This window comes from Atractosteus spatula, chromosome 15 (genome assembly GCF_055471065.1).
Source record: "Atractosteus spatula isolate fAtrSpa1 chromosome 15, fAtrSpa1.hap1, whole genome shotgun sequence".
NCBI classification, from domain to species: Eukaryota; Metazoa; Chordata; class Actinopteri; order Semionotiformes; family Lepisosteidae; genus Atractosteus; species Atractosteus spatula.
In genome coordinates this window covers 4078730-4149346 of record NC_142720.1, presented here as the reverse complement: position 1 = coordinate 4149346, position 70617 = coordinate 4078730, and the positions used below count along the sequence as shown (strand labels likewise).

At 44.4% G+C, this 70617-nt stretch overlaps 3 protein-coding genes across 7 annotated transcripts; all 3 read left to right on the top strand.

The window, feature by feature from the left end:
- Positions 1-17376: 17376 nt before the first annotated feature.
- Positions 17377-36351, top strand: tnfaip3 (tumor necrosis factor, alpha-induced protein 3). 2 transcript variants are annotated; one of them, XM_088934451.1, is made up of 9 exons: positions 17377-17602; positions 19760-20101; positions 27349-27539; positions 28620-28761; positions 29916-30086; positions 30778-30958; positions 31430-32280; positions 32863-33077; positions 33639-36351. In XM_088934451.1, the coding sequence occupies exons 2-9, from the start codon at positions 19795-19797 to the stop codon at positions 33891-33893; spliced, it is 2313 nt and encodes a 770-aa protein (XP_088790577.1). In that variant the 5' UTR covers positions 17377-17602; positions 19760-19794; the 3' UTR covers positions 33894-36351. The 2 variants fall into 2 exon arrangements, with proteins under 2 accessions (XP_088790577.1, XP_088790578.1); XM_088934452.1 differs by lacking the exon at positions 17377-17602 and having other exon boundaries at positions 18921-20101.
- A 1447-nt stretch (positions 36352-37798) lies between these two features.
- LOC148819862 (uncharacterized) lies at positions 37799-41514 on the top strand. 3 transcript variants are annotated; one of them, XM_088934146.1, is made up of 5 exons: positions 37799-37821; positions 37943-38008; positions 38791-39016; positions 39557-39624; positions 40667-41514. In XM_088934146.1, exons 1-4 carry the CDS (start codon positions 37806-37808, stop codon positions 39564-39566), a joined length of 318 nt encoding a protein of 105 aa, XP_088790272.1. In that variant the 5' UTR covers positions 37799-37805; the 3' UTR covers positions 39567-39624; positions 40667-41514. The 3 variants fall into 3 exon arrangements, 2 of the variants coding, with proteins under 2 accessions (XP_088790272.1, XP_088790273.1); XM_088934147.1 differs by having other exon boundaries at positions 39557-39785; positions 40626-41514; XR_016094213.1 differs by lacking the exons at positions 37799-37821; positions 37943-38008 and having other exon boundaries at positions 38802-39311; positions 39557-39785.
- Positions 41515-52913: 11399 nt separating this feature from the next.
- perp (p53 apoptosis effector related to pmp22) lies at positions 52914-69784 on the top strand. 2 transcript variants are annotated; one of them, XM_088933920.1, is made up of 3 exons: positions 52914-53285; positions 63959-64099; positions 67337-69784. In XM_088933920.1, the coding sequence occupies exons 1-3, from the start codon at positions 53084-53086 to the stop codon at positions 67549-67551; spliced, it is 558 nt and encodes a 185-aa protein (XP_088790046.1). In that variant the 5' UTR covers positions 52914-53083; the 3' UTR covers positions 67552-69784. The 2 variants fall into 2 exon arrangements, with proteins under 2 accessions (XP_088790046.1, XP_088790045.1); XM_088933919.1 differs by lacking the exon at positions 52914-53285 and adding an exon at positions 56656-57045.
- Positions 69785-70617: the final 833 nt, after the last annotated feature.

The following is a 70617-nucleotide window of genomic DNA, read 5'->3' as shown; positions in this document are numbered from 1 at the left end:
AGGGGTCCTTCCGCACTGTGAGGAAAATAGGGGGACTGTGTATTCTGATTGTGTGAGGTTCTTGGATGGACAGGGCCGCTATAAGAGTCTGATCTCCGGTAGGCCTACACCACCTGTGGCATACTGTCGGAGTTATATATACAGTAGCAGTTCTCCAGAACTTTCCACAGGTCCTGACTGCTGGTACAGCAGCTGAAGCAATGAAACGTTGGGGGTGGCTGTGCCCGTGTGGCCTAAGGCAGAGGCTGGAAAGTCTCTCTCTTGTGGTGCAGCTGTGGAGTGGCAGCCTGTCATGGACACAACTGGCTCAGTGGCCAAAGCCTGGTCAGTGACAGGTACTCCGCAGCTCAGTGGAGCCTGGGAGTGGCACGCACCTGTGGGCTCACAGGGGGAAAAAGGGGTACCACTTTCCACCCGCAGAGCTGCAATGAGAGACCTGTGGCTCCCTGATGTGTATCTCGGTGGCTGCTGTGCAGTTCTTACAGCAGGAGAAATGATTTAACTCAGCTGCAATATCCACCCATACGTATTCTCAGCCGGCACGAGCTGCCATGAAGTTGTGCATCGCCGGCCAGCACAACCAGCGTTATGCCACACAGGGCTGGTGCTCGGCTCTTTCTTTGTGTGCCTTCATTTACATCACTGGCTGTTCTGAGCACAGCCTGGCACAGTAAAGCAGCGAGGCGATTTAACCACAGAGTGTTGTGTTAAAAGTGGGAGAGCAATTGCAGGCCACCGTTTTCAAAGCTACATAAGGAGCCCTGGAAATTTAGGGGAATTTGCAGAAACGCCGTGCTGTAAATCCTTATGAGAGTCTAGATCGCAAAGACAAAGCCTGTCCTGTCAAAGATCCTATCATGGACAGCGGAGAGGAGGAAACAGGAGAGATGCAAATGAGAGAAAGCCATGTGAAGAGCTCGCCTTCACTCCCCTCTCGGACTGACTCCCGAGAACGGAGCTACAGTGCCACCCTATGGCCAAACCTCGCCATTGCGACTTCACTTCTCCGAAAATATGAGTTAGTACCTGAGTCTCTTGAGTACAGAAAAAGCAAAATAATAATAATAATAATAATTAATAACTGCTTACATTTATATAGCGCTTTTCTGGAAACTCCACTCAAAGCACTTTACAGGTAATGGGGACTCCCCTCCACCACCAGTGTGCAGCCCCACCTGGATGATGCGACGGCAGCCATAGTGCACCAGTCCGCTCCCCACACACCAGCTCTCAGTGGGGAGGAGAGCAGAGTGATGAAGCCAGTTCATAGATGAGGATTATTAGGAGGCCATGATTGGTAAGGGCCAATGGGAAATTTGGCCAGGACACCGGGGTTACACCCCTACTCTTTTCGAGAAACACCCTGGGATTTTTAATGACCACAGAGAGTCAGGACCTCGTTTTTACCACTCATCCGAAGGACGGCACCTGTTTAGAGTATAGTGTCCCCGTCACTATACTGGGGCATTAGGACCCACATGGACCGCAGGGTGAGCGCCCCCTGCTGGCCCCACTTACACCTCTTCCAGCAGCAACCTTGGTTTTTCCCAGGAGGTCTCCCATCCAGGTACTGACCAGGCTCACACCTGCTGAGCTTCAGTGGGCTGCCAATTGTGAGTTGCAGAGTGATATGGCTGCTGGAAAGATACTGAAAACCTTCAAATCGGATCATTCATAAAATCTAAAAAGAACAGTTAACTCAGATTTGTCCATAGCAAAGTGCAGTATATGTTACTCCTAAATAAGGATATGGTTCCAGTAATTTCTAATTATTTACTTTAAAAGTAATCAAATAATACAATAATTTTTGGTACTACTCTGATCCTGAGACCATTTGCTTCACTCCCAGTTGGTGCTGGATCAGATCTATTAACCCTGTGTGTTTAGCTGTGGCCCACAGATTGGGAATAAGCAGCCACTGGTTTCTGCTGGAAAAGTCTGTGGCAATAATAATAATTTCCTCCACCTTTACAGTGCCAATGGATCCCAACCCTCTGGTCCTGTAAGAGGGAACCCACTGTGTCCTCCACTGACACTGAAATTTAATTATTCTGGACCACCAGAATAAAATATCAATTAGAGTGATTACTTAGATTGTGGCGTCCTGGCCAAATGTCCCCCTGGACTCTACCAATCATGGCCTCCTAATAATCCTCATCTCTGAACTGGCTTCATCACTCTGCTCTCCTCCCCACTGATAGCTGGTGTGTGGGGAGAGTACTGGTGCACTATGGCTGCTGTCGCATCATCCAGGTGGGGCTGCACACTGGTGGTGGTGAAAGGGATCCCCATTGCCTGTAAATGGAATTTATTATTATTATTATGACACCATTATTATGACTAGGACATTTTCCCAGCCTCTCTCACCATCGATCTGAACCCTCACAGTGCCTTCTCTCTTTATCAAAACTCAAACACACACTGCAATCTACCTCTACCTCACATGTCAAGAAGCTCACTCCCCATAATTGTCTATCCTTTATTTCATTCTGTTGATGCATGATTTTGCACAACTGATGTTGTTTTGCACATTACCTGTTTCCTGTTGTTGTCTTGCACATTGCCTGTTGTCTCTGTCTTTCTTTTCTTATACAACTGTATTGTTGGGGTTTTTTTGTCCTACTTACCATCTGAGAGCTAGCTAAATAGCATTTCGTTATTCCATATACCTGTGTATGAGTATAATGATAATAAACTTGAAACCTGAACTTGATTTGAAAGCTTGTAAGACCAGCCTCAGCGGGGCAAAGACAAACTGTACTCTTTAACTTTAGCCACTGGGTGGTGCTGCAGACCTGGAATTTCTTGAGGGAGGAAGCCCTTGAAAACGTTAGTGTCTCGTTTCACTGACACACCAGCAATACAATTATATGCCTGGCGGTGAAAGGAAATAACAAAATCAAAAGGTTTTTCTTTGAAATTCGTCTGCAAATTATACTTAGGAGGATTATTGGACCTCTCCTGCCAGAGATTTCTGGCCTGATGATATTCCAACCCATCCCTTCTCTGTGTAGAAGTTTGTAAAAAGAATAAGGGTTTTGAGAAATAATTTTACTTGGAATTTATCATGGTTGGCAGCAGCTCACAAAATGCTGATTTCATTGTCAGGAGACTGGTTCAGTCAGAGTCAGGCCAGCCAAGCTGGGAAAGAGCCAGAGACTGTCTTGGGTACCTTGATCTACAGTAACTGATGCCCATAAACAGGAATCCTAACACTCCGATAAATAACGACTCCCTCTCTTCTGGACATTATCTTTGAAAAGAATCATTCGGATTTTTGCAGCTCAAAAGTGGTTAGAGGAGGAAAACCACAGAGAGATGGACTTTTGTGCTCCTGAATTGAAGTTGGTCTGGTTACAGAGTTATATTTGCCCTGCCTCATTGGAGATGTCCATGGGTGTATTGGGAAATACTCCCAGACAAAACCTGCTGTCATACTTTTATTTACAGATCTGTCATGGGAATACTGTATTAAAAGTGTATTCCCTCCCCTTGTACGTATTCATGTTAAAATTTGAATATACTTTGTAGCGCATCTGCTGCCTTTTGTGTTCTTAAAAAGCTTTGAAATCTTCTGAAATAGGAATACAGAGAGACTGAAGGAGTTCAAGTAGGTAGCTGCATCAGCATGCGTAGGCTGCAAAGGAACAAGTAAGGGTTTATTCCACACTGAAAAGAGAAGAAAAGAAACTCAACATTTCAGCTGTAGAGCCTTTTTTGGGTGACATTTTTCATTTTTTGACAGTATTTTCGATGTTTGTTTACTCACTGGACACTTTATTCCTGCTTCATGGACAATGTTCCAAAGTGGTCCATATACCCATCTGTCAGGCTCTGTTTTTTTCCTGTGTAAAAGACTGCTTGAGATCTCTTGGTGTCAAAAATGTAATGCTCACCCAGCTATTGTAACTAAGCAGTGGAAAAGTGTGCTTTGTTACTTTGATTTCACATCACTCCTATCACATATCGCACAACTGAAGCAGTTTTTACTTCTAATATTCAGCTGCACTCAAAGCCTGCAGTAAGGTATAGAAACACATGTTCTTCACTGTTATGTTAGGTATTTTCCTGTTTTCAGTGCTTCTTTCTCAAAGAACCTCCCATTGGTATTGGTACGTCACAGACATAGAACTCACATTTATTTTCTGCTGTTAATTTGGTGCTCACTGGGCAACAGTTTGTTTCTGCAGTGCAGAGAGATCTGGGACTGCTTTAACCGGAGTGGCAAAGGCATATCTTTAGCATGCAAAATGAGCACTAGGGTGGAGAATTAACTTAAAAAAAACTGGTGAAGCACTGAAGGTTCTCATATCTCAGCTCTGAGTTTCTGGTTGAAGCTGGTTTTCATTTTTGATAATTTATGTATACAACTGTAAACATACAGATCAGTTATTCATCCATTGCATCACAAGTCTTGTTTTTTTTTCAGATTTAGCCACATGAACAGGAAACCATTCGGAGTGTTCTCACTATGAAAAAGCTCAGACCTCATGCACTAGTTGTATAGCAAGTGATGTAATTGTGGTGACTACAATAACAATGATTTCTTAAATCAGTGTAAGAAAATAATCAGAGAGGTCTGACCGACTTAAATGACAAGATTCTGGCACATTCACACTAACCAATTAGTGTTGTGAGTCCAGTGCAATCCACGCATTTTTAAATAGCTCTAATTACAGTTACTCAGCTATGTTGCCCAGAACATTCATAGTCTCCACACACAAACTGTTTGGAAACAGCTTGGATTGAATGTAAAACGTTAGAACACAATGGGATCTCCAATTTAATACTTTAATAATTGAGACTACAATATGTAGATCACAACGATCTCCTTAATACATTTGCACAGCAGTTATCAGTGCTACTGTTCACAAAGTCAGAGGGTTAAATGTAATGTGAAAATGGCTAAACAGTTTTGATTTATCTATTTTACCTCTCCAAAACATTACTAGAACTATAGACAAATACAGTTATACTTCCACAGAATGATTTAACAATTTTAAATTTTAAATCAGTGGGCATTAATCTCTGATATACACTATGCGTTCTTTGGACCCACATTGTATACAAACTTTTAGAATGTATTTAAATGCATAAAATGGACATATTTATGGGTACCTTTACTGAATTCTGTATTTTCATGTTCTACATTGGATTTCCAGAATTTACCCATGTAATTTTTAAACTGTCTTCCCTGATAGTACCACTATTATGGTATGAGACATCACTTTCAATATCCGTAATTCTTCTTTTAAGTATCCTTTTCGACTCCTACTGTCAGAAATTTCTTTTAGTCAGATGAAGAAATGGTGAGCTCAATGCATGATTCAGCATGGAACCTTTGTTAAACAAATAGGCCGGCCTGACGAAGGTCTCTCTAGATCACCAAGATCTCACCTGATAGGCTCAATAAACCTGATCCCTGAACAGCTCTATCAAAAGGATCTCAAACGTGAGCTTAGTCTTTTTAATATCTTCTTTGCTATTTGCTGGAAGAAAAGTATTTGTGGTAGCAAAAATTTCAATAGGAGGGGCTTTGCAAGTATCAAGAGACACTTATGGAAGAGCACCTGTCTTGAAATGATGAGACTAATTGGGGACACAGACTGTCTGCTATCTGATTGGTTAGAATTATGTCATAAATGACTTACTGTAAAACTTTGGGTGTTTTGCTTGCATTTTATGCTTTTGGACATAAGTGCAACGTTTGATACTTTTTTTTGTCACACTAACTCTTGATGCTGTACAGGGGTCTGTCCTTTACTGTTTATTATGTACATGTTGCCTCTTGGTCAGATTGTTTGCCATCAGGAACCCGTCATGAATGAGGATTTCACTGCTGTGCCGATGACAGTTATCTGCAGACCAAGCTAAATACTACTTCTGCACTTAACAGGTTTCTGTCTAATAGTTAGGCATGGATGCAACCCAACATTATTAAGCCAAGTCTGAGCTTCTACTCTAAAGCTCCCAACATTGGTTTTGCAAAGTTGATGCCCTCAGCATTATTTATTTCAGCACTGTCAAACCCCTGAAGGAAGTTAGAAACCTTTGTGCTACTTTAGAGACTGTGATATCATTTGAAGTGCATGTTCAGAAAAGCACATGCTGTGCATCTGTCTTCCATCTGCAAACTTTGTTCGGTTAAGAGCCCTGCTCTCTGTCTGATGCTAGAATAATGACACCTCACAAGCCTTTATTTCATCAGGAATAGGCTACTGTACATGTAATGCCTTACATACTACAGTATCTTCTATGGTACTAAACAAGCCTCATTGACCCTCGAATTCTGCAATCTGTGTACTTACTACACATCTTCTGCTTCAGCATGCAATTCCAGTCCTCATTAAATTGCACTGGCTACCTATGAAGATGAAGTGTAAAATGAACTGTAAGCTTCTTCTGCTCACAGAGAATGTGCAAATGGTCTTCCAGTACAGCTTTAGTATAGCCCAGATCTGACTTTAAACATCCTGCCAAAGATCAGGCTCCATAGAGTAGGTGATAGACCCTGTGCAGCACTGCAGTTGTGGTACACTATCCCATTAGTGACTGAGAGTTTCAGCATTTTAAAACTCATTTAAAGCTCTGCCTTTTCACAAAATGTTTTAATGTGTGCATAATTTTTTCCTTCTGGTTCTCATAAAGTGCTCTTAATTTGTTTCAGTTCCTGACATAATTCACTCAATTACATCGAATTCATCAAGAAGAATGATGTACATAATCTTCAGTCCAAGGGAAATGTTAACAAAACTAGAGCAGGCCGTTAATTGATCAAAATGACCATTTCAGAAAAACTCCTTGCGATATTCCCAGTGTGTCAGTGCCTATTAATGCTGATTAAGTGACAAGGCAGCTTGTTCCAATCAAATGGAAACATTACTACAGAAACGGTGAGCAAACTCAAATGTGGTCAAGGTCTTCGTCAAGCCCAGTGCTGGGTACTACTGGTGCTTCCCTGCATCACTCAGGAGTAAGACGCTACCCTCATCAGAGGCTGTCTGGTATTAGACTGCCCTGTAATAACATGATGTCTCGGCCATTGACTCTCTGCTGCCCCCACAGACACAGAACGAGTGACAGTGTAACACAAAAGCACGAGCCCTTTGAGCCCTGTGATTTCTGTTTCAAAAATGATTGTTTGAAAAGTCCGCCTGTACTTCCCCTTCAAAAAAAAAAAGCACAAAGCGAGTGTGAGTCACACAGACCTCGATCGGCCCTTTTCCTTTTTAAAAAAAAATGGTACTACAGGTTGTATCGGTTTTTTCCAGGATTCCTCTGTGGTTGCGCCATTCATGAAATAAAAGCAGCGCCTGAGGCCCGCGGTCTCTCAGCGGGCTGGGCGGCAGGGCTGGTTTCTGAGGGCTTCTCACGGGCTTCAGCAGCTTGCACAGGAGTCCTCACAGCATGGGCTCTACACTTCAGATGTCAAAAACAGAATTTTTGTGGTCTAACCTTTTCAAGCCTAATTCATAGACATACATTCTGGTTTTGTATTTCACAGTTCCTCGCTAATGTCTGTCAGGAATCAGAACTTTGTTTTCCTTAGTGATAGGCATGTACAAATGACTTTATTGTGACATTTGTGTATTAGAAATCTTTTCAAGGATGTTTGGAGTGGACTTTTTTTTTACCTGGACTATTTTCCTTCTTTGCCAAGTGTTTGCAGACACTAGTCTGAAGCTGTCAGCAGAGTCATAAAAATCAGCTCACAAGGCAGAAACCCCCTTTGTGTAACTCATTTGCTCTGAATGGAGGTAGTTCTCACCTTTGTTTTATTGTGGCCAGAAACACCTCAGTGCCACAAGCGATGGAACCAGGGTTAAGAGAAGTTAGGCCTCACCCAGCTGCGGTGTAGCCCGTCCATGAACTCGACCTCTTTGCACGTGATTCTACGACTGTGGTTCTGGTTCCGGAGCACCTGTCAGGTCCACTGGGTTTTGTTCCAACTGCGCCCTTGATCACCACTGCTAACTGTTGCCTGAAATGGACCCACTTATTATGCATGGCTCCATCATACCACACAAGACTGCTGCTGTTACCCACTGGGGGAGGGTGTGGCAGGTGTCAGGGTGCCTTTTCCAGACAGGGCGTCTGCAACCCTGAGGAAACCACAGCAATGAAAAATAGCCAAAGATCTTTCCCCGGCTCTTTTGTAAATGAACCACAAATGCAGGTGTAGCAGTCAAGTCTAGAAATTAAAACAAATACCAGGGTCTCCCTTTACGGATTTTGCTCTTTGTGTTATGTGACGGTGAAGAGCCAATCTCTTGCTTTAACAAACCCAGAATAGCCCGATACTGGGATGGCGAGCCTCTGAGGTGGGACTCGTAGCTCGAGAGAGAACCCACCCCCACCTGCTGGGCAAGAGGCAGCTGAGAACAGCCCGGAGCTGCGTGTGACTGCGTGGAGGGAGCAGGGAACCCACGCAGACCGACGTGGCGCTGTGGGCAGCGAGGGAGCCGGTGTCACGCCCTCTGCAGCCAGAGGGTGCTCCTACTCTGTCCTGTCCCTAGTTTCCTGTCCTTTGCTCCCCTTCTGGTGTCTCTCTCTCCCTGGAGCTATATATTTCCAGGTCACTTATTCTGCTTGGCTCAGCATTGACATTCGGATGTCCTGAGACCCGCCTAGCACCAGGTCGCCCCACGTCCGCTACCTGAGGGCATAGGTTTCTATACGGCATTTCCTGAACAGCTGAGCCCGGGCTAACCCCCGGCTCGCCGCTACGCATAGGGTCTTTTCGCTCTCCTGCCATTCCACGGTTCGTCCTTTCCGACATCCGTGACAGCCGGGGAGCTCAGTCTGCTGCAAGGACGAATCCAAGAGTCACAGTCAAGTATCAGTCTGAGTCCAAAGACGCTGGTGGTAACAAGCCGTAGGGAATCTGAGAGATGAGCAAGGGTCGGAGCCGAGCAACACACTGGAAACAAACCATGTCGAGGGGCGATCTGGGAGGTAATGAGAGAGCAGAGGTCAGTGTACCAGTGAACCATAACTCTGGAACAAGCAAGGGAAACACAGAGATGATGCTCGGGGTCGAAACTTAGTGACAGAGCCCCGTGCTCTGTCAGGTCTGAGTATTCATGTTCAAGAGCACCAGGGATGGGCACGCTCGTGAACCGACAACAGGTGCTCTCAGTCTCCAGGTGACTTGTTGCCGTGGCAACCAGCGCAGGAGACAGGATGACGATGACGTAATAGGTTGCCAGCTAGCTTGCCCAGCAGCCTGGGGCCTCAGAGGACATCACCAGCATTCGGGAAAAATCCCGTTCAGGTTCTCCTCCCAAGACTAAAAGAATTCTACAAAATGAAACTCCATCCAAGTCAAAGCCAAAGTCAGTGGTGGCCTTCTATGACGATGTGCTGATCACCACAGCATTGAAGTGTCCATTCAGCTGGGGCTCATTTCCTCTTCTGGGCACTATGCATTCTGGGACTTGTAGTTCCCAAAAGCTGTTCTCATCTCTATCTCCCTCAGCTGCCAGCTGGAGTTGCACTTGCCTCCTGTGATCTTTCTCCTCAGCGTGCCACAATGCAGATAATGAATTTAGTTGTGGTCTTAAGTAGCACACATGTTTAAAGAAGCTGAATTTCAGGCACAATACACCTCTAATTCAGACAACACTACCGCTTGAGCTCACAGAGGTTGTGCCATCTTGACTGAGCTCAAGCCCACTTTTCAAGGGAAACAAGTTGAAACACACTGGGACTCCTGGGCCATGTGACTTGATGGTTCACAGCTCTCTGTTTAAAATGTTTACGGAATTTGCTGGTTGGGAGGTAAGTCAAAATCGTGATTGAATCCAGGCTCTGGGTTTGATTTTGTTAGTTAGCTGGGAACAAACGTACCTAGTCTACAAACACATCATGTTTTAATGGTTATCCTGTTTCAAAATCTGGATAGTAGATACTAGTGCAGTTGCAGAAGTCCTAGTATCTTGGTTGTTATTTTCTCTGGCGCTTGTCTTAAAAAGCAAAAGCCATATGGCATTATGTATTGATTAGATTTTGTTTAAAGAATACTTGCTTATTTATTTCTTGTACACCAAATTGTTCACCCAATATTAAAGACATCACAAGACTTTGCTCAGTATTCCTGGCCTGTGAGGGGCTATAATTTGTACCTAAACTGGTGTCAGAGCTAATATTAAACCACTAATCACACCCCTAAAGCAACAATGCTAACTATAAACCAGACGGTGCTATATTTGTAACACGTTGACAAGGTACAGTCACCTTGTTTTACAGTTCTAGAGGACATTGAATACATCTAAGCCCTGGATTGTACAGAGCAACAGATCACCAACAGATGCACCAGTGTGCAGATATTTCTTAGAAAACACTAGAAAGCGTCTCTGGAGTGTTTAGGTGCAGAAAGTAAAACTCACTCTGGATCCCACTTGTTCCTACATGGGAAGTGCATTTCTCTATGTGACCAGAAAATGCTATGATTTCTGAAACAGACATCAAAAGCTGCAGTTTTCTGGGAGAAGCTAAGCCACGTTCATAATAATAATAATAATTGCTTACACTTACATAGCGCTTTTCTGGACACTCCACTCAAAGTGCTTTACAGGTAATGGGGATCCCCTCCACCACCACCAGTGTGCAGCCCCACCTGGATGATGCGACGGCAGCCATAGTGCGCCAGAACGCTCCCCCACACACCAGCTCTCAGTGGGGTGGAGAACAGAGTGATGAAGCCAATTCATAGATGGGGATTATTAGGAGGCCATGATGGGTCAAGGCCAAGGGGAAATTTGGCCAGAACGCCGGGGTTACACCCCTACTCTTTTCGAGAAACACCCTGGGATTTTTAATGACCACAGAGAGTCAGGACCTCGGTTTTATGTCTCCTCCGAAGGATGGCACCTGTTTACAGTATAGTGTCCCCGTCACTATATTGGGGCATGAGGTCCCACATAGACCATAGGGTGAGTGCCTCCTGCTGGCCCCACTAACACCTCTTCCAGCACCAACCTTAGTTTTTCCCTGGAGTCTCCCATTCAGGTACTGACCAGGCTCACACCTGCTGAGCTTCAGTGGGATGCCAGCTGTGAGTTGCAGAGTGATATGGCTGCTGGTTTGTCCTGGATCTCTCAAGGATAGTGTTCAGCTTGAATTATTTAGAGAATTAATTAGCGGGAAGGGAAATCCCTGACATTCAAATACTGTGAAAGAAAGGGAGCAATCAGCACTGCAGAGAGCCCCTAAGGAAATGGTTTCTCTCTTCAGAAGCAGTAAAAGCAGGACGGTGATGCAATGAGAAGGGGAACAGAAGAAACCACAGAGAAAGAGGAAATAGAGTTGATAGTACCTTCTAATAGCTGCATCTAAGTGTGATTGCATGCTACACCCCACAATGGCTTAAGATAGCATCACCACATCCCTTTAGATATGCCTTAGATGACAGCATAGGTGCATAAACGAGTTCACTGTCTCACCTTGAGAAACCCAAGAATAACGTACGTTTTTAGGCACATAATTTACTTTCCCCCCTGTCATTAATGTTTTCTGTCTTCTTTCACTTCCTTTAAAACTCAAACTCCACTCTACCTGTGAATCAGAATGCTGGGGACAGTCGTTGTGTCAAAGTCCCTGCCATTCAGTGTACGAGGCTGAATCGCAGGCAGGCAGGCAGCTGGAGGAAATCCCCAGAACAGCGCTTTGCAATGCCTGAGGTGCTGAGGCTTCTCTGGAGTAGGTGCTGCGCTTTTTGTGCCATTGGGTCCTGGTTTGTTTGAAGAAATGAAGAAAGTCAGTTTGTGGGCCCTACTTCTGCTGCTCTTTCAACACTAAAATGCTCTTACAGCACCCATTCTGTTCAAAGGCACACTAACGCCACTGACAAGTACACCGACCTCTACTGACTGAAGAAATGTTCAGCACATGGGTATCGTGCACCCATACTGCATATATACTGCATATAGTGGCTATTGTATTGGTGTGTAAGTGACTACTATAGGCAAATACTACAGAAGCAACAATTGACATGCAAAAAGACTAAGATGACATTCAAGACTGGTCAGACACCTGGCACAAGACATTTAACACAGAGAAGTATAGGGTATTAAAAGCAGGAAGCAGAAACATAAACTACAAACATAAAATGAGAAACACGGAGCTGAAGGGGCTACTTATGACAAAGACTGAGGTATTTATGTTGACACATGTCTCTTGACAATGTGGGGAAGCTGTAGAAACGGCAAGCAAAACATTAGGACACGTTCAAGTATTAAAAGTGGAGAATTTAAATCAAAGACTCTTTGGTTGAGTCTGGAACTGCAATCCAGTCTGTAATCAGTCCATTGGAGAGCAACACCAGATACATTCAAGGGCACTCAAGGAAGCTGAACATTTTTGGCATTGAACAGAAGACCGCAGATTCCAGACCTCATCTGCAAGGTTGAGCGATGTGTGCAGACAAGGCCAAATGTGGAGTTACAAGAACAGATTTTATGACAAGCATTGTGAATTTTATATCTTAGACATATTTGTTTTTTGTAGACACAAAACTCTTTGCAACCCTTTTAAATGTCAATTTGATTAATTAATCATTGATGAACCATGGTAATGTTGTAGCCCCCAAGGTGAAATATTCTGTCAATGTTTATCTATTAAATATGCAAGATAAAGATATCGAACAAGACATAAATGTTTTTCAATTTGATGGGATTTTTCCTATCTGATGAAAATGCCTATGCATATTATAAGCAAAAACAAAAACACTGGAAATCTTTGGAACGGAGATACAGGTACAGCACACAATTGTAATTTAACATTACTTCCTTTTTGTTGACTTTCATGACGAAGACTGAACTATTCGCTTAGTGTTGCTCAGAGGAATAAATGGTTTAAAGCCCAGAATCTTCATTTCCTGTCGCAGCCTTGCTTTGTCTCATTTTAAAAAGAAAATGGAACAATACTGATGCGATAGCGACGTGACAAGGGAAGTTTCAGTCAGCCTGTACCTTTGAAGTCCCTGCCCTAACTTCTCACCACAATTCCTTCCACCTTTCACAGTGTTTTGTAAGCAGGTATGCAACACTTTCCACTCACAAAGCCAGTCAAATAGATGCACTACTGATGTGCTGTTTGCAGCCAGATATTAATTTATTTCTGGAATCCAGGGAAACTAACACCTCCTGTGTGGTAGCTGAGGTCTGGAGTCACTGTAATTGGCTGATGTAAGTGTGGATCCGGCTTCAATTATAAGATACGTTACAAAGGAGAAGAGGCCACTGAGCCCATTTAGATTGTTTGGACACTTTGCAGAAGTGGGAGTATACAAAACTTTCTTGATATCACAGAGCCATTGGTCTGGGGGAGAAGAACATCATTTAGTACATTAGTCATCATTCCGAAATCCAGCGGGAGTCGGCTCAGGGCAACGGCTGCGCACACTGCATGGGGGGATGTATCCAAGATGTACCCAGGCCCCCCCAGGGTGTTGGGAGAGACCGCGCCCCCCACACCCAGTGAATCTTTGCTGAACTCCCGTTGGACAGCTGTGAGCAACCATTGATTGCGAAGTTGTTGTGGGAAATTGTTCATCAAAGGAATAGGACGCAGTCCAGTGCAGATTCAGTTTTTTAGAGCTCGATAATGTCGAAGAAAACTCAGTCTTCACTCAGGTTAGGAGATTGTCAAACAGAGATCTTTAATACAATCAGCTGAAGGGGAGCATATCACAGAGAAAGGGTTTCCCCTAGCACTCAAGACATGTTCACTTTACTGAAGTTACACTTTCCTTTTTATACATTAAAAGTAGGCAAGAATTTAACATATCAAAGGAACATACAGGGAAAGGGGTAGCGTCAGACGTCAAACAAACAAGACAGGAAGATGTCATTCGGCATCCTGCAATCTGTTTAATTTCTCTCTGGTTGAATGGGTGAGGAATCACAGGCTTTAGTTTGCACCTACTGTAAGACAGTGGTCTTAGGTGCAAACAGAAAACCTTTCCCACGCATAGTCACTGTCTTGACCTTCTGACTCGGTCTTCCACAATAAGGACAGCAACACGATCGCTGGGTCTGCACTGCAGAACAGACCTGTCCTTTAATAAATAGTATATGTTGAACTACTTTGTCCTGTCCTTTGATATGCAGCAGGCGTTGATCTGCTTTGTATCTGGTATGTTAATGGCTGTTGGTCCTGCATTTTGTTATGTAGCGCAAGTTGCTAAAGCAAGCCAGCCTTATTGTATCTTAGCATAACCTATGGTGAAGGCTAAATTAACAGATCCCAGCAATACTTTCCATGGTGTGGTTAAGTGGTAATATTGCAATGGCGGATACGTGCAATATTAACATGTCCCACTTTACATTGATTTGTGATGTTGAGCCAGAGGCAGCACAGCTCCTGCTCCTCTGCAGGGACACCAATAAAGACCCGAAAGGGTCTTTCGGGCACCTGAAGAAGGCTCCACGGCCGAAACGTTGTGTTCTCTTTCTTCTTTTTTTCAGCATGGAATAAACCTTTTACTTGTTCCTTTGCAAGACCCGAAAGGACTGAGTTCAGGCTTCACTGTTGCCTGGCTATGGTCTTGTCAGGCTTTCCCAGAGGTCCGCCACAAAGAGGATGAAACACGTAGTAAGAGCACCGCCCCGGCAGGGACCACATTCCGCAGACCCCTCTGGGGAACGGGCTGCTCTCACAGTCACCGGACCAGCCGCAGGAAGCCAGGTGACTGCAAAACAGGAAGAGGAAGCTCTCGGAGTCTGTCTGTGGGCGTGGCTGGCTGCTGCTCCAGGACAGCCCCTGCGCGTACTGTACGTCTCGCCAGAGGAAGGACCGAGCAGGGACCAGAGCGACTTTGTGAGTTCAGGGAAACGAAACCGAGTTTTGTGGATTTTTGGAAATTTTGTGTAGAGTGTTGGAGGGACCGTGTCTGAGAATTTTCTGTGTTTGTGGCCGGTCAGCAGTGTAGCTGCTCGGCTTGTATAAGACCGGGGCTTCATGAAGAATTTTAAGCAGAAGCTCGATGAAGAGCTGAGACTGTTTTGCTTTTGTTTTTAGGTGATGGTGTTAGGCGTTTCCCCGCCTCGTAAAATAAATTGCACTCGGGCTTTTAAACGTTACCGCTGGGTGTTTTTGTGTGTTTTGTTGGCCTGGACCTGCCTGTGTTGAAAGATCGCATTGTAGACAGTCACGCCCCTGGTATGTCACAGTGCAACAGAACGAAACTGCCACACAGCTCCTACAGAGACAGGACAACTTCACCTGGGCGGACAGGTTGCTGGTTTTTTTCTTTCCCGTAATAGAACTAGCTTTAAAATTAAAATGATCATTTCGTGAAAAAAAAGTTGTTTTGTTGTTTTGCTGTGTAAGCTTCTGCCTGACTGAAATCTGCTTGTTATAGAAACTTTCCACAAATCAAGAACAAAGCAGAATTCTAGCCCCCAACCTCCCCCCGCCAATCCCTTAAATCATGCCATTATTTCTGCCAGAAAAACACAACCCAAAGCCCACAGGAGAAAGGGAAAGTACTTTTAAAACTGAGGAAAGAATGCAGTTCTTTACACTAAGGATGGTGAGGGGCCTGGAACAAGATGTCTATTAGCTCTTTTGTTGAATCTTGATGTCCTGTCTTCTATCGAAAAAATGGTGGATTGAGATTGTCAGATCATTCAATCAATTAGATCAATTCAGATCAGTTAGATACTAAAGAACTAGACATGCCTTATGGCCTCTTTTCATTATTTTCTTATGTTCAAGTCTAGCTAATGGAATGCAAACCCAAAAGGGAGATGGGGGTTCTCCCTGTGTCACACAATATCCTGCGTGAGGTGTGAAAGTGGCCGGAGATGAGTTCATCAACACTCACAGCAGCCACAAGGGCCTCTGTCCACAAGGGCCTCTGTCCACAAGGGGCTTTTCCTGTGATCGTCACTCCTTGGAGATCAAGTGACCATCTGCTAAGAGGAGCTCAGTGAGCCCTCCGGGCATTGAAGAAGACTGAAGCCGAACTAGACGCAGGGAGAACAGGGGGCCTGGCTGCATTCAAAAACTGGAGGAAGTTCACTGGCACTTGGAACAAGTAATAGGTTTATTCCATGCTGAAAAAAAGAAGAAAGAGAACACAACGTTTCGGCCGTGGAGCCTTCTTCAGGTGAAGAAGGCTGAAGACCTGAAGAAGGCTCCACGGCCGAAACGTTGTGTTCTCTTTCTTCTTTTCTGCATGGAATAAACCTATTACTTGTTCCTTTGCAGCCTACGCATGCTGACGCAGCTCCCCACCTGAACTACACTGGCACTTGATTGACTTCAAGCTTCTCCTTCAGATGAGTAGCACCCATCCCCTGTAGAGTCTGAAAGACCCTGACACATAGCATCTTCAATGTGGGACGTCCCCTTTCTGAACAGATCATAGAATAATTTCCCTGAGCTTAACTCCTGAAAGCACCGCACTGCAGAAGTGCATACTCGCCACTCTGGTGAAGCGAGGCAGAAATAAACCTCCAGATCTCCCTAAAAACGCAGCGTGTTTTTTTCTTTTCTGGTATTTAAGCCAGAGTGTGACGGTCTACTGGATTTTTTTTTAAAGCCCGGGTATTTACAAGGATGTCTGAATCCGCCTGGCAGAATCCTGGTGACTAGCCAGCCAGTAGCAGTCCTGTCTGGGAGGAGACGGGGTGAGTGATGGCCTGAGGGCTTGTGGGTTCTGCTTCTAATGCCCTCCCCCGCTTCTAAAGGAGCAGAACAAGTTGCTGATACTGATCTAATAGTACAGTATGTGTGTGCGATCAGCTGGCTTTTTCGCTACATTTCACCGCTACCAAATTCGTACAGGCTCACCCGAACCAAAAACCGACAATAAAAGTGAAATATACCGTTTGTACATTTTACCCTTCTGACTATACAAATGTTGCTTGACTTCTGTTTTAAGTAAGACCGTTGGACGGAGAGGAACAGTTTCTGCCGGAAAATGTCATTTTGTTGTTGTTTTTGTGCTTTACATAGCAAGCGGTCTTTTAATGTCTAGAATATCAGGGTGCTAAAATATTTTTTTTATAAAACGTCAAACTTTCAAAGGGAAAAGACGCCGTTAGTGCGGTTTTTTTCCTTTGCAGATACATTACGCATGCAGTTTATACTATTAAGATGCTTTCTTTACTGCTGGACGATACTTTAGGTCATAACATTCCCTTAAAAATGAGCAGGGACTTCGAGATCTGAGATCATGCGTTGGTCTATGAATGGTTTGGCCGTGTCCTTACGTAAGGTTTCTTTATGACAACAGGCCAGCTTTCCCCCCCCTTAAAGCTCCCCCTAGCGTTCGATGAGCGCAAGTACCTCGAATTGTGCAAGCTTAAGTGGAAAGTCCCTCATACTGGAAATCCCCACCCGGGCTTTTCCATGTGAAAAAAAATGTCTCTAACTTATCTAGAGGTCGTTTTTTTTTTCTTGTTTAGTTGACAAGTCTCTAGCCTGAGTGAGTGGAGCCTGAACCAAGAAGCAATCATACTACCCAAAGGATATGAAGGTTTAATGGCGTTTGGGACTGTGGGTTATACAGTCTAGAGCCTGGGGTTTCAGGGTAACCTTTTTCTACAGTACAGCCTTGAGGAGTTTTGTCCGTCCTAGATACATTGTAAAGGTAAGTTTTGGTCACTTTCAAAATATTCTGTTCCAGTTCATTCGTTTGTTGCCGTTGAAACTGCGTTCTTTGTCGCGGTTACTTGTGTAAATGGATACATGTCGCTTATTTACAGATGTGAGTGTTGTCAATACGGCACAGTTCTTATCCATATATGTGATTGTTTGCCTGATTTGTTTTAAACGCACCGGAGCGAGAACGCCAGTTCTGTTAACAAACGCCAGTCTGCAGTTAAACCCCAGACACGAGTGCGTTTTATGAAAGACGTGGTCTGTGAACCGGGCTGTAAAGGAAGATTGCTACAATTGCATTTTTATATATAACCCTTATAGGATCATATAGATTAGTGCGTTCTTCTTTCTGGGGGTGCGTTTCCACTCGCGAACATCGTGCGGCACACATTCTGGTGCCTGCTGTCACTAGTTCAGAACCGATTGCTATAACCATAAAGGCTTCTTCGGATTATGGCTAGTTGTGTTTAAAAAAAATGTTGCGGTCCTTTAACTACCGAAAGGCTCCTAGGATTCTGAAGTGAGTGCATTTGACGGACAGTGGCCGCTATAAACCGCGCATCCTTGCTGTCCACAGCACACTGACCTTGCTCCGCAGCAGACCAGGAGATGAATGGACTGGATCGCTAGACTGCAGTGGAGCGTTGGCGCTCTGGCGATTAGCAGCTCTGCCGGCCGGACTACTAAAACGATTCTGGAATCGTGAATGCTGTTGCGTCTTTCTAATGGTTTTTGTTTGGAATATTTTGGTGTTTTAAAATCTGACGATCGGCCTTGGGGAAAGTCATGAAAATGCTTAGAAATCTCAAATGTATGACAACAAAACGTGCATCTAATTATGGACCAATCATTTTAATCTGGCCTCTATTTTACGAGTGCCGTCTCTCCCCCGTGTGTAGACCCATACCGTACACGGTACTGTGTCTGGGATGCTGTCTGCCTTTTCTTTGGGCTTCTTTGCTCGTGCCCTGTGTTAAAGTCGCCTGATCATGGGCAGCAGAGCACCCTATGAGTGAAGACACGCTAGTTAGCACTGTGCAGTAGCTCAGGGGCCACAGAATCTTTTCCTCCACACGGCTTCTCAATCTATGATTTGTTCAAAACGTCGGCTGGGATTCTAGTAATTATATGGAATCAATTTCTTTACCGGAGGCTAATAAAAACGTAATGTCTCAGTCACTGGGCTTTTGTATTCCAGTTTACAGTGATAATGTACAATAAAATAACATAAATCTTACATGGATATGTTGTGTGAAATATTCTTTAAAACATGCGCGCGTTTTAGTCTCACCTTCTTTGACATCTTTTCAATTCAATAAAAACACCTTTGCTTCAGTAATAAGGATCAGAAAAGTTTGATGACTATTTTCCAGAGGCTCTCTGCAATGTCGATCGATAACCTCTGGAAAGCTCTGTGCTTCGAATTTTGGGAGAGGCAGCTTGAAGGGTCAAACGTTTTGTCCGATTGGTCAGTTTTGGCTGGCTTCGACTGTTAGGATTGGTCCCGTTTTGACAACCTGTGTTCTGTCGCAGGCACGGTAAGGTGCCCATCTAGAGGTCAGCTTGACGTTGGTCCCAACGCTCGGGATGGGCTAGGACTGGAGAATTCCGGGCCTGAGCCCAGTAAAGCTCACAGGGTCGTTGCCAACACAACAACCAGAACTGCTGGTCGAGGTACATAAATATGTGAAGGGAAGGTCTGGCTGAGGTGCAGGTGGATAGGGAAAGGATCTGGGGTGTGATTTTGGTCTGGAATACTGCATGTAGTTACCAGTGACTCCGCTGACGCCAGTAATCCTGGTCTTGTGGTCTCTGCGCCAGAACGTTGTGACAGGTCGGACCTGCGTCAGTGCTCCGCTTGGCACGCAGGTGCAGCTGTGGGATTCAAGAGAGAGGCCGATTGTGTGTGGTCTTCCTGTCTCCTGGTCAGGCCAGTGCAGGGTGGCATTGCACCGTGGGTCACATAACAGGAGGTCCTTCCCAAGGGGCCGACAGATATCCAGAGTGTCATTTCTAACTGGAACTCTAAATTAAGGGAGGAAAAGATACATTGCCAGCCCCCAGGAGCCCTCTATGCATCTAAATGTTATTGTTGTAGGTTGCTGCCGTAAGACCAATGATTAATAAGTGCGTTTCTTCTTTGCAGATTTTAATTATTATTATTTATTGGGGGGAAAAAAGATGTCCCAGGACCAGAACTTTCTGCCCAAGTTCCTGTTTGTGAGCAACCTCCTGAAGACCGTGAAGATCCGCGAGCGGGTGCCCGACGATGTGGTCAAGCCCACTCCCCCTCTCCGGATCATCCACCACCTGCGGAGCATGCACAGGTACACCCTGGAGATGTTCCGCACCAGCCAGTTCCCCCAGAGGTTCCGGGAGGTCATCCAGGCCGCGCTCCTGGACCAGGCCATGCAGACGTCCCTGGAGCGGGAGAAGAAGCTGAACTGGTGCCGGGAGGTCAAGAGGCTCGTCCCTCTCCGGACGAACGGTAAGAGGGCATCCCGTCTGCCGTCTGGCGCTGGCGGTGGGAGGGGAGTCAGTGGTGCGGGTCCGAAGCGTGCGTGCATTCATGGGGTTCTGAGTTCAGTCGAGAGATTTCATACTCGAGAGTGGGCTTTAACTCTCCCCAGCCTGGTCCCACCAGCACTGAAGGCCCTGAATGTCCACCCTTCTCTGGCATCAAAGTTCTGCCTCTCTATATCTCCCAGGTGACACAGCACCTCCAGAGGAATTCTCACCTGTATGGCCCTCTGTCTCCTAGATCAAGTTCCTGGATAGAGGTCCTATCTTTGAGTCTTGTTCACAGATACTCATTTGATTGAAGGGTCCTGTCTAAAGCAGGTATTCATGTTGTCAGCATCCCTGCAGTGGAATATTACTCAAAAAAATAATGCGCCTTATACGTGTTAAGGGATTTCTTCACGGTGATGGCTTTGGCATTCTGAATCAGTGGCCAGTAAAGTAAAGCGTCTCTTGTAGGCCATATTGTCTCCAGAAATGTGGGCCCCAGCAGGACTTGGTCCACACAGCACCAAACCGACATGGTCCGGCAGAAGGACAGACCTGAATCTGGGAGTTTGAGTGAGGGGTGGACTTGGAGCTGCTGTCTGCGTTGTTCCTTGCAAGCTGACGTGAGCTCAGCTCTTCCCAAAATGGAAAGTGAAAGCAGGCTGACAGGGCACTGTGGAAGAGCTGATTCCATTCATGTGGACTGGAAAGGGCCGGCAGTGCCGCAGGGAAGTGCTGCGTCGCCTCGCGCCAGGGGAGCGAGTCTCGCTCGTGGCTTGAGTCAGAAGGGGTCCGGAGAAAGGCAGGCTGAGTCACTTGGGTACCACCTTGACGTCACGGCTGCAGGGGCCACATGAAGCAGCTTTCTGTGTCATCTCTGCAGTTCGTCCCCATTCGCTGGAAAATCCAGTGACGTCATTTTACACCCCCCCCCCCCCCCCCCGGCGAAAAGGACTTCTGCCCTGGATGGAAGGGGTGTGAGGACTAGAGTGCGTCTGCAGAGACATTTAAAGCTTTGACTACTCACATTCTTCTGTGAGCTACTGGTAGGGACGTCAGTGCAGTCCCCTGGTTCGGGCATTTCCTTTCCAGTAAGCCCTGGGGCATTTAATAAGTGTTGACAAGCTGGTAATGTACGCAATACGGCTTCCAGTCGTCAGGACAAATTTAGGCCACAGAATTTGAATCGCCATCCATAAAGGCTACATTAATCAACAACCCAGTCATGTTTGCTTAAGGTATGAAAATCCAGCAATACACAACTAGGCAATGTTTTAAGAGAGATCTCGTTTAGACACATCTTGAGAACAGTCAGTCTGATGTTTGGATTTCTTTGGGGAACTTGTGAAAAGAGGTGGATTTTGGGGTCAGTCTTTAGTGGTGATCTGGCACTTTCAGTTCAGTGCTAGATTTTTAACCTTTTTGACCTTGAGTGTTCCCAGTGGCCCTGGTTGCTTTTTTTTTACAAGGAAGATGGACTTTTTGACTTCCTGTCAAGCAAAATCCCTGACTCTGCATAGTTAATAGTTCCGTTTTTCCAGGGAATTTCTTGTCTGAGCTCAGAATGACAGGGCAGGGATTGTTTTAAGACAGAGCTCTGTTTGGAAGTGACGCAGACTGGTGACAGACAATGGAGCTCATTCCCGCCACTGGACAATAGCACCATGACTAATGGGAAAGCTTCTTATCACATGACTCTGCAGTAAGCACAGGAAGGCAAAGATCATGCCAATTAATACATCTATCTGTGGGACAGATCTGAGCTCTTTATTGCCCACTCTACAGTATATAATTATAGAGTGGGTGAACTCTATTCGCCCACAGTTGTTTCCAGAAGTAAAATTAGCCCCATAACATAACTGATTTTAAATCTGTTCTGCCCTGTTCTAGTCTTTTGACTTTTTTGTGGGTCAGAGTTAGCACCACCCCCAAACCCCCCGGCCCAGTGTTAAGGAATGACTCAAGGACTCTGCATCACAGAACCTCATGCTGTGGAATTAGTGTTACAGTCAGGAGACGCAGGAGAGGCACAGTTCTTCAGACACAAGAACAGAGCAGGAGCCCAGAGCTCATTGCATGGAGCCCTAGTCCTGTGTTTTCTATACAGATGGCATTAGTAAGGGTAGCAATGAAGCCCTTGAATTCGGTGTTCTGTGCTTTTGTAGACTGGACTGGAGGGGAAGTGCAGTAATGTGGGATTTCTTGCTTCACTGCGCTTGGCACTGCAGCTATCAGGCACACCTGGGCATTAGACATGAGTCTTCCCTTGTGACTGCCTGAAATGCTATGTGTGGCTGAAGTGAGTGTGTAAATGATGCAGTGTGCTGATTAGTGATGGACACTTGATGAGGCTTGACTTGATGGTTTTTAATGTTGACACATTCTCTCTTCTCTAATTACACCAGACGGCAAAAAGAAACGACTACCAGTCAGTTTCCAAGTGCTTTTCATATCTGTAGTTTATTTAAAAATCGTTTGCTCGTTTAGTTCAAGACAGTCGAAGCACACCTGTGGTGATCGAGTTCCTTTGCTGGCAAAAAAACAATTTTTTTAATGGTGCTCTTGTTGGAAGAGTTTGAGCCAAGTCAGAATTGGTTCCACAGGAGTTGCTTTAACAGGGTAGCAACATACTCTTCATATCTCCCAGTGGACTTAGCAATAATGCTTTTAATAGAGTGAAACTTAAGATCACTGTCGGAAGGCCTACACAGATGCTACACTACACAATAACACAACACACTCCATCCTTTACAGCCATTTGTACAAACTTTATTGCAGGCTTGTGATAATTCATGTTGGTTCATAACAAGACTCAGTGTCAGCTGAAAGCTAAGAGCAGGACAGAGCCGGGTGTAGAGAAGTAATGTGAAAATGATGCAAGACCCAGTCTTGGGTCTTAAGTGGAAGACTTAGGAGCTGACGGGGACTTTCTGCAGATGCAGCTCAGTAACTGTAGCCCAGGCGTGTTGAGGTGAAATTTTATTCTGCTACATGTTTTTAAGGCCTGATGTTTTGTCATGTCATGTAGTGCATATGAAGGAGTTGTGACACTGCTGTTTAGCCTCATTCAAGTCACGTGTTCATGCCTTATTCTTTTGGAGAAAGAAAACAGACACAGTGATCTGTGGTTATTTCAAAATCTAAATATGATACAACTTAAAAGCAAGAATTCTCACATTATTTAGATTCTAGGCCCACATTAAAACTAACTTTTGGTACATGCAAAAACTTTTCCAGTAATGTGTGCTACTTAATCCAGGCTGCTTAACTAAAGAATTGCACAACTAAGATGAACAATATCAACAAAATAAAGAACACCACCATCCTGACATAATTGTGATCAAAATTGTTCTCAATTTGAAATGGGCCAATAGCTTGCACGTGTGATGCAGAAATATTACCTCATATTATAATATACCAGTGAATAATGAAACAGCGCATCACCTGATAGTTGGGAGTTGATCCAAGACATGATGATAGGAATGTCTGATGGTGAAATACACCAGCTAAACCTGAAAGTACGTCACACGGACAGCAACAGCTGGGCTGCACTGATGCGCTGTGGGATAAGCCTCACCTTGGATTTCAAGGTTTTTCACAGGTGTGGAGATGTCATGATGGCTGCACCCACATTTCAGTGCTATGTGCTCCACGTAAGAATTTGATTATTTCTATTTCCCGTATGTTACATCATCAATTCTGTGTTATTGTTATGAGTATTTGTATGTGTAATCTGTAGCTGTGAATTTTTTTTTTTTGGTTCTTGAGAGTTTTTACCCCCAAGAATTTGAATGTCCCAGTAGTTCTCTGCCCTTGAACACTCGCAGCATTTCAGTCACTGTTTCTCTGCTGGGGAATGTCCAGATTTCTTAAATGAAAACTCATACGGGATTTTACTTCATTTATCACACAGCATAGGCAACTTGCAAAAAGTGAGTAAATGCTGGTTAGAACCATTTGCTCTGGCAGAGAATACACATGATTTCTATTCAGTGTAATATATTTTGCTTTTAACTCCTCTTAGGGAGAGGTCTATCTTCTGTCATGAGCAGACCATGAAATCCATCAAGCCCAAAGTCAGTCAGTTGGAAGACAACATGCAGTGTCTTCTTAAATGCTCAGTGGGCCATAAAGAGGATCTGTTCCGATATGTGCAGATAAATGTGCAGACTCTAATTTCTTGTGCAGAAAAGAAAAACGGAACCTTCCAAGCAACAGTTCTTAACTTTAGTAATATTGATCCAATATGATACTCGCATCTTGTGATGGATCTTTTTTATAAAATACAGAAAAGAAGCAAATTTATGAGCATATTTTTCTGTCTTTTCCCACCAAAACACAAGAGAACATTTTTATACATAGAAAAAGAGTCACAGAGGTTGTTTTGTGCCTCAGTTTTCAATTTGTTTTGGTTCTCAGATTATTAAAGATGTGTGGACTGGGTTTGCCTTCCTTTTCAGTGGTAGCAGATAAAAAATACAGTATGCACAGCCCATCACTGTGTCCCAGGAGACTGTTGGTCAAAACTAAAACGTCAAAACACTAAAAGAGTCGTAGAATTATTTAATTAATTATTTAATTAATTATTTAATGATGTCTTAACTCTTGAAAAAAATACAAATGAATTATTTTCCATTTTATTGGTGAGAAAGTTTGATAGTGGTGTGATATTTGAGGAACTACGAGTCAGGGGTAAATTTGTGACCCGCTTCAAAATTTTCTGTGTCAAACGGTGATTTTTTTTTTGTTTTGTCTCTCCTCCTGTCAGTCAGGGTTTCTGCAAATCCCTTTGAACTCGCACTGGGTGGGCCACCACAGCCAAGCCTCGGTACTATGTCAGATTGTAGGGTATTTTCCTCTCGTTCTGCCGCCTGCCTGTGCTGGCGACAGGTGTCTGTGCCCCTGCTCTCTGAGCAGTTAAAAATTCCGCTTGCTCTGACTCGCCTCAGCCGGCCTGCTCTTGGTCCAGACAGGGGAACGGAACAGAATGAGGAAGGCAGTAGGTGTTCGGTAAGAACTGAAACTTCCCCTTTTTAGAGAAAAAAAACCTCTTTATTGGCTCATGAGAATTTGCTTTAAAAAAACAGCCATTCCAACAGCGCCAAAGCCACGCCTCCTTGGAAAGTCCAGTGCTAATTCATGGTTCTTATGTCTCAAATAAGATGAGGGAAACAAAAAAAAGTACAATGACTACCACCCAGCACTTAGTCAGAACAGCACACTGGGAAATTCCTTTTTTGCTGTTCAGGGTATTTCATATGAGCACTTCTCCATCGCTGCTGCTGTGTGTTGCACTCAGCCCATTTGTCTTTCATTGCACAATGAGGAAGTGAGTCCTTGCCTGCGATGAAGCTCAGCACAAAGGTTGTGCCATCTGCCTCGGAGTTAATGGTTACCAGTTATATGATGAGAGGGAAAGCGATCCACCCTACAGGCATGACTAGTCATTGAAAAGCGAGCTTCTGGGTCTTTGATCTCAGTCTTGGGTGATTTAAAAGAATGTGAAAACTGATTCGTCTGTAAGTCAAGTGTATTTCCGCCAGGGCTCGTTTGTCTGGAGAAATCAGATGGAGCCTCGCCTTTGCTTTAATAGTGCATGTGTGCGTGTTTAAGCTAGCAAGATTAGGCCAATTCTCAAATTTTCTGGAAAAAGAAAAGTTTACCTGAAACAAAAGCAGATTTTCATAGTGTAACTCCATCCCACCCAACGCTACAAATTCAGAGAAAATTAGTTGCACATGTAAAACATTTTAAACTGTGGGCCTGGCAGTTGGAAACAGCACTGAATTGACCTCAGCTTTCTTGCGATTCCAGGCTCCCTTACACTTTCTGATACTCCTGATAGCAGTGGGAGCAGAGATGTTGCCTGTGAATAAATAACTTAAATGCTTTTGTCTTGTGTGCTCAGACATTCAGGGAAAAGCCTGGGCCTTGGACTGTTGCAGTGGTCAAGTGGGAAATGTAGTTAAGACTTGCCGTGTTCAGAACTTTATTAACATCACCAAGTTCCGCCTCAGTTCCTGTTTCAAGGGGCTAATAGACGCACACAGACACATTAAAACAGCTGTAGAAGGGCTGTGGAAATTCCCTCAATATTTCTTCTTCTTTTTTTAAACACTGTGTTGGCAGTTTTTATTTTTTTCAATTTTGTTTTATTCTGGGGAGGCTGGTGTTGTTTTTTTTTCTTATTCTTTTGGGGTCACAACGTCTTGTAAGTCCAGAAAGAGCACAGCCAGGACTTTTCAAAAGACAAAAATGAAAGCGTGTCGATCTGGCTGCTCGTACGTGGTGAAATGCATTTTTCATTTTGTTTCACGTGAAATGGAAAGGAAAACAAATGTCCTGGGAATGTCCTGGTTTTCATAGACTGGAAGGGGTTTTTTGTTTGATTCTTCCAAATCTGTAAGGTTCAAAGACTATAAACAATAGCTTCCACCACGATGATAACTTACAGATCACTGTATAATATCAAACACTGCAGCCTCGGGTCAGATTGTACTCCATGAAAACAAATTCAGCTACATCACATCAAGTATTTTCTGGAAGTGGACTGAAAATGTCTAACATGCCAGCAGTTATGTTACCCTGCAACTTACTATTGGCAACCCACTGAAGCTCAGCAGGTGTGAGCCTGGTCAGTACCTGGATGGGAGACCTCCTGGGAAAAACTAAGGTTGCTGCTGGAAGAGGTATTAGAGGGGCCAGTAGGGGGTGCTCACCCTGCAGTCTGTGTGGGTCCTCATGCCCTAGTAAAACCGAGATCTTGGCTCTCTGTGGTCATTAAAAATTCCAGGGCTTTTCTCGAAAAGAGTAGAGGTGTTACCCTGATGTCCTGGCCCAATTTCCCTTTGGTCTTTACCAATCATGGCCTCTTCTCTGTATAATCCCCATTAATCCCCATCTCTGAACTGGCTTCATCACTCTGCTCTCCTCCCCACTGAGAGCTGGTGTGTGATGAGCGTACTGGTGCATTGTGGCTGCTGTTACATCATCCTGGTGGGGCTGCACACTGGTGGTGGTGTCCCCATTATGGAGTCCCCATTACCTGTAAAGCGCTTTAAGGCAAATGACCAGAGCCCTATTCAAGTATATAAGGAATTATTATTAGTATATAACATGTTTGCAAGTGTATGATGTGATCCTCAAAGACAGGGCTCTCCCTGCACATGTCTGATCCCTGCAGAGCTCGCTGCCGGATCTCACTGAAGACTGGTTTGCCGTTTTCAGGTGATGGGAACTGTCTGCTCCACGCCGCTTCCCAGTACATGCTGGGGGTCCAGGACACAGACCTCGTGCTGCGGAAGGCCCTGTATGGCGCTCTCAAGGAGACAGACACCCGCAACTTCAAAGTGCGCTTTCAGATGGAGCTGCTGCAGTCGCAGGAGTTCACGCAGACAGGCCTGCGCTACAACACACTAGTGAGTCCGTTAGCTGTTTTCTCCTTACGACAGGCCTGCCCCTGTGCACTCCCTGCACAGAATGGGCCAGGCCCTGGAGTGCGAAGACAAACAGCTGTGTTCATAAAGCTTGGTCCTAGAAAATGCATGCTCCTGTTCTTACGCTATAATAGTAAACAAGAGGGATGATTATCTTTTAGCTAATCCTAAATTAGAAAGGTTTGTATTTTCTTGTATGAGGAAAAAAAAACAGGTGTTATCAGGGTGTCAGCACTCGACAGGCTGCTTGTTTAACTGTTAGTTTTGCTTTTAGAAACATTGTAAGTTGAGAATTGGTCAGTGTAAGATTGAAACTGAAAAGTGTTCTTCATACCTGGACGTACGAGTGTCAGATAATTAACATCTTTGCAGTGGCTGGTGCATAGTGTTATGGTTTTGGGAAGCGTGACACTCAGTCCCATCTTCACAAAGTATTGAATCTGCGCTGTTCTTCACAGAAGGAAATAGAGCTGTGAGGTTCTCATAATCAGGAAGGTTCAGTGAAGAGCACAAAGCTGCATCTAAATGTAGCTCTGTTTGGTAGATGATGGCAGAGCTACACTTAAAGCCTGAGACCTGTGTTCAGACAATTTAGCACATGCATCAGCAGATTTGTTCTCTTGTTCATAATAGATCCTCAAATCGTCTGTGTCGTCACAGGCTATGTAACCTTGGCAATACCGGAAGTGTATTTTATTGTTGTTGCTCAATATCAAGAAATAATTATGTACAGATTCCAGCACTGCTCACGGAAAGGTGATCAATTCAATGATCAGGAGCTGCAGATCAGGAGAAGTGGCTTCTAGATTTCCTTTTGAGTTCCCTTAACTACCTGACTGACACCCTAGGGAAAATGTCAACTGTCACTAAAGTTCTTGCAGGGATGAGTTTAACAGATATGCAGTGCAATCAAGGTCACCAGTTGTGTATTGTTATTGCTGCTTGTCACATTGAAAGTGTTCCATCTAGTCTGTTTAATGATGCAGTGAATTGGCAATGAGCAGTTCACATGCCATAGTCTCTCGGGCACACCCAGGCCTGAATTCTCCTTCTCCTTCACAGAACTGGGAAGAGGAGTGGGAGAAAGTGGTGGAGATGGCCTCTCCAGTGTCCAGTCGCACCGGCCTTCAGTACGATTCGCTGGAGGACATCCACATATTTGTTCTGGCCAACATCCTTCGCAGGCCGTTCATAATCATCGCAGGTACGAACAGAATTAAACAGGAACTTGTGCGGTGGTTTGTCTCCTGATGTTTTCACTTTTTTTTCCAAAATTGTACTGAGAAAACACATGGGACTTATTTACCCAGGTAAAAAGGTTTGTGCAAAGCTTTGTCTTGCCTGACCCCGCCAAAGAGGCTAATTTGATTCCTTCCAGATTAAGGCTCAAAGGCAGTGTTTTCCAGTTACTGTCATGTCCATAAGAGAGAAAAGTTGGGCCCAGGTTTGTCTGGGAATTTCTAAGAAGAGTGTTGGGACACCAAAAGGGCAACAGTTTAGGGTGTAGGAAGCCCAGAGTGGCAGAGGAGTCACTCAGCATCTGAAGGGGAGAAAGAGCTGTTGTTTTATGAGTGCTGGAGATCCATCTGTTTTTGAATCTTGCCGAATGGTTAGGGAAAAGCAGTTACAGTCAGGAAATTCTGGTCAGCTTTCATTTTTGTCTTCGAGCGTGTGTGGGCTGCCTTTGACAGACGGCTCCTGGAAATGCCGTGCTCGGGCTGTAGCATTTCACCAGAGAGTTGACAATATTTACTTCTTTTCTTTTGTTTTTAGCACAGCTCAGTGTTGGGGTTGAACAATCCTTTAGAGATCCAATTCTCCACTGTGTCTTGAATCTGATGTAATTATTGCATTTAGAAATTCAAGATTGTTTCTTCTTGGGAAAGTCATCAGCACAGGTTAAAGTGGTGAAGAACTGGAAAGACTCCAGCTCTGGACTCTGACACTTGTGAAAGTGTTGTGAAAGGCCCTGGACTCTGTTTCTACTCCAAATATCAACATGCAGTATTCATGTTGACCTTGGGTGTTATTTCAGATGCCTTGTCCCATTCCTGAGCAGAATGAAACAATTAAGAAAGACTGATAATGCGGAGTAGAACAGAAACAATTCAGACTCAGAGCTGAGCCTTGATAGACTTTTAGAGTTGGCATCAGGATTTCTCTGTTAGCACACTGTGTTTGACTGGGGGGGAGGGTGTGTCTGAAGGAAGAGAGTGGATGAATTCTATGTTTTTTGTATTACTGAATGACTGCTGTCAGCAGTAAAGATTGTTTTAGCTCTGGCTCCTCTGGCAAGCCCTGAAGTCTCAGGCTCATATGTGGGGTAAATATGTCAGGTGCTTCTTTTTCAATCAACAGATCAGGTCTTGAGGAGCATGAAGTCTGGCACCGCCTTCTCCCCTCTCCATGTTGGAGGCATTTACCTGCCTCTTCACTGGCCTCCGGAGGAGTGCTACAAGTATCCCATCGTCCTCGGCTACGACTCCCAGCACTTTGCTCCCCTCATCACCATAAAAGACAGTGGTCCAGGTGTGAACATCTAACTGCATCTAACTCTCTTGTATATTCCTAAGCAGTTTATATAGTTAGATTTAACGTTCCTAAGTGCTATATGAGGTCCGGCTCATGGAGAAACTTGCACAATACCACAGCTTAATCAACATTTTCAGATGCATTATGTTTAGATACAAACTGCATCATGAATTGATGAATTGATGTCTTTTTACTGCATGCATTGTGACAGAGCTCTAGATGAACATTGCTGAGATCTGAGCAAAGCGTGAAAGATTGTGCACACAAAGAGCACATCCTCAAGTTCAAGTCTGTTATCCAAAGTGCATTTTGGTTGTTTATTTCATTGTCCCACATCCTCTATACCACCTACACTACATGTTTGCATTGCTTAGTGCTACACACCTGATCGGTTTTACATTACATTAAATCACATTAAGTAATTTAGCCAATCAGCTGTTTAATTGATCATAGATTGAGTGCTCCAGCTCTGAAGAAATTGAGGATTTTGTGGAAATGGGGGTCTCCAAAATCATGGTTGGAGACCCTGGTTTATGTCCATTCTTTAGTGTGTGGTTTGGTCTGATTAGAGTTTGTTAGAGCAGTGCCTGGCGGTGTGCTAAGACGAAGAGCAGTCCAGCGAAGTCAAGGGTGCACACCTCCCCTTGAGCACTGCTCATTAACTCATTGAACATGCGTGTCTTTGCAGAAATTCGAGCCGTTCCATTGGCGTATCCGGGACGGGGTGTCTTTGAGGACCTCAGAGTGCATTTCCTCGTCAATTCTGAGAAGGAGGAAAAGGATAAATTGATCAAGGATTACTTGACACTCATCGAAATACCCGTGCAAGGCTTTGGCTATGATACCACGCACATTATCAATGCAGCACGGTGAGTGAAGCTTCTCCATGCAGAGATGTTACCAGTGAGGCTACAGCTTCACCATTGTTTAGCTCAAGTTATGTATTTCCTTTAGGAAACAAATGGCATTATGCGCAAAACCTAACAGACTGACGTCTTAATAAAAGACCAGAAAAAAAATATAGAAGTTTAACTTAGTGATCAACACCAGCTGTTCCTTGATATTGTTTCATAACTTCTAGTGAAATTGAAACTTTGTCCCCGAGAGGAAATCAAAGGCAAAGTACTTGTCAGTCGTCAGTCGTGTGCTGTGTTTGACTTTCTGATCGTTGTAACTTTACCGTAAGCTGAAGAAACATAAAAAATTACCCTCTTGTGTTGCATTCCTGGGGCTGTCGAAAGCATCTGATGTGCAGTATTGCGGCACGAGGTGCAGAGTGTCGCCGTATCTGCTCTCCCAGGGTGCTCAGCTCACAGCCCGTTTCTGGTTGGTGTCTGCAGGCTGGACGAAGGTAACCTGCCGGAGGACATGGACCTGATGGAGGACTACCTGCAGCTCGTGAACCACGAGTACAAGCGCTGGCGGGAGAACTCGGAGCCCGCCCGGCAGCCCCGGCCCAGGGCCGCCCCAGACTTCTCCGTATCCCAGCTGTCCCTCATCGAGGCCAAGTGCGCCACCAACAGGTGCGCCTTCTACGCCTCCGTCAACACCCAGCCCTTCTGCCACGAGTGCTTCGAGAAGCAGCGGGCCGGCGGGAGGCCGCAGGTCAGGCCCAGGAGCCAGAGCCCGCTGGCGGGGTCGGAGCCCGAGAGCAGGGGCCGGGCCAGGTCGCCGGGCAGCGCTGCCCTCCCCAGCCCCCGCGCCGCCCCGCCCACAGCCCCCAGCCTCAGCCTCTACAGCGAAACCCACGCCATGAAGTGCAAGACGCCGGGGTGCCTGTTCACCCTGAGCGTGGAGCTGAACGGACTCTGCGAGCGCTGCTTCGGCGCCAGGCAGGCCGGCCGCGGTGCCCCCGCGGCCCCTCGCGACCTCCCGCCGCAGGGCGCGCGGTGCAGCCTCTGCCAGCAGGAGGCCTTTCGGGGGTTTAACGGGCTGTGCCCCTCCTGCGCACAAAGGACTGGGAGCCAGGGGGTGGCTCTGCCGCGCCACCAGGTGTCCAGGCTAGACCCGGCGCGAACCGGGTGGGCGTGGCCCCAGCTTTCTGGCCCGGGGTCCAGCGCCGAGGAAGCTGGCCCTCCGGCCCCCGGCCCAGCGGGACAGCCGTGCAAGAAGCGGGGCTGCCAGTACTTTGGAACAGAAGAGAAGCTGGGATTCTGCACCCTGTGTTTCCTGGAGTACGAGACCAACTGCAGTAAGTGAAGACTCTGAGCACTCCTTAGATTAAAGCAGTTAGGAGAGGCTTAAAAATGTCTTTCAAGCCCTTTCGCAGTTGCATAAGTGGTAGATCTCAGAGGCTCCTGTTAAAGTCTTGACTGATCAAAGTAGACGCTGTGGGCCGGAATGATAGTAAACTGCTTCTGAAGCGTTATAAAAGTCTTTGGCCTCTGGACTATAGCGTAAGGCCTCTTTCACACCTGTGGTAACGCTCACTGTAATGGCTGACATGGCTTGGCCATTTTAGCGACAGAAAGTGAATCATCATGACGATCTCGCCCGCTACAGAGCCTTTGTTCCGCCAGCATATGCAGGTCTTGTCAAGGGAAAGCTGTGTTCAGCTTCCGTAAGAAGGAACCCCCCCAAAACTGCTTGCCTTGATATGGAAAGTTTCTGATGCATCAGTCCAGAACTCCACGAGTTTGGAGCACAGCAGACAGAGTTAGTTAGCGCCACAAATCCACTCATTGAAAAGAGCGTCATCTGGGCTAGCCAGAGTCTGGGAGGACACCGGTGTTGTGATGAGGGTGCGAGTCTAAAGAGCTGTCTGCCGTTGCAGGAGAGGAGCCCATCGTGGCCCACCAGAGAAGGTCTCCGTCTCCAGGCCAGGCCTGTTCGGAAGCCCCGGTCTTCCAGAACTCCTCCCGGTGCCTGGGCCACAGCTGCAGCCACGTGGGCAGCTCCATGTTCGAGGGCTACTGCCAGAAGTGCTTTGTGAAGGAGCAGAACGAGAGGCTGAGAGAAGCCAGACAGCCCACCCCGGCTCTGATCATGGTGAGAGCCCCTGCCGCCCGCTTGGCCGTCTTCCGCGCTGGGTCACGCCACCCTGCTGCCGCCACCGGCCACATCCGCCGAGCCTCCGTGTGTGTGTGCCAAGGCTCCCAGCGCACTAGGGCTCACTGTTTCTCTCCTCCACGTTCTCTTGAATGTTTGAAGTGTTATCGTTAAAGAAAATGGCGAAACCTTAACAGGGGAAGGGAAATGATTTATCTGGAGCTTGACCAGATGTGAGCATTTGATGTTTCTTGAGGGTTTTTTTTATTTAAAAAAAAAAGCTAACTGTGTGTTAAGGAACTGTCCCGGCACTTCAACAGGACGTGTTGGAAACTGGTTTCCCTGTAACGTGTTGAAGTATAATCCACCTTGCGTTGATTTTTTTTCAAATGCCTTCACTTTGTGAGCCTTTGGTCCCAACTCCAAATAGTAACTCATTCCTTTACAAAGAACTAAACCATCTAATGTAGGGATATCTGAAAATGTGCAAAAGAAAGGAAAGAAATTGAGCCGTTTATTGACAGTTGTTTTATTCCTCTCCTTATGTGCGGAAATATCCAGAGAGCAACACAGCAGAGGGAGCAGCACAGCCCTGTGAAATGCAGCCGCAGCAGCTGCAACAACGTCACGTCAGTCAGGGGGCAGATGTGTCCGGAGTGCCACTCCAGGGATGTGAGGGGCCACCGCAGGGGACAGGCAGCTGAGGAGATGCCTAAACAGCGATGCAGGACCCAAGGTTGTGACCACTACGCCAATCAGGAGAAGCAAGGCTACTGCAACGAGTGTGACCACTTTAAGCAGATCTACAGGGGTTAAAGTGAAGGCACCTTGGACTCCCGAGCCTTATTATCTTGTTATCTTTAACATTCATGTGATCAGGAGGCAAACACCTCTGTCTCTCAAGAGCAGCCTGACGGCTTGAAGCAGCTCGTGGTGTAAAAATGACTGAGCTTGCCGAAGCACAGTAGACACTTGAAGTTTCGTCTTTTGTGATAATGTTCACCTGTGTTGACGGTGTTTCATTAGGCAATACTATTGGGATCAATCCCTGTGTTACATTCACACTCTAAAGCTGTTTAACATTCGTCACTGCAAGTGAAAACGCAGACTCTGCTTTCTGGGCATATCTAACAGCGGTCAGCTGGGAAGTTAACCTGGGTTAGGCTAAGCTCTGTGCCGAGTCACTTATCAAACACAAGCTGCTACTTGTTATCCTGCTACTTGGGAATGTTAGCTCCACGATAGCAAGAATGTGTCTGATAAAGCATAAGTCTGGATCGTTTTTGTCGGAAGAAGGTGCTAAATATACACTAAAATATTGAAATCATTTTTTGTTTGCAATACTGGATCAATTTTCATAGGTAAGGTTTGCATTTAACCCTAACCTTCACCCCCGTAGATGTGTGCTTAAATCTCTCGATGGGCTGTTTGACAGCACAATAATGATTAAAAACTTGTATTTTTATGTCATTTCACAAAGTGACTTTGGAGGCCTGAAAGAAGTGTTCACTTGGTCATACCTGAATCGGTTTGACCTGCTAGAATTGGCATAAAGTCCACAAGTTGCATAAAGTCTGAGAGCTGCCCTAATTAATTCTGCAAGAAGCCAGTCAGTCACAAACCTCTGGAAGCATGCTGGAGTCTTTCACTGACCCTCTAGTGCAGAGTTACTTAACCCTGCATTTCCTCCAGTCCTCTGCGTTGGTGATTGTGCTTATCATTGCTTTAAATGATAGTTTACAGGATCAGTCAATGTGCTGCCCTGTTGTAGAGTGGAAAACCTGTGTGTCAAGTAGCCAGTAGCCCTGGTGTAGTGAAAATAATAAGTAATTGCACACACATGGTGATAACTGACAATACAGACCTGACAAGAGTCTGTGACTCATCACTATAGTTTCTCTGCAGTTTTAGTACAGCAGCTTGTCCAAAGGATGGTGGAATGATTAATATTATTATGCCCCAACTTAAAAGGCAGTCCTCATTATTCACTGATGATTTCCAGCCAGGAGCTGGATGTCCCGATTGAAAATTTTAGTTTACAAAACTCCCATCATCTCCCACTTGTTTTACTCATGATAAATGTGTAATTGTTCTCCTGAGAATTATAAACCTTGATTGTGAGTACGGGTAAAGAGAACCAAGGTTTAGATTCACTAGAAATCCAACCCATCACTTGCTGCAGCAGAGTTCTTCGCCCAAGTAAAGGGAACTTAGAAGGGACTGCTTGTCAAGTTAAGTGTGGTTCTAACAGTAACACATTATATTCAAAAAATTATAGTTTATTTTATTTGAACATTAGGATAATGTTGAAGACAGTGGGTGCCAATAATCATGGCTGTGGCAGAGTTTGTGTATAAAACATTTTACCCAGCAATTGTAAACCCTAAGAACGGCTTTTGGGCCTGGAAAACTGCCAGTCATACACAGACACCTCACAGGAAGCTCGACATCCGCAGATCAAACATGCAGAAGCTGTTTTCCTGCTCTGAAGTTCTGCAGGCCTCAGGCAGGGATTCCTCACCTTGTGTACAACCTGCCTCTGCGCTGCTCTGGGCTAGTTGTTTTTCACAGTCAGAGCCAGTTTCTGTTTGACTTCATCCGCTTCAAGATGCGCCAACACCCTTGTTTTTCGGATGGGTTTGTTTTTGTGGGCATTTTGCAAATGTGAATTTTGTGCAATATCATGTTGATATGCTTTCGCCATAAAAACAATAAGCCATTTTTACCATTATTAGTATCACGGCCTATTTGGTTAGGCCTGGTCTTTCCCCTTGAAATCTGTTCAGATCTAGACCTGCAGTTAAACAGGGACCAAAGTGATTTCTTCTGAAACCAGTGTGGAATTTGCAACAAGTCGTGGATATAGTGGGGGAAAAAAAAACCCTTATTGGTCTTTCTGACCATCTTGATCTTTGTAAGCTCTCTCTAAAAAGGGAAGGTTTTTCTTTTCAAAAAAGATCTGCCTGGATCTGGATTCAATGAAGCAGAATTGCACAATACTTCAATAAGCTCTTCTGTAAAAAAAACAATGTAAATATTTAAAACTGATGTTGCTTAGGAAGCAAACTGTTCATATTCCGACAAATATGGTACTTTCTGTGCTTTTGGCACATCCAAGAGAAGGATGAAGTTTGATGACATTTTGCTAAACCTTTCTGTCAAGCTCTGTATTATACGTTAGGAAACATTGAAGCTATTATTTTGTTGTCCTTCATGTATTTATTCATTGGGAAAATAGAGATTACTTAGATTATGAATAAAATTTATTTATGCACACCGTCAAGAAATAAATTATTTTGAATACATGCTGCCTCTTTCTCTCCTTGTGTCCATTGACTGTATGTGGCAGTTTTCAGTGGTAGTGGTTTTGTCTTTTTGCCCATTCACTCGAAATGGGGCCAATTACAAGACGCTGATATGTGGCTCTTTTTTATACCCTGTTTATTAGATGTGAACACAATGTGTACAAAGCTGGGTTTTATATGAGTTATCTTGATTCACTCTGGGATTTTAGCTTAATGAGAGACTAGTGCAACTGCACTACAGATGAAAGTGAAGAACTAAGACTACAAAGGGGGTGATGGTTTTACAGTCCTGATGCATTTCCACGAAACCTTGTGTATCGGATGAATTAGGGAGAAGGGCGGATTTATGATTGTGTGGACTTTTCACAAGGATTTCTCTGCATTGCTTCAAAATATGCTCCTCACTGCAAAAGTGCTTGAAAAGGGGTTGCAAAGCACAGTTACATCACTACATCCTGGCTCCTGCAGACAATGGATATTTCCCATCTTCCGTCGTCCGGAAGAAATAGTTTCCATGGGAAATCGGTGTCAGTGGTGCAGCCTGGTTCGTTCTCCATACTGGAAGTCTGGAGAATTTGGCACATCGGATGAGGCCTCCATTGAGTAGCTGGGCTCACCAGTACAATGATGCTGCACCCCTGGGGGCTGGGTAACGCTGAACTCTCCCGTGGCAGGAGTCCTGGCCTTTATGTCCAACAGAATTTGGGCGGCTGTAGGCAGAGTTGAGGCATGAGTGGCCTTGATTAAATATTACCCGTAAGTGTACTAACCATCATACAGGCACTATCTTTGCAAGCTGTTATCTTATGAAACGAATTCGGAAAAAAAGAAATCCATAATAATATCATGCGAAAGGCCTCAGTTTGGGCAGGAGTCTCAGGCTCTTTTAAAGCATCGTGTATTAAACTGCCCCTCTGTTTCCTTACAGTGTCTTCCTGTCCATAGGTTTCCTCTTAGTTTTTCTTTTTCATTCTACACCAGGTGAGGACTTGCAATCCATTCGCAGAGTGTACCAGGATCACTCGAGGGGAACCTGATCTTCTGTGACAACGCTTCCGGAACATCTTAGTGTAATCTATTAAACAGCCAGTGCTGCCCACTTGCTCCTGACTTCAGTAGCTTAAAGTGTGGTCTGCAGATCTTAGGGCAACCCATGCTTGGTATTTCGAGCAGAAAGAAAATATTGAGAGATTAAAAGTGTGCCAGTATATCAGTGGAATTATAGTGTGCTACAAATTCAATCCTGAGTAATCAATCTGTAAGAAATAATATTGAAACTAGAGGATGAAAACTCATTTTTGATAAGCACTGGATAGACTTTAATCTGTCAGGCGAGAGATAACCACCCACCCACATCATGTGACACTCAGGGCTAAACTGAAGAGCTGCAGAGGTTCTGTCTCTGCTAAATGAGAACCAGGCTATGAAACAGCAGCTCTGTAAGTGTGCACCCTCTGGAGACGAGACAAAGCTGAATTCTGCTCAGCAGGTCAAATAGCATGCTAAGTTGGCAGTCATTACATTTTGTCTTGAGATTACATAAATATTTTTACTTCTCAGGTGGAAATTCCAACAATAACTCTCGATCGCTGGATGTTTGGAAAACGTTGCATACGAAGACATCTGGTAAGTAGCTCTGTGGCTAGATGCGTGGAACAAAACACCTAGAATAAAACAGAGCAGGCACAAACACCACACTGTCCAGTAGCTTGGTCTTGCGTATTCTGCAGGGCCTGGCACAGATACTCACAGAGTGACCCAATATATGCAAATGGGCTTCAGGATAGTTCCCGTTCAGCGTCAGCCAGGCAACATTTCAGGCTCATCTGACCTGTCAGCACAATTTGATATGCTGATCTTCAGTAAGAAAGACCAGGATTAATTGTCAGGCAAAGGGTTTGTGTTAAGGCAAGGCTAAGCATGCACAGCAGTAATAGAGGCATCACTCACCTCTCAAGACAATTACAAGAGGCTGGATGGGGGTGGATAAAGGGGCACTAACTTTGAAAACAGAAGACCAAAATGTCCAGGTGTTCAGATTTCACTTTTGAGAAGAGCATGCTGGCTGGGGCCCCTCTGACATTTTCTGCTTTTTAAAAAAAATTTCTTTCTCCATGTCATAGCGAGAGCCAGCCCACGATTTTTGAAATTTTACTAAAATCATTTGAAAACAGGCAACCCCCCTCCCCATCCGAAAGAGTTGAATCACATCGCAGAAAGGAAAGTCTTTCTCAGACTAACAGTCAGGCTCTGCCACCCGAGGGTGGGGGTATTTGTGGTGGTGGGAACTGTGACATTTGAGCTCTGCGGAGGAGGAGGAGCTGTGCTCCTGGGGGCGGCTGCTGATTTAGGCTTGTCGAAAAAAAAAACAACAAGGAGCTTCCTGGGGCTTCCGTCTCTGTCGACAGTAACCGTCACCTGCAGTCGAGGCGGGAGCTCTTCCCGACGGAGGAAATGTGAGCCGGGCAGCGCAGCCGGCAGTCTGGAGCAAATTGAACGCTTCAACCGCCGGCTTGACCTTAGAGAGGAAGGTGCAAACGCCAACTTTATTGCACCCCGCCCCTCGCCCTGGAAAATTCATCTCCAATTCTGTCCTGGGTTTCAACAACAACACAAACAACTGAAATCAAAAAGGTTTGAATGGGGTCTGGGAGTTTCTCATGACGTCACCCACATTTTGCGCCGATAAGTGGTTCTTTCTGGATTCGCCTTGATACGTCCACTCTTCCTCAAAGCGCTGCACTGACAGGAAAGAGCCCTGTGCTGACAGATGAAACGCCGGCAGATTTGCATAATTCTCTGCCAGGGAAAAGGCATCGGCTACAGATCGACATTAACCAAACAGACACAGGCGAGAGAGTTTGGCTCCGAATTGGGATCATCTGCACAATATTGTAGATAATTGCTAATTGCAGTCACACCCCGTCAGGTATTTATAGGAAGATCTAAACTACATAAACCACAAAAGGCATAAATGTTGAGTTAGAATGTTAATAAAAAAATGTCTATATAGGTCCAAATGTAATCTCATAATTATTTTGTTAACTTTCATAGACGATGGGGCACAGTTGATTCCTATTGATATTTTGCCATGTTTAAAAAGTACTGCAATTCTCTTTTGTTTTTGTAAGTAGGACTGCTCACAGTAACCAAGAGATGTTTTCCTCTTTGCAGGTGTGTTTGAATTCACTAAAGCGACAAACACCGCAAAAGAAGCCTGCAGTGAGCCACACACATGGCAGGTGTGTGGTTTTATTGACAGCGACCCTGCCTAAAATAGACGCATCAGTGATGCTAAGATCTAAGATATATGACCTCTGGCCATGTGAGCTCAGCAATGGCATCTGTAGTCCTCCCTGGTCCCACAGTGGACTGGAAAATGTCTCCTAAACTCCTCCCACAGGTGGGGGCAAGGTGTTTTCTGTTCTGTTCTGTTAATTGGTGATTTATAAAGTGCCTTTACATAGTGATAAAGAAGAAAAAGCAACAAAAATAATAAAGAGTAAAAAAAAATGAAAGAGCAAACAGGATAAACTGTATGGGTGATCCATAACAATGGAACAGCAACAGAAAAATGCCTGGCCAACAACAATCTGATATTTAGCCCTGGGTACAGTGACTGAGTGCTGGATAGCGAGAATGTCAGACTACTGTCAAATCCACTTTGAACGAAAAGCGACACTCATTTGTAGTTTTATTAAGTGCTAAATAGCACTCTTGTGATGTGACTTTATAGACAGCCAAAGTAGAGATTTGAGTGTAGGAGTGATCTGCTGACAGGGTCTGGTGTGAGTTAGAAGTCTAACAGCTGAGGTTTGGACATATTGCAGCTTACTGAGAAAAGTGTTTCCACACAGCAAAAAGAGTGGCAGAAATCAAGCACTCGATGTGTGAATTGTGTAATTAATTTGTAATTGCAATGAAATAATTGTGTTTATTAATTATGTACTCCCACAATTCTTTTAATGACGGCACTAGAAATCTACAGCTGTTATGAAAACAGGAAGTTGCACAAGTGTATCCTTGCAGACTGTCGACTTCTGCTCTAGAATAACCATTTTATGATACTCGTTAGCATTTCCCTCTCTGTCATCATTTCTGGCAGCTGGCTCTTCCTATGGCAGAAATCTGTGTAAAGGTAACTGTGATTGCACATCTTCACACAGAGCAAGAGAGGTTTTAATTCGCCTGTGTGGAGTTTGTCTTTCCACGGGTCACAGAGGCGTTGACACTTTCATTTCAGTTCCAACACACGAGTCTCTCGAGATTTCTGCTCTCCTTCAGTGCAGGGGAGTGTCTTCCAGAGCCCGGCCAGTTCAGGTCCCCCGATGCTTGTGAGGAAACCCCAGACGCAGACACCTCGTTGGATCAAGTCTTGAAGAAAGGCATTTCTCCCTTACTGCGCAAGAACCATCACTCGGCACACCGTGTCGGATACTGATACTCCACACGCTGCACTGCACAAAACTCATCTGTCTTGGATACCAGCGGCTTCAGCTGTAACCCTCTGTGCTGGAAAGCCAAAATGTCAGAATACTGTCAAATCCACTTTGAACAGGACATTACACTCATTAGTAGCTTACGTAAGTGCCTAAAACATTCCCGTGATATCTTCACTGGAAGATACAGGTGAACATCTCTTTCAGATGCGCTGTTCGCATTTCTCTCCTGATATTTGACTTCTCCCCTCTCGGAGCGTGCCTCCAAGCAATGCGGGATTTATCCACGGAAAGCACCTGGGGCTCTCGCACCCCAAGCAGTGTGTGTGACTCAGCTTTGCATACTTAGAAAGTTTTCAGATCTGGCTCCACGGCAGTCTAATGTAGTATCTGTGGATGCCCATCAGACCACAGCTTTACTTTACTTTTCTTGCATTCTCTCTGAAGTCAATTCCAGTCTTTTCGTCAAAAATATTGAGCTTTCAGGCAAGTGATCAGCTGCAGGTTTATCTTATATTCATGTAAGGAAAAGGGTGGGCCTGCTGGCTGGAACCCAGGTCAGGTGTTTTATTCTATCCACAGGTTGTTTGAAAATGTGAAATTCAGCACCCTGCAGTATTCAGAGTCTGCGGTTGGCCATTCCTGACTTGAATTCATTTAATTCACTAATAATAAAATAGTGCAAAGTCTTGAGCCTGCTTTCAGTTTGATCTGGGGAAGGGACTGAATTAATCTAATAGCACTTATACTCCAGTCATCGGTATTGATATCACCACTGATGTTGATTTGCTGATTGATTACTGTTGATTAGCAGTTTGATCTGTTTGGTTATCTTATTATTGCTAACTATGATGTTCTTATGTCTGTATTACTCTATAAGATATATGAAGCTGACAGCCCACATTCCTCACCAGATCATCTGGGAAGATGTTACTCAAATCATCACGAAAGACATATCTCAGACTTGACCGAGGGAACTTGGTAGTGCACCCGAGAATATACAGTAGATAAGGGCTGGTAGAGACTGGTTTTGTTAAAAACATCTAGGAGGTGTCCCACCCACTCCAGGTCAAGCAGAGGACACCAAAGTCATCGTCCTTGAGTGCCGGGGGGGGGGGTGGGTGCCATAGAAACTTCCTTATTTGGTCATAAGTTCCTGTGATGAAGAAGAGGAAGGCTAGAGGGGAAGTATTATGGGGTGGTATATCTGGGAGAGTAGGTGGGATGGCTTAATGATCATTATTGATTGCTCTGTGCAACTTATTAACTAATTAAGATTAGAAAGGTAGAAGTGGGGACTAATTACCCAGCCACACCCACCTGAAAGTGTATTAAATGTGCTCGTGCTTGCTCCTATTCCCTGAGATTCCTGGCGTTTGTGGAGCTCCTGTTGTGCACACCGAGAATCAGGATATAAAGGAAGAAATGTCTTCACTGCTGTCTCCGGTCTGGCTCACCTTTGGGGCTATCCCGGCTGCTAGCCTCCAATCCTAACGCTGGCGGTGGACACTGGATGGTGAAACTCCTTCTACAGGGATGAACGCCCAGTGCTAAGCCAGCCACCTGCTCTGAGAGAGGCAGAGGAGGAAGAGGCCTGGGAAGAATATCACCTGACGAAACTGAGCAAGCCCATGCCACGACTATTTCTTAACTTTCTGCAAGGCCTTTACTTCTGTGTGCTTTTTTTAAAAACCAAAGGCCACTGAAGTGAAGTCAACCAGGCTGGAAGAGCCTGCAGGAAAGAAAAAAACTTCCTATTCTTATTAACTCTGCAGGGAAATGACCTCCACCTGAGAGAAAGCATTCTCCCTCCACCATAAGCTGAGTGTGCATCACGGCACATCTGTAGGGAATAAGGTGCTCCACTCCACTCGTCTCGCTCCTCTCTCTTCAACAGTAAGCTTTAGATTGCATGGTGAGAATAGAGGCCCTGATCACTTCCAGTGAACGCTTCTCTTTGAAGAATGTCATGTGGACCCTTTCTTTAATCTCCTCCTTACCTAAGTGGTGCTGGTGTATCATAACATAACATCACTTTATTAGCCCTATACAATTTCTTGCATTAGGAATTCATCTTTTCGCATACCCCAGCTTGCTCTCCATGAGACACACAGACAGGGAGAGAGAAGCTTGGGGTCAGAGCGCAGGGTCAGCCATTGTACAGCACCGCTGGAGCAGTTGGGGTTAAGGGCCTTGATCAGGGGCCCAATGGAGTAGGATTCCTCTGCCAGCTCCAGGATTTGAACCAGCAACCTTCCAGCCACAGGCGCGGATCCTGAGCCACAGAGCCACCTCTCCGCCCCAAGTTCAGTAGGTGGCGCTGTTCTCTCTCGATGAGAATTTCCAAACCAGTCCCCCAGAAAGGTGATTGGGGTCCCTGAAGACCCCGCTGCACCATTCGTAAGAGTAGGAGTGGTCACCCCAGCTTGCACAGGCCTTCCTAAAGTTCCCTCTAAATTCAGTAGTGCAGTGATCTCTCAGTGCTCCGATCGGTCAATAGTGGGGCTGTGGTGTGTAATGGTGTCCGCTAGCTGGGTACTAGACTTCAGAAGAGGATAGAGTGGGAAGTGGGTCCTGTATTATATGCAAAGGTCTTTTCTTTTTCTTTTTCTTATTCTAGAAACTTCTTTTTAAAACTTCATTTCAGATGTTACAGGTGTTTTTACAACCAGCAGCAGCAACTGAGCCCATTAAAGTTCAAAGTTTATTTATCAAATGTACAGCAATACAGCGTACAGCAGTCATTGCTGGCAATGGAAGGTTTTTTTCTGCAAGCTCACCGGAGGAAATAGAATATAAACAACATGAGCTAAACGTTACGATATAAATTTACATAATAAAACAACACAATAAGGATTGAATAAAATAAGATAAAAAATAAAACTCAATATGAATAGAATGACTACGTGTCCAAGTTGTATTCAAGGTATTATGTTCTGTTATATTTACTGGTTCTGTGTTATTGACCTCAAACTGAGCATAGAATGAATTTAGCTCATCAGGAAGAAAGGCAGACTGTTGTGTAATGTGGCTGGGTTGACCTTTATAGTCTGTAATGGTGCGTACCCCACGGGTATTACAGCTGTGATAATATGACTCTAATTTAACTCTACAGATAGATAGATAATACTTTATTAATCCCATAGGGAAATTGATTAAATATATATATAGCTGTATTTAGCTATTTTGATGGCTTTTCTGAGGTCATATCTTTATTATTGATTTAATTAAGTCATTTAGAGCTGCAGTAGAACAGAAACAAACAGACGCCCTTTGGACTGTAGTATTTGGCCACAGTATACACTGCTGTAGCTTCGGAACCAGAGACATACTTACACAACAACTGCATTAAATCAGAACCAGGTAGCAGTGAGTAATAGTGGTTTATAACAAGGTGCTGTGCTGGACAGTCCTACACCATGGATATTTTTCTGGAAATGAAAGCTGATTCATGAACATTGTGTCGGTGCTCAAGCAGATATACGTCACTTATAAGGAAACAGGCAGGAAAATGTCATGACCCAAACCATAAAACACGTCTCATGAGAGGGAAATGCAGCTAATCTTTTTTCCAATCAGAGATAAATGATCCTGTTTACCTATACTTTTACACAGAGTTTTCCTCTGTACACAATGGAGCAGTGTTAAGCTATAAACCAACTGGTTTTCCAAGAACAGAATAGGCCGGGGATCTTTGATGTACAACAGCAGAGAGACTGCACAATGCCACCCATCTATACTGCAGATTACTGTATATATCAAGTGAAACACAGTACAACATGGATGGAACGGAATTTGAATATACCCCATGATATTCAATCCTTTAAGGCCTCTGGTAGTTCTGAAACAGGGCCCAGGATGGTTTATTTTTCCCAGAAATACTTCTAAGCAGACTGCAGGCATGTTCTCAGCCCACACTCCCACTCTCTCCACAAAAATAAACATGATGAAATGATGGGATTCATCTAAACGGGTAAGAATAATACCCTGGCTCATTTCTTTACTGGCACTGGAATTTCTACAATCCCTGTCTTACAAAAATCCACTTATGGGAGACATTCTTCTCCTTAAATGACGCTCAGGTACTTCCTTCTGGCTGTTCCTCTTGTTGATATCTTGTGAGAAAATATCTACTTCCAGTTACAAGATGTTGCCCCGACGCAGGGAAATGTCCTAATATTCCAAATGAGTTCTAGAACTGAGCCCCTGGAAACCACCACAGTTCTAGAATTCACAGGACTGTGCCGTTAAAGAAGAGAGAGAAAAAACCCTGCTGAAAAGTCTACAGAAATTGCCTTGGGATTATTTTTAAAGTCATCTCTCAAAATAGTTCATAAAAGACAAAAGGAAATGTTACAGCAATAGCTACGCTCCAGTCCTTAGAGATCCTTATCAGAAACGACATTTTGAAAGAGCAAAACTGAAAGCCGGTCACATGGAGACCTGACACGAAACTCAAGGAAGAGAAAACACACGTCATTTGCATGCTGGTATTCGAACGTGTTGCCTTCTCAGCAATCTAAACCTTGCACTGACTCATTCTAGGAAAGTTACCTGCTGGACAGCTCCAGTAAATCTGAAGCTTGGTAAAAAAAAACAAAAAAAACTTATATCAATTAGGATTCGTCGGTTTTAGGCAGTTCTTTTTCTGCCCGAATATGCCCCGTAAACTTTGACAGAAGGGGTTGTCCCTCGAAAATGACACACTGCTGAAGGAGACACAACTCTTTCCCCGTTATGAGCATTTGAATGTGTTTGTGAGAAGTAGCTTCCCGCAACCGAGACGCCCCAGTAACAGGCATTTTGTCGTTAATTTTTCATAATCTTGATAACCGGTGTGGCAGCGTGTTTATATTATTAACATCGTTCTGACGCTAAGCCCCTTGTTTTCCCTGTGGGCAAGCAGTGTGCAAACAGCCCACACAGTGAATGAAAGAAACGGGCAGTCTGCCCTCATGAAAACTAAAGCCCTTTAGTCATAACACGCTATGAATTTCTATGTAGTTTTGTTTTCTTGAGAAAAAATGTATAATTAACTGTCTCCATGTGGTATTATGCAACTTAGTAGATTTATCTTGTTTTAGAATATTATTTTGTATGCAGTACGTAAGGCATCATATATTATGTTTGTAACCTTGTATAACCATATCAACCAAATTAATTAATGACACCACAATGAAGACACGAGTGGCAATATAATCTTTCTAATTCCCAGCTGAAGAGTTCTCATGGGCACCACCACTCATGATCCTTTCTGGTTCGGCCACACCTTCTTCCTTATTCCAAAGAAAGTGAGGGTATCTTGTCTTAGCAGGAAGGGCTTCTGAGCAGAAAGTGTGCAGTACATGTGGAACTACGGCCTGCAGGAGAGACAGCAGAGTGTGACGCACACGAGAAACAGGCAGCTCTTCAGCGCACAGCGCCGGCCTGTACCAGCCTGTACACGGCATTCTGTTCTAGTGCAGAAAAACACAACCGTCACACCCATAATGACAGAACAAACACCTGGTTGCTAGGCCCTTCAGGTGCTGAGCCAGTATCAGTTTTCACGGTGGTGTCCGAGGTCTGGGTCCTGCTTTAACTAGATCAGATCATTTGTTGTGGTGGAATGAACAAGGAGAGTTAAATGACATTACGTGTGGTGGAAATGCTAAGAACTTAATGCCATTTAACTCTCCTTGTTCATACCACCACAACAAATGATCTGATCTAGTTAAAGCAGGACCCAGACCTCGGACACCACCGTGAAAACTGATACTGGCTCAGCACCTGAAGGGCCTAGCGACCAGGTGTTTGTTCTGTCATTATAGGTGTGACAGTTGCATTTGCCTAAAAGTACTAGATTTTTACAACTTTTTTTGTTCCATCTGATGGTGTGCTCTTTTTCACTTCTACCATGTGTCACCGTCATCATCCCTCCTTTAGAGGGCGCTCCTACCTTTTTCATTGTGTTTCCAGTTTTATTTCTCCCAGCTGTGTCTTATCCCCTTTTCCCTATTCAAGCCCGGCGTCTCCGTAGTTCTGGGCTCAGCTTTGGAAGATGGATGTCTGAAGGCCCGCCAATCCACTGGGCTCAAGAGCAGTCCAAGGGCAGGGCCTTATCCCCCGACGTCCTGACCTACTGAGTCCGGGGCTCGGAGCGCCTTGTCCCGTTATGCTTTTAACTATCCATATTCCTAGTTCCCTTTTCCCTGTGTTCGTCTCGGATGGATCTCCCAGCACCTTGGACTGCGCCCTGATTCCCCCCACTGGACTTCCTGTTGGAGTGGTTCGCCTGCGCTCCCCCCCATGCACCAGATCACCACCGTGTTTCTACCCGCCCTGATCCTGCTGTCTCTTCCCTGATGTCCTACTCCAGTCACTTCCAGATTATCCTTCTCGCATAGGGGCTTTAACAACACAACAGCCGGGTCAGACTCCCGTGACACCACGCCTGTTAGAATATGTACACTCAGGTCATGATGTTCATCCATGAATGTATTTCAGAACAAGCAATGTATGATCACTATGAAGTGTTGTCATGGGCCATAGGCAGATGAACAGCTTATGTACAGAAATGAAGATCCCACTTGTGTGTCGTGTGGCTAAAGTTGTAGAAGGTAGCTGTGCAGGTGGCCAAAGGCTACATTCCCATGGCTTTTAAGCAACAGCAGTGGTGTTTAGTGTTCTGGAATCCAGGCCAAGAAATTGTGGACTCAAATCCCAGGTGATAAACTGCTGTCCTACACTTGAGTAAGAAACTCCACTCAGAATCACCTCCATAAAAGGCCCTGCTCTATAAATGGAACTCCAGGTCATCACTGCACATGCGAATTAGATCGTCATTGAGTTACGCGATTAAGTAAAGGGTTAAATACAAAAATGCATGACCTGTGCCTTTTCCAATTCACGCTGTAGGAAATGTCAGCAACAACCCGCTCCTCGTCTCTTTAAACGATATCTGATATAACAATGCCGATCGGTCGACATGCTGACTGCAGTGAAGCAGTACGGTGGAGTGGATTCGAGAAGCCAGCTGCTGATCGGCCACTGGACTGTGTCCCTCCAGGACTGCAACTGTAGATCGCACGAAAGAGGCAAAGCTGTCAGGCTGTCTTCTCAATCACAGCGCATGGCTCTAAGATGTCTTCCAGTGGCGGGGGAACGGTGGGGCATTTTTGCTGCAGCGCTTCTCACTGGTTCAGTTGAGCTTTCTGTTTTTTTTATTTTTCGATATTGTTCTCTTGGGGGTAATGGGACCTTCTCTTGCTGCGCCCCAAAGTTCTGGAATTATATTCCCAAGGATATCAGGAATCAGCTTCCCTGACTGCATTGAAATCTAGACTCCAATCTAGATTTCACTTAGTGTCCGTGTCTATTCCATTTTCTGACTTGTGCTATATAAAAAGGTGCTATATAAAACAAAGTTGTTATTATTATTATTATGATGATGATGATGATGATGTAAGGGTCTAGTGAGAGTGACAGAGTTTTGCTGAGAGTTTCTTTTTACAAAGGATATGCGAAGAGTTCTTATCTAGATTTAACAAGTGTTGACCCGGAAAGAAAAAGCAAGAAGCCGAAAACACAGATGCCCTTCATTACAAATGCTATAGTGCCACCTAGTGGTGTTTACACATGCTCTACTGTCACCTAGTGGTTTTTAACTAGTACAGCATCGTTCTGTGCGCATATTCCCGACACGTTCAGCTGTTTTCAGAATTCCCCCCACTCTTACATAGACAGGTTTCAAGAACACAGTCTCTTCTCTTCACTCCAGTCTTAAACAAAGGGGGCAAATAGGAACACATGATAAAACTACTCGGGCCAAAAGGAAAAATGCCAAAAGGGGACGGAATACTTCCGGATCAGCAATTAAGCAAGGACCAGGGTGCACAAAGGGGAATGAAGAATTTGAATAAAAAGCACTTCGGTGCACGAAGGGTTGTAGGTGAGTGGAACGAGCTGCCCAGCTGCTAGAACTGATTCCTTCAGATCTTTCAGGAAGCAGCTGGAGGGGATACTCAGATGAATTGGTCACAAGTGAACGAGCAAACAAAATGGGATATATGGAATCGTCTCAATTGTAGATTTTCCTACATTCTCATTGCTATTTTGCAACACTAAACTCATGAGCATGACGTCCCCCCCGGTGCCTGTAGCATGTCCCCCTGATGACGCACTGTTCCCAGTGTATTGGTGACCGCTGGTGGGCTGGGCACACGTGCCCCGTCCTCCCAGTGCCGTGTAACGACATTTGCTGCACAGTGCAGTTCTCATGGGGTTACTGTTCTGAGTGTTATGCGCAGCTAAATAACCCCCCCCAGGACGATTGTATTTCTATGTCGGTATAGGTATGGTTCATGTAAATCTAAATTTGCGTTTACAAATTGAGTTTGCTGTAACGACCGCGGGTTTCGGTACGGAATGGAGCAGGCATGGGACTCAGGGAATGGGACTGAACAACACATTTATTAACTCGAACCAGGGAAAGGTACACACACAGGGACAGGGGTTACAGCGCTACACACACATACAAACACGAAGGGAAGAGGCTGTCTCCCAGCCTCCGCCCCACTATATACAGTCCCGTAGGCGCTGTTCTCAGCCCGCCTTGCGTGCGTATGGCTAAAGCGCCCTGCGTGGCGCTACATTACTAACATGCTGTTTCAAGTCCTTGTTGTGGATATCAACCCAGATATTCCAGACTAATTTACGTAAGGGTCAAATGCCTTGACAGTAACGCAGGCCCGCAGATCAAAGAGCCCAGAAGGAAACCCAGGTTGCTGCTGTAAGTGGCATTGGTTGTCCAGCAGGGGGCAGTCTCTGCGCTTGCACAACCAGGCCTCTGTAGCATCCCGCCTTAATTCAGTTGGTGAAGTTTTTAGTTGTCTGCCTGGTCTGCTGTGCAGAGGGCCTGCTGGTAGATAACCGTGTCACCCACTTCACAGCCTCCTCCTGTTTGTGAAGAACTTTTAGTTCTTGTGGGATGAAAAGCGCTGTGTAAGATGCAAGGGAGTTATTTTCAAGGAAGCAATCAACCGAAAAACTAAGGTTGCTGCTGGAAGAGGTGTTAGTGGGGCCAGCAGGGGGCGCTCACCCTGCGGTCCATGTGGGTCCTGATGCCCCAGTATAGTGACGGGGACACTAAACCACAAACAGGCGCCGTCCTTCAGATGAGACATAAAACCGAGGTCCTGACTCTCTGTGGTCATTGAAAATCCCAGGGTGTTTCTCGAAAAGAGTAGGGGTGTAACCCCTAAGGGTTAAGAAGTGTCCTGACCATATTTCCCATTGACCCTTATCAATCATGGCCTCCTGATAATCCCCATCTCTGTATTGGCTTCATCACTCTGCTCTCTTCCTCACTGAGAGCTGGTGTGTAGGGAGTGTTCTGGCGCACTATGGCTGCCGTCGCATCACCCAGGTGAGGCTGCACATTGGTGGTGGTGGAGGGGACCCCCATTACCTGTAAAGTGCTTTGAGTGGAGTGTCCAGAAAAGCGCTATATAAGTGTAAGCAATTATTATTATAATCATTATAACTGCAACTCGCTTCTAGCTGCAAAGCAGATTATTTCACCACAAGAGGGAGCTACTGTGTCTGGATCGCAAGCTAACTACCGCGTTCTCCTTGGCTTGTTTTTGAGTGATTATTCTGAAACAGAATTTGGCACTTTATATTTAATTAAAATAGACACGTTTACACGCACAGTAGGTGTGAAGTGGGTGTAGACGAGATTGATGACTTCAGAAACACGGGGTAAAGCAGATGTGGTGAAAATTGCTCCGAATTCATCCGAATTCATCGCATTCGCACGTGAAATAGAAGAAATAAAAAAAATCAGATCTAGATATGTAATGTAATGTTGCTTTATTGGCCATATACAGTTTCTTGCATTAGGAATTCATCTTTTCACATACTCCAGCTTGCTCTCCATGAGACACAGACACAGAGACAGGGAGAGAAGCTTGGGGTCAGAGTGCAGGGTCTGTCATTTATACGGCACCCCTGGAGCAGCTGGGGTTAAGGGCCTTGCTCAGGGGCCCAACGGAGTAGGATTCCTCTGCCGGCTGCGGGATTTGAACCAGCAACCTTCCAGTCACAGGTACAGAGCCCTCACTCAGATATGATGGGGTCCAGCATGTTCACATTGAAGTAACCAACTTGTTTCATTCGCTGGCTTCGATTTGTCTTCGTTTCATCACGTGCGTAACTGTTGCAGTGTATAAGGACGGGTATGTTTAAGATATAATTATAAAACAGGTCAAACATTCTGAAACTAAAAAATGTTATTTGTATTCAAACAAAGTCAGATTCTCAACAGAGTCTTGAGCATTAATTTACTTTTAAAGGGGAATCACTAGAACTGTTTGATTATTTGCAAAAGAAATGCCGATCTTTGTTAAATAATTTTTGTGAATTTCGAAATTCGTGTATAGAATGAAAAGAGGGGATAAAGGGTGTGAAGCTTCTGTCTTCTGAATAATCTAGGAGCCATTCCTCCTGTTACACAATTATTTTGTTGTTTTTTGTACAGTTATCACCACACATGTCCTGACACCTGTTGGTTTGTAACACAAACATCTTTAAGAAATCAAACGCCTCTAATCCGAGATCACAAGCCACGCCTTTCTATGCCCCTTAGCGAAATATAGAAAAAGATCTTCCTGTTTTATTTGAAATCGATTAGATAGTGGTAAACACTCAACGTCCAACATTCTCTGATTATTCCTGGGGAATTTCCAAAGTAAACATTTGTATTACGTGAACATTCATCGAGGGAGAAGAAGTAAAGAGTTTAATCGTGTCTTCTCATAGACACAGCAGAGAAAGCACACAGAGAAATGGAAAGAAGATCTGTGGCAGTTTTCGGAGCAGTCTGCCTGGGCTGACTTGGCCTGTGGTTGGGTAACTTGATTGAAAACCCCTACAAGCCTCACTTAGGGACTACGCCCAAAGCAGATCTGACCGGTTTGACAGCACTGAGCTGGGTGTGGCTGGAAGCCTGCAGGCTTCTCAAGACCTGTTTAGCCTACATTAACAGTTGCTACTGTCACCCATTGTTAAGAAACCTGGCTTTGAAAAATGCTGAGCTGAAACAGATGGCAGTTTCTTAATACAGCCAGCGCTGTAACCCTGTGAATTAGAGATTATACCCCTTTCTTTCACAGCTGAGGTGAGGCCCCCCAGAGCAGCAGGTAGTGCTATATTAACGAGACTTCATCATTACATTTCTAATACGGGCGCAACACAGATTTTCTTCCTTGTATTGGAAGTTCCTAATCTGGAGAAGCATCTGGGTTTGACTTGTAGACAGAATCATTATCTTCAAATTCTTTTCAGTCCTACATTGAGATCAGACAGATTGGCAGCAAATTTCAAACACTGGACGTGATTAAAATAAGAATCTAAGAATATTTACAGAGAAAAGGAGGGTGCTCAGCGCTTTGAGCTCATTTGCTTGCCAGTTGCTAATTAAATCCCTGGACCTCATCCAGTTGTTTCTTCAGAGGGGCTGGGGAGTCGGCTTTAACAACACGGCTGGGCAGCTGATGTAAAGACGTGTCTCCTGTGCTCAGGTTTAAATGCACTTTCCAGTAGTTTCTGCATGTGTTCTCTGGTTTGGGTTTCAGTGTTCATTCTTACAGTCAACAAAATAGATAGATTTATAGCACTCACTTTTCTGCAGGACTGCCTGCAAAGCCCACCAAACAATATTGATCCTGTACCAGTTCCCATTCAGCTGTCAGACTAACCCACAGTGCAAACTTCTCCAACTGTAGTTTACTTCGTACAGGAACCCACGATGCGCCTCTGAACCCCTGCAGACTGTAGAAAGTCCCATGCTCTGCGGCAAACGACAGCTGTGTGATGACTCATGTCAAATTGCTTTCCATTCCATCACCACACAGACTGGCAAACAAAGAGTTACGTGAATCAGTCTGACTAGGTGCCACCTGAACCTCGCCTCTCACTTGGCTCCTGGGCAGGGGAGAAGAAGAGAGATTTCTGTGGCCAATGACGCTTTGGAGAATGTCAGCCCAAGCCCAGCCCTGCAGGTAGCAGGCAGATTTTCTGCTTATATTTCATGTTACATGCTCAAGCAAGGCACTTGGAGACGAGGGCATCAGACGACACAGGTGCCAGGCGGAGACGGGCTCACGACCGGAGCTCTTTGAGAAGTGTGCTCTCCGAGGTGCCAGGCGAAGCAGACGGAGTTTCCCCTGACAGCTTTTCTGCGGCTCTTTGAGAAGTGTGCTCTTGCGGCTGTGCGCTGAAGATGTTTCGCTGCGGGATTGCGTACCCCCGGTGCAGGTGGATCCTGCCCCTCCTGTTGCTCTTCGCCATCATATTCGACCTCATCGCCATCTGCGCCACATCCGGCTGGGTCGAAAACGACTCCAGCACCGACTACGCCAACATGTGGAGCCGGTGCCGAGGTCAGAACGACAATTATGACTGCAAATCTCTGATGTCGGAATGTAAGTACAACACGTTGAGGTACTATTCAAACTGAGGACCTCCAAGATAGGTCACTGTAAATGGCAGGAGAAATGAAAGACGTGTCAGACAAGATGAAAATGAAGATGAAAAATGTTGCTTGTATTCAGACCCCTGAGTGCCATATTTAGTGGAAGCACCTTTGGCAGCCACTGGCCTTATTGGGTAGGTCGGCTGAGGCGAATTGTTTGCTCATGCTTCTTGACAGATTTGCTCAAGGTCTCTCCAGATGCTTGAGAATCACGTACAGGCAGCAGTTCCCAAGTCTTTATAGACTCTCAACAGGATTTGACTCAGGTCTTTGAGCCTCAAGAAAACTCACCACATTCCTAAGCCACTCCAGTGTAGTTTTGGCCTTGTGCTTTGGGACATTGTCCTCCTGAAAGGTGATGAGAAGCAGAAGTATATCATAACACTGACACCACCACAGTGGGGATGGTGTTGACTGGGTGACACACTGTTGAGTCTGAGTCCAATGTGACTCTTTGCATTTAGACCACAAAGTCCCAATTGTGCTACAGGTTTGGGGTTTTTCATAGGGAGTTCAAGTAGGTAGCTGTGTCAGCATGCGTAGGCTGCAAAGGAACAAGTAAAGGTTTATTCCATGCTGAAAAGAGAAGAAAAGAAACACAACATTTTGAATGTGGTGCCTCCTTCTTCTACACCTGAAGAAGGCTAACACAGCTGAACCGTAGTGAACATAGGTGCTCTGTTGCAGGATTGGAGATGGTCGGCTTTGTGCAGTGACCAAGATATTGCTGATTGAAGCATATTTGTCCCATCTCAGTCCCAACTCTAGCTCTTTCAAAGTCACTGTTGGCCTCACTGTTGCCTCCCTAACCAGTTTACTCCTTGTCCAACTGTGCGTTTAGGAGGAACAGCCAGATCTAGGCAGTGTGTGGGTGCTACATTTCCACTTCTTAATGATCAACTTCACTGTCCTCAAAAGGATATCTGTTTTTTTACATTTTTTATAGATTTTTATAGATTTCTTTTGATCTGTGCTTAGAGCAACAGGTGCATTTATTGTAATATCATGTGAACCATTATTATTGCAGAGAGGCCACTCAACTAATTGTGTGGCTGATTCACGTAATTTTGTGCACCTACATTAATTCAGGTTTTCCACAGCGGAGTATTTGAATTATCATGCAATCAAGACTTTTCCCTTTTTCAATATATTTATGTCTTTATTTCTGTTGTGTTGTGCTTTGAATATGTGAATTTCTGAATATAGCAAAAAAAATAATTTACTGACAAACAACACTATTTTTTCAGTCTATCTTAGGTCAGCCTATGTGACCTATTTTAAACCATTATCAAGGAACGCAATGGAATCTACTTTTTTATATAAACATGGAGTGAATTCAGCGTCCCGTTAAGAAATCGACGCTGCGAGCAGTGTATTCTTCTTGGGAAAAATACTTCCAACTTTTTTGTGGGTGTCCGGATGACATGGTTTCGAAACAGTAATTTACATTTTAACAAAGCTTCGGCGACGTTTTAGAGAATAAAATGGACATACAGTTTTCATTGTATTGAGCATACTGCACTACGTGGACATAATATATTGCATACACCCTGGACACATAGCAGCTCTATTCATATTGAGTTTTATTCCATTTCTATTACATTATTACCTATTATCATGTAACCTTATTTTCGTAACCTTAATTTTGTGATTTTTGGGATTCTTGTGATTTTTGGGATTCTTGTGAGCTCGCAGAAAAGACATTTCATTGCCAGCAACTACTGCTGCACTGTATTGTTGTGCATTTGATAAATAATCTTTGATATGATTTGATTTTTTGATTTGATAAGTAATTACCAACTCGCGTAAACAGTGTGCAAAAATATTTTTGCCAAGGAATATGTGCATATTGTAGTTACATTACCAAAAATGTTAATAATAACAACATTCGTTTCTAAATATTTGGGGTGGGTGGATGGGAATCCCAAACTACCCTCTAGGTGTCCGCGTTAGCATATGAAAATGTTGCTCTTAAATCGCCGTTCTCCACAAGCAGCCTGCGGGATTGAGTGCTGTCAGTACAGAGCTGGGCTAGATCTGGCTTTTTCCCATCATCAATAACACGAGGGTTACAAACAAAAGGAGACCATTCGAGATCTGGGGCTCGCTTGGCTGCTAGGAGCTATCTGATCCGAAGAGTATCGGCGGTACGGGCGGTAGTCTCTGAGTGTCTTAATTTTACTGTCTACACAAAACAAAAAAAAGCTGTAAAACATATGTAATGTAAAACCAGACCAATCTGTGTGATACTTTTTTTAGAAACTCACTACCAAAATACCCATCGGTTAAATCGGTTAAATCAGCACACCTGTAAGTAGGAGATTATTACTAAGAGAGCGGAAAAGTCTGGGACTTACTGAAATGTCTGTCTGGAGGTTCGGGAACCGGGAAAGTTATTAATCTGCTGTTTGTGATACTGCAATTGAGAATTTATGAACACAATCATTTTATTTAGACAGAATCAAAATGTACAATTAATTCTAACTTTGCGCGTTTTCCTCCCCCCAAAAACATTGTGTACATTGCACATCTGCTACAAAACTGACGATTATTCGGTGTAAAATAAAAACATCATTTTCCCCCAAACCTTTGTGCGTCTTGAACAGTTTATCCCAATTAGGTGGCAGAGCGTTATGTTACATTTTTTTATGTATAGCATGGTATATAAAATAATGTTTAGGTTAATACTTTTTAGACTACTGAAGATAAGTACTTCCGTACAATTTAATTTCCCCAAGCGATCAATCCTGGATTTAAAGTTCATGTTTTAAAACACGTTTTAAAATCCCCCCAATTATATGCTCTTGCCATGAAAGTATTGAGAAAAGACAAGGTAAAAAATAAAACTAGTTCCTTTGCTGTTAGCATACTGTATGTCATTTTTTGCTGCGATCAGTTTGCTCATTGTCTAATGATTACTCAGAGCACCATAGCAACCGCATTCCTCCGCCTTCCTGTTGGAAACTACATTGATAAGCTTTAGTTACACGGCCTGGCGCTTCTTCGTATGTAAGCGATACAGTATACGTTTGGAAAGCTGTCAACAATTCAGAAGTTGAATTAGAAAAAAGCAGTATCCGTGATAAGAACTTAAAATATTATATCTGCCCGTAATACGTTTAGATCCTGTTTCGTGGATTTTTAGAGCATGATATGCTCATATGACCAGGGTATTTACAATAAGTTAACTTTACAAAGGAAAACTGGCGGAGGAAGGGTTACCCAAATCAGCCTCCATGTAACCTGAGCCTTGCCCCTCGTCTCGCTGCGGGTCTGCGGAGCCGAGGTGATTATGCAGCGGATGACGCTTGGGGTGTGTCGACCCAGCCCAGACTTGCCCTGCGGGTCTCCGGCAGGTTGCGCGCCGGGGCGAGGCAGACACACACACACACAGAAGCCGGAGTATCTCGCCGCCGAGGTGCCAGGCGAAGCAGACGGAGTTTCCCCTGACAGCTTTTCTGCGGCTCTTTGAGAAGTGTGCTCTTGCGGCTGTGCGCTGAAGATGTTTCGCTGCGGGATTGCGTACCCCCGGTGCAGGTGGATCCTGCCCTTGATGTTGCTCTTTGCCATTATATTCGACCTCATTGCCATCTGCGCCACGTCCGGATGGGTGGAAGACGAAGCCGAGACTCACTATGCTAGTATGTGGAAGCAGTGCCGACCATTAGGCCGAAACAAAGAGTGGGAGTGCAAGTCTCTTATGACAGAGTGTAAGTAATAATATTATTGTCAATAATAATAACAGCAACAGCAACGATGGTGATAATAATTAAAACTTTTAAATGTACTGTTGTGAAACGCAAAAAAAGAAAACGAACAGACATACGACGTCCCTAACAGGTATACTCAAGACCAAAAGTTGAAATGGATCATGTTTTAATTACTTAAACAAAACAGTTTTTAGAACATCGTCTGAAAACTCGTTTTTAGTCCTGCAGCTGGCGTGTGTAGCCATTTTGCTGGGGTCTGTGTCAGCCGAATCAGTCTTCAGGTGAGGGGTGGAGATAATATGGGAACACTAGTAACCATTTTGTGTGATGTGTTTCTCTCGAAATGTGACCTTTTAAGAAACTTTTAAAATCCATCATCTACTGGTTTAGGGGATAATAGTCTATGCTGGTCCGGTTTGAAATGTAGGGGGAAATCGGACGCGTTCGTCGTTAAGATAGGCATGCTGTCTCTTTAACTTTTTAAAACTGTTTCGGTCGCGGGGGAATCTATTCTGTCCTTGTATCAGATTTCTGCTTGGAATCCTATTTCCGACACATTGCCAGCAAGGTGTATGTACCGAGCAATTTCTGCTCCTTCTACGTGGACTTAATGTAAACCGCTGTGCTACTAGTATCGGCAAAACGATTAGTCATTTTTTAACATAATGTCGTTGAACAAAGAAAGCGATTGACTGGACTGTGTAAATAAGACTGACTAAGCCAGTGCATGAAGCTGGACAAAGGCAGGGTGATCTGCGCTCTCGTGGACCTTGATCGCTCCGTGCCGCGCCTTCCCACCGCTTAGTTTAGTTAAAGGTGCGGACATGACCCGCATACAACTCTTCAGATGAAATGATAACGTCTAACAGTCTTCTTATTCACTGGAACCTGTTTGTCTCGCCTATCGGTTGACAAGGGGAATCAAAGCGCATTTGTTATTTTAAAAACCTGCCATTTCTGGACTACAATATTTTAAGTGAGTAACTGCGTCAGCAAAGTTGGCTGCAAAGGAACAAGTAATAGGTTTGTTCCGTGCTGAAAAGAGAAGAAAAAACACAACGTTTCGGCCGTGGAGTCACCTGAAGAAGGCTCCACGGCCGAAACGTTGTTTTCTTTCTTCTCTTTTCAGCATGGAATAAACCTATTACTTGCTATAATATTTTAATTTTTAAATTCAGACGGCGATGGGTAGGGTTGTAAGTGGTTCCCAAAACGAATCACGTTTTAAAAGACATTTAACAAGCTCGGGAACTGAATTGCTGGAAAGTAGCATTTAAAATTCTCACAACTGCGCGGGATGTTCATGGATTTAAATCTGCGCGTTTCTGAGCCGGGGCTCGTAAGGTTTCGGCCAAGACTGCAGGAAGCAGAGCTGCACTGGGAGAATGGTCTCCGGGCGCCCTCATTCCAGAGTGAAAATCGTGGGAAGGGAGGCTATCAGACAACATCAAACATGTTGGAACATTGCTCGTCTTTGCTTAGAAAAAAAAACTCTGCAAGACTGAAAGGTGACGCAAATAGCAACATATCAGGGCTGGGCTGGTAGAATATTTCTTTCTTTGAGGATCTGTCTCCTGTGTGTCAGTTCAGTGGCTGGTGTGAACAGGGTGGAGTGGCAGTGAGGGGAATTTTCAAACCAGTTCACTGAATAATGTAACAACTATCACAGTTACAATACTGTGGTGTTTGCCATGTGAGAAGAAAAGAGTGTTTTTTTTTTCCACTATAAGCAACAGGCCTCAGCTGGAAAGCAATTAGATGACACAGTACCTGATAGTACCTTTGATTTATCCACCCAGCAGAAAACCTTTCTGTGGCCTGTTACTCTTTAACGTGGTATGAGAGAAGTGCTATCTCATCTGATTTCAGAGCATGGCAAGAGAACAATGACTTCTGTCTCCCTTTCCAATTTCCAGAATTCCTCTTTCTCTGATTGCATTCTGTGGCTGATAAAGCCTTTGCAATTTGATTTGAAGCATTCGTTTCTCTTTTGGGATTTGTATGGATGCAGACACAGGCACTTCATTGATCAGACACACACACACAGAGCAGCGCAGTGCTGGGACTGCCCCACAGAACAGCAGGTCAGCTAAGTGGTTCACAAGCTTTTATACAGGTCTTGAAGTCTGCAGAGTAAGTGATATAAACAAAACTCATTGGATAACAAGCAAACGGAGCTGTGGTGGCTCAGACAGCAAGGGTGTCTAGATCCTGACCGGAAGGTCCTGGGTTCAATCCCACGTAGGGGCAAGTGATGTAGCTCTGATTCCTTCCCGATAGCTCCCAGGTCCACTCAGCCTGCTTTCCGGGGGCTAATCCTTCTGGGGGTAATAGGCCAGCCAGAGTGTGATGCTGACCACCTCCTCCTCCAGTGTTGGATGGTTGAGAAAAATTGTGGCCATTACCCCCTCCATGGGCTTTTATGGCCTGAAAAGGGATCTACCTGACCTTGCAAGCAGCCATATCACTCTGCAACTCATAGCTGGCAGCCCACTGAAGCTCCGCAGGTGTGAGCCTGGTCAGAACCTGGATGAGAGACTCCTGGGAAAAACTAAGGTTGCTGCTGGAAGAGGTGTTAGTGGGGCCAGCAGGGGGCGCTCACCCTGTGGTCCATGTGGGTCCTAATGCCCCAGTATAGAGACAGGGACACCATACTGTAAACAGGCGCCGTCCTTCAGATGAGACGTAAAACCGAGGTCCTGACTCTCTGTGGTCATTAAAAATCCCAGGGCGTTTCTCGAAAAGAGTAGGGGTGTCACCTCGGTGTCCTGGCCAAATTTCCCCCTGACCTTTACCAATCATGGCCTCCTAATAATCCCCATCTCTGAACTGGCTTCATCACTCTGCTCTCCTCCCCACTGAGAGCTGGTGTGTGGGGAGCGTCTGGTGCACTCTGGCTGCCGTTGCATCATCCAGGTGGGGCTGCACACTGGTGGTGGTGGAGGGGATCCCCATTACCTGTAAAGCGCTTTGAGTGGAGTGTCCAGAAAAGTGCTATGTAAGTGTAAGCAATTATTATTACCTTCCTAACAAGAGAACAGGTGATCATTCGTCTACTACAAGGAAACACCTGAACTTCACTTTAATTGATTACAGGTGCTTGTTTCCATTGGCCAAAACAGTGGAACACACTCAACAGCGTTTCCATTCCTGTGCCCTGATAGCAGTGTGTTTTCTCAAAATTGTAAAGACGTTTGCTCTGTAGAGGTAAAGAGACCCAAAGTAGATCTGAGAGCTGGAAGAAAATATCGGGACATGTGAATCTGACAGGGAGGGGAACATGTATCTGTGAGTTCATAGAATATCACCAGTCCCACTGGGGAAACCCAGACCAGTGACTACCAGAGTGGTAATTTTGTCTGCTTTCATTAAACTATATTTTTTAGGGGGAATATGTGTGAAGACAAAAACACTATTATATGATTTCCAAAAGGAAACGCAATAAAGAAAATAACCTCTCAAGCTTGTGATATTTCCATATCTCTGGGCAGGAAAGACAGCTGTAAGTAACATCTTGTTCTCCAGTCAGTCATGAGCAGTAACAAACTCTCTTTCAACCGCTTTCTCCAGAAGTGATGGTATCTGCTGCTAAATTTAGAGCTGTGTTTCGGAAAAACTTGGCACTACTGCAAAACAGTGAGAGAAACGAGCCTGGAGACAGATGGCAGGGTATGATGAAAAGCAGCCCCGCAGAGTTAGGGCGCAGTGTGGGGCTGTGGACTGGGGGCTCAGGCCCTGGAAGGGACACTGCTGTTGAACCCCTGAGCCACATACTTGATTTATCTCACTCCAGTAAATGTCCTGCTCTCTAGATGGATCTCTGGGTCATTGCAAATGAGAAATTAAGTTCTATTGACTTGCCAGATTTTTAAAAAAAATCTTGTTAAACCAAGTAATTTTCTTTACTGAACAGACCAAAGTGGCTTAGAGGTTAATAATTAAGATTTTATTTTCTGCAGTTTATTTTTCAGGTCAGGCATATCAAGATCTGATCATTTGCAATGAGGGTAAAACAGTACAGACCTTACTGGAATAAAATAAGCTATAAAGAAAATAGCTTTTTTTTCTTTTTTAATATTATATATCAGCCTGCATAGTTTAAAGGCATAACTCTTTACATATTTTGCATGTTCAATTTTAATGAAACATAGATTAGGAAAAATTGGGTTTATTTGGGGTTTTGAAAAGTGGGGGGCATTTGTTCTGGAGGAGAAATTTAGAGGCGCACCCTGAGAGCATTTTCAATGAGTATTGCTTTCTGCTTTCCTCCATTCCTTGCTTGATGATGGCTGCACAATGCCAGAGCACGGACCCTGGGAGTCCTACAGGCTCCATCATAGTAACCTTGGAGACTCTTCTTGCCATAGAGGAGACATAGTTCAGGCTGCCAAGTGCAACACAGGCTACGTGACCAGTAGCTTTTTAAGTTTGCAGTCTACGGCATGGTTCTGGAAAACATCTTACAAGAGATTAAATCTTACAACCAGATGAGGGGTAGGAGTTGCAACATGTATGGTTTGAAAAGGAAGGCAGGAAGTGTTTTGTTTAGGAATATCTGAATATGAGGAAACAGGGAGACTTTGCAGTTCGTTCCATTGCTGGTGTGATGAGCTGCACAATCCGGTTCAGTTTTTGCTTTTCCAAACCTGCCTACCTACCTGCTGCTGAGTCAATACTAGAGCCCACAGCTGGTAGAGCAGATCCCACCAGGGAATTGCATGGGAATCATATCCGCCTTTCCCAGAACAGCCCGGTGCACAGTTAAAAGCCAAAAATCGAAACATAAAATATATGTTAATGATGGGACAACCACAAACGGCAAACTGCTGATGCAGAGCAAGATGATGGTACAGGACTTGACATGCTGTGACAAAATCAGGTTTTTATGATGACGGCTGTCATGTCATGCCAAAAAATACTGCTCCATTTGGAGAAAACACAGTCAATAATGCAAACTGTTCTTCCTCAAAAAAATAAACAGAAGTTTGTTCAGCTTTCCCCCGTTTTCTGAAATTGTGGGAAAACCTTTGACTATTGTGCATATGTGAGTAGCCCTCTAACCTGGTGCTGCTAGCTCTGTATTTATTACAGTTAATACTTCCCATGTGTGGACTATCTTGATTAAATAATGGGTGGACATGTTATGAGAATAAACAAATTCTACACTAAGGTTAGACAAGACTAGAAATATTGATGCAGGATGGGAGTCAATTCCAGTCGGTCTATTACAAATCTCTCTTCAATCCAATTCCTGTTCCATGATATTCAAAACGGAAAAGAAAATGGAATTATGATTCCAATTCCTGATTCTGTGCCTGACTTTGGTGGGGGGGGGGAATGTACACTAACCACTCATTAAACACTACTCAATTTGGTATCATTAAATAAATGTATTTTAAAAGATTTTACATAATTCTAAAATACATTTTAAAAATAGAATTTTATCTTGACATGAAATTCAGTTGGCGAAGGCTGGGTTTTAGTTTGTTTCTAATGTTTTCTTTACTTTTTTAGAACTGATATAACTCAACAGCCAGTGCTAGAACTGTAACTAATGTACAAAAAGCAAGAATTAAGCGAACCTATAATGTTGGTTATTGTCATTATATTCTTGTTGAAGTCAGCAGCAGAATGTTTCTTAACTTATAGGAGGATCAGCATTGAACATATAGAGTTGTTAAACCGAAGGCGTTTTTCCAATTAGTTTTTAAAATGGCTATCTAAGGCATATAAGTATGGAAGGGTAAAGTTGTGTGTCAATTAATCCTAATGCCTAAAAACAGTAACACAACTCTTAAATACAGTATTCACAACATTATCTCTAATATTATAGATACAATTATTGTTGCTCATTTAACTTTGTAATTATACTTGATAATATATAATCAAATAATATATCATATGACAATATGATAATATATAATCTGGCAGCAAACCCATGTCACCCCTGGGCTTTTCATTTCTCTATGGGAAGAGCTGTGCCTGTGTCACTCAGGCAAGACAACGTGTTTCTGTCTCTCCCCTGATCTGACGAATAATTCAAGACTCATGGTTCCGATTCCACACCATGAAAGTCATTTAAACAAAGACAAGAACCCTGCCCACGAGATCTTGGATGATTAACAAACGTGCTCCTTCCCGAGTTATCCAAGTAACCAACTGCAAACCCCTGGGCAGCTCAGATACTCAGGAGCTGCTTTCCTTTACTAAACATGTTGGCTCTTGAGCTGTTGTTACTTTGCTCCTGGTCTCTCCTGGTATCATTTAAATGTAAGAGATGGGTCAATGTGCTATTTCACAAGTCTTAAGTATTTTGATATTTCTTAATATGCGTTGGTGATTTTACGGACCATTATAAGTCAGTTTAAAGGGACTAGGGATTGAACTGTGCATTAATTAACAGCTCTCAAGCTGCTGCTCTTGAGTCGCGTCCCAGCCTGGCATCGCCCTGTGTTTCTCGGACAGGCCACGGGGGGTCAGTGGTTTCTTCAGAGGGACGCAGTGAGTGGGCAGTCGGAGCCTGAGTTCGGACTGGGGAGTTTCTAATTCTCTCTCCTCGGCCGCTAATTCTAATCCTCTGTTATTCCTTCTAGTAGGCCTGCGCTGGGCAGACTCAGTTAACAGAGGCCCGTGCCAACAGCGCTGCGATGGGACTGTGGCGGGTTCTGTGGAAACAGTGATGTGTTTGCCCTAGATGTGTATCGGTCACCGAAAACATCTCTTCCTTCAAGAGCGCGATTACTGCGGCATTCCTGCCTGTACATCTGTCTGATCTTTAGTCTGCTGCATGACACAGTCCGGCCCGGTCTTGTGTGCAGGCTGTGTTTGTCTTAAACGCAGGAACGGAAACTATTGACAAGTCTGCTCGCCCTCCCCACTGACCCGGCGTCTCTCCTGTCCTGTGTGTTTGCAGCCTGGGCCAAGGCCGTGGCAGCCCTGATGATCATTGGACTGATCGTGCTGATCGTGGCCTTCATCATATCCTGCATGGCGCTCTGCTGCAACCTGATCGTCAGCCTTCTCCCTGTCGTGGGCACCCTCCTCTTCCTCGCCGGTAAGTTCTGTGACCGCATGCTCACGGGGCATTGAGCGGGGCTATCTGGACTCGCGCTGTACAGCCACACTGGACGACCATGTGAGAAGCAATCGAATTATTATTCCTGCATATGGAAAGCGCTGCAGTGTCATTCCCACAAGTTCACAGTTAATTACGTGGATGGTTTCTTATACCAGTATGGTGTCTCTGGCATCACAGAACCAGGGGCTGCCTCCGCTTTGTGTGGTTCAGTGATTCCAATTAAAAACAGATTGCCTCAGGACGGAAAAAGTTAAAATATTAAAAATGCTTGAAGAACGCAAGCCAGAGCAGACATGCTGAGGCATTCTGCAAAGCCTCTTGGTGGAGCTCAGCTGGATTGGAATTCCCGAGATGGACTTTTGTATGTTTATAATCGAGTTGCAACCAATTGCACAGCACAAGAAGGGACATGAGATGTGAAAGTACACAGAAACAGACATATAGCAATGCTGAGAGTATGACTTTTAAACTGTACTTTCTCACATAATTGTATTCCTAAACATAATATTGGATTCCATTGGGCTTGACTCATCCCAGAGTTTCTAGAAAGAAATATGGGGTTTCTGTTTTGACAGCGTGGCTAGGTAGCTTGTTCCACACTCCCAGAGCGTGTGAAATTATTTGATGGCTCTGACCAGGTAACCATCACTCACAGTGCTTTTATAATCTGATGGACAGACCACTGTGGGGTTTTTCTGCTTCTAATCCTGGTCCTTGATGGATCAGTTGGATTTGTGTGAATTTGGGGCGGTGCAGTGGCTCTGCAGCTAAGGCTCTACGCCTGTGGTTGGGAGGTTGCCGGTTCGTATCCCGTGGCCGGCAGAGGAATCCTACTCCGTCGGGCCCCTGAGCAAGGCCCTTAACCCCAACTGCTCCAGGGGCGCCGTATAAATGGCTGACCCTGCGCTCTGACCCCAAGCTTCTCTCTCCCTGTCTGTGTGCCTGTGTGTTTTGTCATGGTAATATACCTATCAAGGAAGCCACGAGAGAGAGTTCTCACCTGAGTAAGGTCTTTATTTCAATATTGCAATATTGGGAGCCCTGCTGTCACTCTGCCGAGTGCATCAGAGACTCAACTTGCTAAAGGCAGCCCAGGCTTTTTATAAAGATGTTGTAAAGCAGTGGAGCACTTAGTCCCTTTCTAATACTTCCCCTTTCCTTAGGACAAGAAAGATCACAACATAGGAACAATCACAGAGACAAAAAGGAAGCGCCAGTACATATTTTTGCAAAGCTCAGCAATTGCATTCGGCTAATTTGGTAATCTAGACAGTACGTCCTGTCCTGTCTTCTGACAGTCTGCATATAGCACAGCAGTTACATTTTTGTTATATATTTTCCTAAGGCTCCTTACATTTTAAGAATCAATTTACTTATTAGCTTTCCATTTCAGTTTCATGGAGAGCAAGCTGGGGTCTGCGAAAAGATAAATTCCTCGTACAAGAAATTGTATATGGCCAATAAAGTGATATTATCTTATCAGCACCACCCAATTCAAAACTCTGGTGTGTGTGGCCAGCACGCTGTCACCTTCATCTTCTCAGTACAAAACACAGATTACAAAATTGTATAATCCCTCTGTTACATAGAAAACATTTTTTTTTATTTCCATCATCTCTATAATCTCTATAAGCAGTATCAGCATTTCTTGTTGGGACACAGTAGCAGGTATATGTGGAGTACTGTGTAGTTCTAGCACTATAACCCTGACACAGCTTGTATCTTCACCGTTTTTAATTACTAGTCTGGACGTTAAACTCAGTCATCTTCCACCACACTTAAAAAGAATAAGACTCTGGCACATGGATCAGATGTAATCTACTAGACAGGATGTTTCTGAAGTCGTATTAGAAACCCCATGTCTATGGGCACTACAGTACACCCTCGAAGAGGTCCTGTCCTGCCACGTGTGAGCCTGGGTTCGCGACAGACTCTGACCGACACTGTAGATGACTGCAATTTCATGCTGCACCACTCCTGTCTCTCCAGACACCTACAGTTTTTTCTTATCTAGGGTGAGCAGTGAGTTCCTGGAATTGAAGGGTGTGAGTCAAAAGGAGCTACAGTTGTCTTCATCCCGCAGAGCAAAACCTGATTTGATTTGGTGTCGCAATGGAAAAGTGTGTGAGTGTGCAGGGGTGATCCGGAGTGATTTATGTCCACAAGTTAAAGCAACAAACAGACCAACTGATTTGACTGTGTGATAAGCGCTCTGCCTTATCGTAAACCGAGCCTCTACTGCTCCCATGGATAGATGAGTTTGATAGTGGCCAGAGCAGGCTAGGCACCCACTCCAGACTAGTGGAATAATACAATGTGTTCATCTTGGTTTTCACTTTTAATTTCCTCGTGGCTTCTCCATCGGGGTTTTTAAAGCTACAAGTGTGAAATGATGCGCTCGTAGCACTAATGCTTTTTATTTCTCACATTGAACCCTAAAAGAAAGAAGAAAAAAACAGGTCTCCCACTTTGCGTAGGATATATCAACAGGCAGCAGTGATAAAGCATCCCTTTAGGAATCCGAAGAATCTGGTGGCTCTTACTCCGCCCCCAGTATTGACCTGTGTCTCCATTCCTGAAATGTCCGTACCAGGAGGCTGCCTGTACTGGATTAGCCTTGCTGGGAGGCCCTCAGTGCTGTCATGAGGAATCTGTGCTGGACTCCCTTGGCCTCACACACGCCTGTCAGCTGGTAGCAAGCATGTCAGTCACACTGATGTGTGAATCCCAAAATAACAGCAGTTGCAGTGCTTCAAGGACAGCCACATAGCCTTGAATAAGAGCAACACTGCTATCTTTTTATTCTCCAGAAAAAATGTTGTCTGGATTTACTGTTAAATAAGAATTGCCTACTATATGTTTGCCACAGTACTGGACATCTCCCGCAGCTGTAGACTTTGCACAGTACTAGAGCGTTTTAATCGACCTGACCAAATTATGGAGTTAGCAGCTGGCAGCTGTAGAAATAGCTTTTCCTGCTGTTAATCAGCAAGATCTGTCTTATTTTTTTACAACTAAAGAAATCCAAGTAAAGAGCCATCAAGCATGAAAAAATGCTATCGCTAAAGAAAAATTACCAGTGTGCTTCATAGCATTAATCTCTCACTCACACAAAATTTGGGTCTTGTCTTTCTGTGGCGAATCGGGGCCAGGGTCAGCGCCGGGCTCTCTCTGGCGCTGCTCGTGACGAGCGTTTCCACCCTTCCCCAACAGTGATCCTGCAGTTCATCGCCCTGATCGTCTACCCCTGCAAGTTCAGCGAGCAGTTCATCTACGAGGGCCACTACGACTACACCTGGGCCTACGGCTTCGGCTGGGGCGCCACCGTGCTCATGATCGGCTGCGGGATCCTCTTCTGCTGCCTGCCGCGCTACGAGGACGAGCTATCCGGCATCGCCAAGACCAAGTACCTCTACGAGAGCTCGTAGAGCCCGAGCCTGAACTCTGCTGGGCGCGCCCCTCTCTTCACACGCTTCGCACACCGCCGTGTCGGCAGAGTTTGTTTTCCACTTCTCTTGTCTTTTCACTCCAGAGGAATGTGTAGTGTCTGCCCCCGGCTTCGGTCTTCGGTTCCTGGGAAGACTACAGAGTTGTTGTTTTTTTTTTTTAGCTGTAGTTTATTAAACCGCACAAGCCGGTGGTTGGAAGTAGAAAACAGAATTATTTCTGCTATTTACATCTCTGTACAGGACTTTATTTTTCCTTGGAAGTGGAAAACAAATGAAACTTTTGCATTTGGAAGAATGTGCTTTTTTACATTTTTATAAATAGTCTCGCTGCGTGTGGCTGTTTTACTTAGAACCTGACATCGAACAAGCACACTGGGAAAACCAGAATAACGATAAATAAATCCTTTATACTGTACAGGGAGGTGACTACAAAGCTGAAGAGGGTGTGAAGCGTAATAAAACTTTAGTTTCCCTATGGTGTGCTGTCAAAAAATGCACCCACTCTTGGCAGATGAATTGGCTGGGTACATATCGCGTGTAATAATTTTACAATTAAATTAAACGGTTTTCTTTCATCCACAGGGTCAATCAGTGTAAACCAATTTTTTGGAATGTTCTTGTTCTGTAGATGAGATTCATTTGAACAATAAACATTTTAATAAGAGTATTTTTATCTGTTTTCTAAAACGGGCTGTACAAGGCCATACTGATAATGTTGTGCTTTGCATTCTCATATCTTATGGAGCATTGCGAGTTTTTTGAATATTTGCCACAAAGGCTTAGATATTACTGCTTTTTATACACAAGGCTTTTGTACTCATTTCCTAAAGAATGTTTTAGTTACTAAAGTGTTTTTTTTATGTATTCTGGGGTTATAGAATAAAATCTTTTATTAGTTTGGGGTTTTGTTTTTTGTCTGTGGTCTGAAAAATGATATATTGTAGGTTTCCAGGCATGCAAATAGTCTCTGATCATTTAAAAGAAATAAAATAAAGTTTGGCTGCATTAGTAGGAGTGAAGTTAATTTTATCTCCAGTTGGTTTTAGCTGATATGAGACCCTGCACTGATTTTCTGAGTCTGACTCTGAGGAATTGGGATGTGGCAACCAAGCTGAATCATCTTCAGAGGAGGTAAAATCACTTCGGAAGCATATAGTGTTTCCCTGACTCTGAACTCCCCAGAAACTATTAACAGTTTCTGCAGTATTTCTGCTGCAAAGTGTTTTACAGCCCCTAAAAAACTCTGCTGCAAAGTACTGTTTGTAAGTACTATGCAAATTGTTGAAATTAACAAGTAAAGCTTTATTCCTTGCAGAGAAGAGAAGAGAAGAAAAGAAACGCAACGTTTCAGCTGTGGAGTCTTCTTCGGGTGTATGAAAGTTAATTGTTGAAATTAAGTTACACATCTCTTTCGTTCTGAAACAAAGTTAGCTACAGGGAAAGCAGTTTAAAACTGGCAGTATATAATTCAGTGACTTGAGGATGATCTGTAAGATACAGAACTGCACTCAAATCTACAAGTGTTTTTTTTATGCTGAGGCGTAAACTGTGGAGTCACATTGAACCTGCCGGTGAAACAGGAATACTGGGGCTGGGTCCCTGGAGAATTACCAGTATAAGGCAACAGATCTTCACGTAATGAACCCTGAAATCTGTAAAGGTACGGAGCTTCGTGAAGAAGGCTATGGGAATAATTAGATACATTTTGTCTCTTTTGAAAATATTGTTGAAGGGGAGCATTTTCAGACCTCTGTTGTATAGTCTTAAAATCATTTTCTACTTGTTTTAAATTAATACATAAAGTATGTTTAGACTATTTGCTTTAAAGATTTTGCCTTGCAGTGATTAACTAAATGGCAAATTAATAATCTTTGAAGTGTTAATTACTGGTTAAATATTAATCCATGCTCTGTATTATATTCAAGTTTTAGCAAATTTGTACTCAATTTCTTATTTCACTAATTCATTTTTACTTCCCAGATTTCAGTCCTGTTGTCGAGGTTTCAATTTAACATGTGAAATAATTGTTTCCAACTCTGTAAAGAGATCTGGGTTAAAAAGTGTGTATTTTAATAAATATTAAAAAAAACATACATTCACTTACTCTGGTGCTCCATTTGAAATTTATAAGCAAGACCTGTAACACAATTAAATTTGAAAAACCTTTAAACAGAACCTTGTCATTCTAAATAAACAAGTCTTTTAAATAACACTGATGCATTGGTTTTTGAAAAATATACACAGGTTTTTCCAATCTCTGCTTCCGTCAGTGGGGCTGTGGGGCTATAGTTTTCTTAAAGAAGTGAGTTTCTTCTGCCTTCTCGTCGCCCAGCTGATGGGGAACGATGTGGTGCATTCAGCCTCACCTGAGCTGGTTCTGCGCACGAGTGCTGATGTCAGTAGTACGAGCCGTCGCACTGCCCCTCGCACTAGTGTTGGGGACTCACTTGCTCTCCTGAGTGAAGAGACAGCCAGGCGTTCTCCCTCGCTACATGGGCTACTTGACCGACGTCCTGCAGTTTCGGTCAGTTAGTGGGCAATGATAAAATTGTACAAAGTAATTTGAAACACGAGCAGCATGGCGGAGCAGTTGTTGCTGCTTGGGCCCTGGGTTCCATTCCTGTGCGCTGTCTGCATGGAGTTTGCATGTTCTCCTCCTGCTCATGTGGGTTTCCTCCCACAGTCCGAAGACATGGTGGCAGGTCAGTTGGTTTCTTGGTGAACTGTCCCAGTGAGTGAAAAGTGAGTGTGTCTGTGTTTGTCCTGTTACAGATTGGTGTGTCCCACCTTGCGCCTGTGGCTTGCCAGGATAGGCTCAGTTTCCCAAGCTACCCTGTATTGCATAAAGCAGTTTGAAAATGGTGGATTTAAAACAGTAAAAGCAATTTGGTGATTGATTTTTTTGCTTTTGCTGTTAATGCATTTGTAACTTTGAAATATTTCATAAACAGCAGAACTCTTGGAAATATGATATGCTGCAGTCAATTGTAGCTAATGAAAGACTCACACGCATGAAAAGCAAACGGCTGGTAGACACTGGTTGTA

What these genes read in the sequence shown, in the direction of transcription:
- tnfaip3 (XM_088934451.1), top strand. Translation starts at nt 19,795, where the DNA reads ATGTCCCAGGACCAGAACTTTCTGCCCAAGTTCCTGTTTGTGAGCAAC. An exon ending in CACATTATCAATGCAGCACG is followed by an intron (nt 30,959 to 31,429) that starts GTGAGTGAAGCT and finishes TGGTGTCTGCAG; the next exon opens with GCTGGACGAAGGTAACCTGC. An exon ending in GGAGTACGAGACCAACTGCA is followed by an intron (nt 32,281 to 32,862) that starts GTAAGTGAAGAC and finishes CTGCCGTTGCAG; the next exon opens with GAGAGGAGCCCATCGTGGCC.
- LOC148819862 (XM_088934146.1), top strand. An exon ending in GTTGCATACGAAGACATCTG is followed by an intron (nt 38,009 to 38,790) that starts GTAAGTAGCTCT and finishes CTCTGTCGACAG; the next exon opens with TAACCGTCACCTGCAGTCGA.
- perp (XM_088933919.1), top strand. Translation starts at nt 56,838, where the DNA reads ATGTTTCGCTGCGGGATTGCGTACCCCCGGTGCAGGTGGATCCTGCCC. An exon ending in CAAGTCTCTTATGACAGAGT is followed by an intron (nt 57,046 to 63,958) that starts GTAAGTAATAAT and finishes GTGTGTTTGCAG; the next exon opens with CCTGGGCCAAGGCCGTGGCA. An exon ending in CACCCTCCTCTTCCTCGCCG is followed by an intron (nt 64,100 to 67,336) that starts GTAAGTTCTGTG and finishes CTTCCCCAACAG; the next exon opens with TGATCCTGCAGTTCATCGCC.